Raw genomic sequence first — 68,499 nt, forward strand, 5'->3', positions numbered from 1 at the left:
AGATCTAAGCTCGCTCGTGAGTTTCCCAGTGTTTCTTCTGAGTAGGTGACTCAGTGTCAAAGATTAGTGATTATGGTCAATCAGAAACGTCGCCCTCTCATATTTTGATCCAACACCAAACTTGTCTTAGAACAAAATCCTTTGCAAAAACCACTTCTGTTTGTGTCGTGTTTCTATGTATGATCAAAATCAAGTTTTCAATTATCAACAAAAAAATCCATTTAATGGACATTAATTATGATCAGTTACTCAAAACCAAGGTGATGCTATGTAAAAAATAAATGATTCACCATATGTTGGGAGGTTTCCTCTGAAAACCACGAATGGCTCAAGACAATCTTTGTCAAGATATTGTGCACTGGACCAATGGGCTGATTTAAAAAGTATGACCTCAAAACAAAAAGATAAAACTTCACCTTGTCCTAATTTCAACGTAGATTTCTGGACAAAACAAACAGGAGGAAGATTTCACCTCCAGGAGAACGAGTTAATTCCTTGTCAGCGCCGGTCGGGGCTCCTGCTCCGCGTGTGCATAAGGATGATAGATGTGCTTTTTCACAGTTGAGAGGCAGCTAATGGAGCGGGCAGACTTGTTAGACAAAAAGCACTTTAACAAGGACATGAGAGACACAAAGGACATGGGAGTGTTCCCGGATTAACTCATCCTTCACCGGATGACAGATCTAACATTCAGACCGAGGGTAATACTGCTCCATCATGATTTGCATCACTCGTCTCGTCCCACGTGTTGTGTCAAGGATTTTCAGGTCCATCAAACTTTTCTTTGTCGTGGCCGACGTTGTGATGCAACAATCTGAATTGTTATTCTGTCAATTTTATTGGACGTTCATCACATGAACAAATTAGCTGGATGTTTTTATATTGTCACCAAGAACATCTTACTTGTTAACCTAATTTAATGAAGGTAGATTCTTCCCATGGACTGTCCGACCACAAACCTTCTGGAAAAGAGCTGATAAAAGGTTCTATAACAATTACCATTTCTTCATCCCTGGTCTAATTTTCATTTTACTTGTTTTTTCTTTTTTCTTTTTTCTTTTAGTTTAATTATTAAGTATGTAATCAATCATTTATTCTTATTCTTATCCCCCGTCTTTTTCTCTTGGAGTGAACACTATTTGATTGTTGTTGTTCTTTCTGTGCATTGCATACTGTACCTGAATACCAAATATAAAAATACTATATACCTATGAAACTTGGACAAAGAAAGTAACTGTATGAAAATGCATATTGTTTTGTTGAAAACCTAATAAAAAATAAGTAAAAAGAAAAGGTTCTATAGCAGAAAGTAGTGTGTTTATATTAAAAGCCTGAAGGAAAGATGCTGCTGTAGCTTCTCTGCATCAGGTGCCGTGTGAGTTACACCACTTTGCCTGACACTTGCTTCCTTCAGCTCTTCCTAAATACTTATGGGCTTAGCCACTCAGCTTCCTCAGAACAAGTTACGACTGCTTAATCCCATCAACAACAGGGATTGCTGTCAGAGCATCATTGAATTTGACAAACGACCGGCGCACAAATACAGCTCAGGGGGGAAAACGTTGAATCATGACTTCTGAACAGCCCACTGGCCAACTTCCTCAAAGCCTCCCAGGACTTTCTCTGACCAGATTAAGCTTCCGAACTTCCTGAATCAAACTTTCTTTTTCTCTCACTGAGGAATTACTGTAGTTTCCCTCCTGCATCAGTCATGACGTGCTCTGTTGTGGGGAATCTGCCTGGTTTTGAGCAGCTTTCATCAGGTTCTCATCACTCACACGGTTTCCTCTCCCCTCTGTCAGATGATGGAGTTCTCACCAGGTGAGTTTTACTGCAGTGAGCAGAAAACACAAGCCCCTGTCCAATTTGTTTTGCTTCTTGACAGTGTCTTCAAATGATTTATCGCCTCCTGTCGCAGGGCCCTGATTGGGCCATTCCTGTTTAATGAGGCGATATTAGCATCAACAGTTATATGAGGCCACCACTCTTCAGGTCACGCCCCTCCTGTCTACCTTACTTGAGGTGACTGTTTTGAGGGATGAAGGTTTTGTGTGTGTGTTTGTGTGGACAAGCAATAAAAAGCCAACCCTTTAGACCCTGGAGCCGGATCCGTCATGAATCTGACACAGATTATTATATTCTTAGTTATCGTGGCAAACAAAGGTCACACAAAGGTGGAGATTATAAACCAATAAGGTTGTGAAACTCATGTGGACTGGGAAGGATGCTGGGTTTTTACACATGTGCTGACTTTGAGGTTGAAAAATATGGACAGTTAGGAAAACTACAGTATCTGACATTCCAATAGTGCAACAATAAGCTCTTACATATACATTGATACTGATGTCTGTACCAATATAGACACACATATATATATATATATATATATATATATATATATATATACATATCAATAACTGGGCAAAATTGCTGGTCGGTTTTACTTTTCATACACAAGTGACTGTGCAGCCCAATTTTAATTTTGAGGTACTTTTTATGCTACATTTGACTATTTGACAGTTTTATTATCTAGATACTTTTCTACCGGGTGTTTAATAAGTATGCATCTTTATTTGGTATTTCATATTTTTACTCTGTTTGGTACTTAACTTACTCTCTTGTCCATACTTGGATGGATTAGTTTTAGGATTAAATTGAATATGCTACAAAGCATCAGTGAGAAAATAATACTCTTTTTAACACTTAAGCATAATATCCCAGTACTTTAACTTATGCAGTACCTGTAATAGATAATATATCGGTATAAGTAATTCTGCTGTTTCCGTGTTATGAATTCGCCTTCTGGTGAACTGCTTTGGAGTTTGAATGTCCCTTTACGGCCACCGTAGTAGCACTCAGTGTTTGCTAGCTGTGCTAACCTGCTAACCTCCGGGCTAGCCGCAGAAAATGGCTGAATATTCACGCGCGAAATCAACCAAACTGGTTTTGAAAGGTCTCAACAAAGGGTGAGTTTCTCTCTCGCGTAGCAGCTCACGTCCCTGCAGCCTACATTACTTTGTTATGAGATAACCGAGTGGGTTATCTACAATCTGTGCTAGCTAGCTACTATAGCAGAGGCGAGAACGAGGAGGCTTTGATCTTTACTTCTCTTTGATCAGTAACTTAGTTTAACGATCAAACTGTGAACAGCTAAATACGAACACGGTGTTGGTTATAATGTTTTCACAGGCTGTTGAGCTCAGTCTGCTTTTCGTGGCGAGCTAACACACGAACACTATTTATGCTAACAGCTAACATCTCAACCATCATTCAGTTTGGTGCAATCAAACAATGCTTTTTTCATTAAAATGTTGAATGGCACATTGTTATGTTATTATTATTTGTGTTATTAGTAGTGGTACTAAATATGATCACAGAGAAATAACTGCCTAGAAAATCTAAAGGTCATAGAATGCAGAATATTAGATCAAAGCAGACTATTATTATAAATACTAGAATAATTAAGTATTTGTACATCTTATATAAGCCTGTTTTATACTTATTTTGATAGTAAAAATGTATAAATTGTATTTATTCATAAATAAATGGGAACCCCTTTGACTAAAATATCAAAGGGTTAAGTAAAGTAGCTGTTTTATTTCGAGGCACTTCTGTGTCATTCTGCAAATAATTACTTGCAATTGTTCAAGTAGTTGTTATTTTCATATAAATAAATCAACTTAATGTCATTTGTTTTGTTGTGATGATTTTATTTTTATGCATCATCCCCAAAAATCTAACTTTCAATTAACATCCACAGCATGTATTAAGAGTCTTTTTTCTGGAGGCTCTGCAGCTTGTCATAAAACTTTAATTCATGATGAAACTCAATGATCAGGTTTTGATATTCAGAGCCTTGGCGTTGCATTTCAAGGAAAATATATTCACCTCTCCCAGAGTCAGCAGCTCCCAGAGTCCTAATGTTTATTTATGTTTTACAAGGTCAACCTGTGTAATTAAACATTTAAGAGCCACATGATCTTCAGTTAGCATTTGACGTGATTGTAATTTTGTATTTTTTTTCTTCACAGGAAAAAGAAGAAGAACAAGGATAAGAAAAGAAAAGCGACAGATGATGAACAAAAACCTGATGTAGTTGGTGGGTTTATCTTCTTTATTTATAAACTGTAAAATCCAAGTTTAAGCTGCATGTAAGTGGATGAGATGTTAAGGATCAGACAGTTTAGCATAGTTTCCTCCTCAAGACACTTAATTGTATGAATCAGAACTTGTTTTTATTTACACTGTTGCGGATATTTGGAGAAAATCTTTGCCACAGGTTATTTGTGTTAAAAAATCAGCCCATATTACCTTTCAGACTTTTTACGACCACATAATTATTATTTATTTAAATGTATGTAATGGAAAAGTTAGACATATTAACAGAGCAACAATTTCATAGTCATAAACTGTTAGTATTTATAGATGTTAGCCTGATACCAAACTTTTAGGGGCTATATTATAATATTTGCTCACAGCTTGTCACAAAAATGAGAAGAACCAGCTACAAGTAATCCGCCAGCCTGAGGTAAACACATTTTTAGCTGAGGAGGCATCCAAATGAAGATTTTCACAAACTCTAATCCTACACACTGCTCATGCCTTACATCAGCACCGTTTACTGCAAAAAAAGAGAGAGAGAGTGAAGATTACACCTTTTGTGTTCATATGACTTTAAAGCAAACAGTGATGCCGTGTGTTATTGCATATCCTGACCTGGCTGTTTTTCCTGCTCACCAGATGGTTGGTGGTGCGTCACCAACTTTGGAGAAATCACAGGATCAGTTGCTCTAGAAATGCAGAGCAACGCGTACATCCATGCCATGGATACCGGCCTTTTCACAGTCGGTGCACCACACAAAGGTGAGCAGGTCATTTTGCAGAAGAGTTGTCTCCTTCACACTTTCATCAGCACTGTAGGTTATGTATATATTGTTGTGGATACCTGACATAACATATGGTGTAATCACAGACTCAAAGAGATATTTCGGAGCTTCATACTAAGTTTCCCACGAAGGTTTTTTGCTTAAAAACAATCAACTACTGTAAGAGTTATTATTCGTCTCACTGATGCAAAGTATTATACAAACGCTGTTCTCCTTTATTAGTAATTCCTTTTCTACACAAATTCCTCGAGTTTCCCTGCTTATCTGTCACATTCTACCCGTATTGTGTTTGTTAGAATCATGTTGTGTTACCATTAAAGAAAAAAAAAATGTTGTCCAGGTAATGACTCAAAACATATTCTAATTAAAAACTAACAATCACTCTTTAGGGTCTTCGTTTATTAAGGGAGAGGAAATAAAACAAGATGATTTTTATTTCATCGCCCCCGGGCTGTGGAGGATTTTTCAATATTTCTTGACATGTTATAGACAAAGCAATCAATGGAGAAAGTAATAACTATCCGTTGAGCATCCGCCTTTTAAAACCATAAGCATGTCTGTGCGATTAAAGATGATCATCTAACAATTAAATCTGTCCATTGTGAGGCAAGTGGTGCAGTTCTACTGGGTTACAGCATAGATGTGGTTTTAATTGGTTTTAGCAAAGTGACATATGACATATTGAAGAACGTGTATAATTAAAACAGTCAGGACAATATTGTAAACAACACACACACTGAGGCTTCAGCTGATTCAGTCCAAAAAGCTAAAAGTATTTGAGCAGGAAATCTAGACAGTAAAGCAGGGGTTGAATTGAGGGGAAGGGCAAAGCTAACTAAGGGTTTTCACCATCTTCTGAGGGAGAGTTGCTGCGTTCAAGGGGCACCAGTCTGCCCGGCAGGGAGAGTCTCTATTCACAATTAATTCAGCCCACGTTTTGTGAGAACCAGTGAAACTGTTCGGAGATTGAAGCATCCCAACTCCCTTAGTGGGCCCTCGTCATCTGCATGCACATAAGCTTGTTTCTGGGAGATGAAAGAGAGCCAGCAGTATAGAAAGAGAGATTATAGATTTTCCGCAGCAGCAGCACGATGTGTGTGAGGCAGCTTTTTGGAAAGCTGCACAGAATGCTGCCATTCACCTGCAGGTCAAAGGAAACATGCTCTGATATAAACAACAGCTAATAAGCCTTTTGAAACAGCAGCTTATCATATTTTACTCTTTTTGTTAATGCTTCTTGCGCTGATGTCTAGTCGACTCTGCTCCTCCTCGACCAGATGCCCTTACCACGCTCTGATGCATCGTTAAAAGTCAGGAAGTGACCCGATTGCAGGCGGGTCACAGTTCTATGAAGTCTCAGGGCGCTCAGGAGACCTCTGCGTTTAAAGCAAAACATTAAAATGCAAAACAGCAGTTCCTTCCATATCATGCACTGGTCTGAGATCTGCACAGCGCTCCACAGCCAGAGGATTTGAATGTATAAGACAAATATGGGATTTGTCTGAAGGATAATCTTGATCTGAAAAGAAATATGCACATTTTCAGGATATGATTCTTGCACAGTGAATAACTCAACACTGTATTATCTGTTTTGTGTGGCATTTCCGTCACAACTGACAAATCAGGGTTAAGAAAAACATCAAAGTTCTTGCATCAGATAATATTTTATTTGACTTAGCTGTTGGCTTAGTTCATTTTCTGTCATCTTAACAACATCTGTTTTCATAGCAATTTGAAAAGTAATACTGACAAAGATTTAAAAGGTCAAACTCGTTCTGTGTATTTCAGAGGATGAAGGACCAGACCCTCCAGAGCAGTTCACCGCCATCAAGGTCTCCGACTCCCGGTGAATACACACAAACTGCTCCGCGTGTTTGCATCCACACATAATCCTCCACCCACAGAATTATTACCCTACTTATGCATTTCATATGAAGGATTTGTTTGTGTTGTCTAGATGGAGCACAGTAATTTATGCTTCCACCAGCAGCATCTCCTTTCAGAGGTTCAATCTGTTAGAGATCTATTAGTCCTGTGGTGGTTTCACCTTTCCTGTCATAAAGAAAAAAACATTCTGCAGGAAAAGCTAATGATGTTGTGAACATTAGATTAGCTTTGTTTGTGTTGTCTCCTCCGTTGCCAGGGAAATGTCTGATCTTTGTTGTTGTTGTTGTTGTTGTTGCAGAATAGCCTTGAAGTCTGGATACGGCAAATACCTGGGTATCAACTCTGAGGGTTTGGTGGTGGGCCGCTCGGATGCGATCGGCGCCAGGGAACAATGGGAACCAGTCTTCCAGGATGTGAGTGAATCTTTACATGTTTCATTTTGTCCGTCCTTATCTAATGAGGCCCTCGGTTAAAGTAACACTATGCAACATGTATTGAGCAACAGCGCCCTCTGTCACCACATGTGGGGATTAATCGGCCGGGCTCCGTGTCCAGGAGGTTAATTGGATTTCATGTAGAGAAAAAAACAGTTTGTGTGTTTGTGACTGTAGCTCTGACTGTCATCCCACTCACTGAACTGAAACACAACTGAGCTGTGGATATTACCCATGATCCCCGGCTTTCTGAACCAGAAGAGCTGCTGCCGTTTACAAATAAACCAAACTCTGTTCTCTCTCTGAGAATTAAGGATAATTAACATATAAACACAAATGCTGTGCACCATACAGGACATGGTCCATATATATATATATATATATAGGTATCGCTTGTTTCAGCTAAATTGTGACTATTCAATGCTTTCGTTTGTCACATGTGATATATAAATAAATTTGTTGGATAAAGCGACATTTCTATCAAGGTCAATCTTTGGTTTTTGGAAAGTACACAGATACCAAGGCCTGCACCTGATATTTAAATATCAAGCTTAATAATTCATGTTTATAAATGTCAGATGCCCATAAATACTTTACTTAATGAAGTGCATTTGTGTCTGTAAATGTATTGTTTGTTTGTGGCCAGTGGTTGATGTTTGACATCTGAATAAGTACACATCTTTTATATTTGTGATATATCCTGTAAGTGCTCCCCTGCCTGTCACCGCTCGACTCATGCTGAATGGAGTTCAGCCTGTAAGACACTTTGCTGTAGCCCTGAGCAGCTCCTTCATTATGCAGGAGGCCTCCACCTTAACACTGTAGCACGTTGCTCCCCTTGTTGCTTTGTTGAGCCTATAAACAACTGGCCTGGCACAACCCTGAGCCTCTTCCACATCAAATATCAGGCAACATTTCACGCCTGTCACAACAACCAATCCCACTGCAATTCTATCTAATCTACTGCCTTCTCCTCTCTTTCCTCTCTGTTGTGCCTCAGGGCAAAATGGCTCTCATGGCAGCAAATAGCTGTTTCATCTCCTACAGTGACATCGGGGACATTGTGGCCAAGAACAAGACGGCGGGGGAAGGCGAGATGCTGAAGGTGATGTGTAAAGCGTGTTCTTCTGCTAGGATGCATGTTAATCCGAAGAGGAGGAGGGGACATGTTTGCGACCCCTCACTTCAGGGGACTCCAGGTATTGAAATTTAATCTATTTTTTATTTGTCCTTCTCTCTCCAGATTCGATCAAGTGTGGACCAAGAAGTCAAGCGCAAAGATGACATTGCAGACGAGGACCAGGGCAATGTGAAGTCGTGTGAGATCAATTATGTGTGAGTAAGGTCGCGCTGACTCATTACACAGGCAGCCCAGTCACAAACACATGAGGGAAACCCATGGTGGAACTCTTATTCTCTAATAAACCCAGTCAAGCCTTTTACCAATTTAAGATCTAAAGTCCATCCACACATTTTCAGCCTTTTTAGTTATTTCACCAAAGTTCCTTCAAATTAGCAACTTGAATTTAGTGGAGCGTTATCTTGGGAATTCCAAATAGTATTAGAATTATTTGTAGAAATACTGCACAATGTTAATATCCCTTTTTAGGACTTCTCTATTGACTGGTATGTTTTCTGTGTTTTCTTGTCGCTAATTTAAAGATGATTAAGAGGCTGAAATTGTTTCCTCGTAAAAAATCCATCTTTTATTTCAGGTGTTTTTCTTTATATTTAGAATAACTCCGAGCAAGAGTGCATCTCTGCATCACTAATATGAATTAAAAATATATCATGTTTGATTTAAACTACATAGAATATATTGCATGTCGTAGCAAATATTATATCTCTCAGGTTCTTAAAATCCAAGCAATAGAATTCTATTTCTTAACAGTTCGACATTTTACAGTTTAGGTAGTTTACCTCGTAGCCTACTGTAGAAAAAATTCAAAATTACTTAATTCTAATCAAAAACAAAAATACTTTATTCCCTTCATCATCCACACATTGTGTCAGACAGACAAAAACAACTAGAGATCACGCACCTCATGCAATTGATGGAGTGTTGTTTGGAACAAGGAAGCAAACATTACCACCGTTTAGCTTCTGATGCTGTTAGAGCTTTAATGTACGACCCGTCTGTAGCCGATCCAGTTCCAGGCAATAAATCTGAAGCTGTTGTGTTTTGTTCTTTTGGCTCTGCGTTCTTTGGCTGGCGCTCCCGCTCGATTATTTGTTTGAGATGAATGCTAGGGAAATGGACTCGTCATGTTGACATGTTGATAATGGCTGCCCTTGAGCCTGTGTCTTGATGTAGTGTTTAGCGTCAGAAAATGCCTTTCAGGATGGAGTGCAGCTGGGGAATCATAAAACACAGACAGGCGAACTAAATATCCAAGAAGTTTCTGACAAGGTGCCTTGGTTGTTTTATAGCAAGATATTTAATCAAGTTTAATTTGGAAGCTGTTCAAGGCGTCTTTAAAAGAAACGGCATTCATGGAGGAATGAGTCCCTACAGCCTGTGACGGTGAAGTGTTACCGTGAGACTTTTGTGTTTCTGGGGATATCAGTTGTGTAAGTGTTGTTTTGTCGCAGCTAGTAGGCTTAGCCACTAACCATTGTCCTTTTGTACGACCATTGGTATTTGTCGTATTAATGTTGCCGTGTGAATTACAGGAAAAAGTTCCAGAGTTTTCAAGATCGGCGGCTCCGGGTCAACGAGGGCGACGCCGTCACGTTGAAGAAAGCCCGAACGGACGGGAAGTTCCATGAGTCTCTGCTCGACAGGTGTGAAAACAAGATCATTGTATAATTATTGTAAAATGTCTGCTGTCATTCTGCTTTTTGATAATTCTCCTTTTTAAATGTTCTTTTCCTAGAAAAAAAAAAATCATACAAAACGTTAAATTTCCACAGAAATTTGGGCTAAATTCAAATCAATGCTTATCAATGTATATATATGCAAAACAAGCCAAATCAACAGGTTGATATTCAAGATCAATTCATGTCTGTTCCAAGATCCAAATAATAAACCTTAAATAAAGTATGAGAGTAAAGAAGTTCTCTTTTCACTATGTTCTTGATGTGCAGTGTCAAAAGAAGTAATACACGAAGCTGCAATTTCACTTAATGTTCAAACTGTTAAAAACTGAATTATCTGTTTTTTACTTTATGATACAATCGACTCAAAGATTCATAATTGTGTGCATACTTTGAGTTTAACCTGATCTTTCTTTTCATTACAGGAGAAGCTTGATGAAAGCGGACCGGTACTGCAAGTGAAGATTCCACCCTGCTGTCATGTCTTTGTAAATGTCAACTTTTCATTATTGTCTTTTAATCTCGGATTAGATGTTATTTTTTAATAATAATAAAAATCACAAGGTCAAATCTGTTTTGTCTGGGTAATTATTCTACTCTGCAGCCAGTATGATTCACCAGGGAGGTGACTTTTTTACATGTCAGCTGATCCACAGTGGAAATAATCATCTATCGTTTGACTTTGCTATGAATCAACTGCACTGTCTTTCCCCCTTAATATCTGATGACTTGAACAAGAAGAATCAAATGAATTCCTACCAGGCAAAGTAACCAGATAAATGGAATGAAATGAACATTTATCTCTGAAATCAAGTGAACCAATAGTAAAAAGTGAAAAATAAATCAAAATCTCACTGGAGTGCAGAGTTAGTAAATGTACTTTATTACTTTACACACTGGAACATTGATAAAGGTTTTTTCCTGTTTGTTCCTATTTTTCCTGTTTGTTCTTATTTTGAAGACTGGAGAAACAATGTATGATAACAAGGCAATTGTGCTACACAACTTAAATCAATCTAAACTATAACAGCTTGTAGCGTTTGTAAGTATACCCCTAAAATTACAATGCATTCTCAGTTGTTTTTTTTTTAATCCTTTTTTTTGTTGCCATATTTACTTACTTCATTGTAAACAATGACTACATGTACAGACAGCTAAGGCTTATGTCATACTTTTACTGGTGTTGATAAAGTACTAAGTAAACAAAATAACCCAATAAAAAGAGCACAATAATATAAATAACTTTAAAGAATAGAGAAGTCCAGTAAAATAAAGTTGTATTATTGTAGAGAGATGTGTTTCTGTGTATTTGTACACGATGTTATTGTTTCTGTCCTTGTCTCTGTTGTAAGTAATAAAGAAATAAAAAAAAAAGTGGTCATGTAATTTTACTTCCGTTTGGAATGGACGAATGTGCGTCGAGGGGTGTTCGTTATCAGTGTGTTAATTATATTTATCGAGTTTTTCAATTTTAATGCCAAAAAACATAAATTGTACTGTTTAATTTGACCGTTTATCGTTAATTAATTTGACTTGTGCTTTTATATTGGTTCAGAAGTTGTTTTATCCCTCCTCGGTAACTTCCGGTTCCCCCTGTGTCACAGTTATTTCCGCTCGCAGTCACCTGATATACCTCACGCAGTGAAGTGATCACAAACAGTTCTGGTTGAAACAGGGTGAACATGATGTCTCCGGTTGTTTTCCTCCTCGCGGTGACTTTCCTCTCAGTCTCTTTGGCTCAGTTCGTTCCACCGGTGAGTTTCTGTTCCATCGGTTAAACTCGTCCACGGGAGAAACGAGACGAACCGGCTCGAGTCGCTGCTTTTACCCTGAAGGTGTTGTTTTGTTTCCACAGTTCACTGAGGACTGTCGCTCCGACATGTATCCGCCCAACGGACCCACGTAAGTAGCGTAACACAAGTGTAGCTAATGGGAAAGATAATAACGTTTGTGTCGTTAACAGGTGGAGAATCGCTGTTTCTTTACGTAACTTGTGTTTTGGTAACACCTGAGCGCTGCTGGTGCCTTCACGTACCCCTCGTTAATATCCATGTTCAACTTCCGCACCTTCTACCTGATGGGTTTGGGTTAAATTCTGCTGCTTGAAAAATAACGTTTGTTTACTAGTGGTGGAAAACTGCCATAAAACAAACAAAATAGTAAAGTTTTTGTTTAGTTCTACTTCATACTTTTTACTCTGCTACATAAATCTAACTCTAAGTTTGAGTTACTCTTTAAAAGTTTATTGATCATGTCCTATTAGCCTTCATGGCCTCACACTGATAAACTCTAATCCCATTAAATGATCAGTGATTGGATGTTCTCTTTGAAGTTGTTGTGCTGGAGTCCTTTCACAGCTGTTTCCTCCTCCTCAGGTTCAGAGGAGCGGTCAGCTGGTACACGGTGGACCTCGACTTGCCCCCCAGCAAGAGGTGGAGCGCTCTGATCGCCGACAAGAAAAAAGATGTAAGTGAACTCTAAAGTGCGTGACAGTAACTGACCCTAAAGTATCTCAGAGTCTCTCTTTTCATACTCGTGGTGTTTTCCTGTTTTCAAGCTGGTGACCATGATGCAGGCCGTCAGAGACCTGGCCGATGCTTTCGTGCCCAGTGGGAAACTGATCGAACTGGTCGACTTCACACTGGTGAGTCTCGCTTCTCCTGGGAACTGGTGTCATGTCTGTATTGTCACAAAAAGCTCTTATGACTGAAGTGTTTCTCTATTTTCCTGCAGCCTGTGATGGCGAAAACTCTCCCGAAACCGTTCGGTGAGGAGATGAAAGGAATCGCTGATGTTTCAGGGATTCCTCTCGGTGAGAATCCTTTAATGTTTAAACGTTTTTAAACTCTTTAAAACATCTTAAATTTAACCTGTTCATTGAATTTTCTTATTCTCTTAATTATCACGTAGGTGAGGTCGTCCTGTTCAACATCTTTTACGAGGTGTTCACCGTGTGCACCTCAGTCGTCGCCGAAGATGATAAAGGTGACTCATCGACCGAGACGTGTTGAATAATGAACTTTAAAGAGATGCTACATCAGAGCTGAACGGTTTTTGTCTCTGCTCTTTCTCAGGGAACCTCATTCATGGCAGAAATCTGGACTTTGGATTATTCATGGGGTGAGAATTTCAGTTTTTGAAGCTTGATCGTACCCGGGATGAAAGAGACCAAACATCTCATGACATGAACTCATCCCTCCTCACAGCTGGGACATGAAAAACAAGTCGTGGATCATCACCGAGAAGCTGAAGCCTCTGGTGGTGAACCTCGACTTCCAGAGAAACAACAAGACCGTCTTCAAATCCACCAACTTCGCTGGATACGTCGGCATGTTGACCGGCATCAAGCCTGTGAGATCTTTACTCTTTAACATTATCTAACTTCACAGGATGGAGTATGAGATGTATGAAACTTAACTCACTTCTAATTTCCCTCCTAGCAAACTTTCACCCTGACTATGAACGAACGCTTCAGCCTCGATGGAGGATACATCGGTGAGTAGAACCTTCTCAGCTCCACACTTTGCACTCATTCATGATTTAATGGTGACTCTCGTCAATGCAGGAATCCTGGAGTGGGTCCTGGGCCAGAGAGACGGGATGTGGATGAGCTTTCTCACTCGCTCGGTGCTCGAGAACGCAAACAGGTATTATTTTCTGATACTTTTACCTGGAAAAATCAAACACAAATACTCAAAGTTATTCAGAAATATTCAAAAGCACACAAAAGCAATGGCCGCATATCTAATTTAATACAATCCAGTAGTAGACGTCATTTCCTTGAGTTTAGTTCTAGATGTTCTTGTATAAAAGCCGAATGATGTCATGCTTCTGTCCCCCCCCCAAATAAATACATGTCTCTTCTGTCCCCTCAGCTATGAGGAGGCCAAAACCCGCCTGGCTACCACGAAGCTGCTCGCTCCTGCCTACTTCATCCTCGGTGGAAACCAGACGGGACAGGGCTGCATCATCACCCGCTCCAGAGAGCTCAACATCGACTTGTTGGAGTGAGCACTGGAGCAGTTAATCCCAACTACACACAGAATTTGAGTTCTTGGATCTAGAGTCGAGATTCCAAAGGCCTCTTCTGTTAAATTCTGTTTGTAAAATCCCTGTTTAAATTTACTTTATATAGTAAAAGTCAGTCTTAAAACAATCTACTGAAATGCAGCAGTAGAAGAGGTGGAGCCACAGGTCACCATGACTCGGCATTCCTCGTGTTTGTCTTGTGAAACAGTAAACTGCTTCCTTAACCAGGAACTGATGACAGCTCTGGTTTCAGATCAGCTGATTTGATCCTATTTCACAAAACCCTTCTTTCATGTGGAGCAGCTGATTGTCACAGGTTCATGTTTTATTCCTCTGACTCCTTCAGACTGGACCTGAAGCAGAACCGCTGGTTCGTCCTGGAGACAAACTACGACCACTGGGAGGAGCCTCTGTTCCTGGACGACCGCAGGACCCCCGCCATGAAGTGCATGAACCAGATCACACAGAAGGTGAATATCCTGACCACAGCTACTTCCTGTCTCTGATTAGAAGACGTGATGCAATCATGTGACTTTGTTTATCTCTCGGTGTAGAACATCTCTTCAAAGACCATCTACGACGTCCTCTCCACCAAACCTGTGTTAAACAAGGTGAGTCTGTCCTTTGATCTCCACTTCAAAGCCTTTTTAAATGATTTCAGATGAAATAACATTTTTGCTTATCATTTGTCTTTGTGTGTCTTGTCCAGTTGACCACTTACACGTCACTGATGCAAGTGTCTAAAGGGAGCCTGGAGTCGTACATCCGGGACTGCCCCAACCCCTGCATGCCCTGGTGAAGCTCTGATCCGAACTCTGATCAGTTTGTAAACGCTGAGCCGTTGACAGAGGCGAGCTCAGCTGATCTGGAGACAGAACCATAGATTGTTTCCCGGACCAAAGTCTGTTTGTCTCCCTGATGTCACTGTGATGTTTGTCTTCACTGTTTGAGACAATTCAGGAATAACTCTGACAAAAATCCTGAATCTCGCCTTTTCTGTTCATGAGGGAAACTGGTACCAAAGTGAATTAAATTTGTAAATGTTTTCTTCTTTCTCTTTTTACTGTGATCCACCCTGTTGCTCATGTGTATAAATAAATTAAAGACTGTTTTAATGCTCTGTATGGTCATTGTCTCTAATGACGTAACACTGATGAATGTACCTCATTGCTTAACATGCTTTTTTAAAGATTGTTATTAAAAGAATTCACACAATTACACTTGGTGATTTTGTATTATTTATGAAGTGAACCCTGATGAACGTGTTTGATTATTGGTGTTGGGAGATATCTCAGTTCTTGTCGTCCTTTTAATCATGGCTGACAATAACTTAAAACCATCGACTGTATAAAGATGGACTACCTCACTAAAGTGAAACCGAAACATTGTGATCATCGAACCCTTCTTCCTCCCAAGGGACATGAACCAGATGGAGCTGATCATTGTTATTTTCAACGGATATGATTAGAGTTATTTGATGCAGTAACAGCTGAGGCTTTTTGGCGAGAGGAAGCGAGAGGAGGAAGTGGAGATGCGTCATCCATCTTTATTAACAGTCTGTTTTAAAACCAACCAGTCCTGCCGAGCTAAAACTGATTTGATTTAAATACATCTCAAAACTAGATTTTAACCGAGAGGCACAAAGACAGTTTTTAAATGATGTAATATTGTACATACAGTAAACCTGTGGACTTGCCTTGTTAATATAACCCTTGATGACATTAACATTTGAGAGCAGCTGATACGTATGACACACAGGGGAGTAGCTCCCCTTCTAAAGAAGAAAGGCATGATGTTGAATCAGCATTTGAAAGAGTCACACCATCCTTTCAAGGTTCCAGTATTTTATTAATTAAAACTTATGACAGGAGTCAACAAATTAATAACATGGAAAAACAAAAAAAGTCACTGGAAACTAAACATTGACAGAAGAAAACTGGGATAAAAAGTAAAGTGTGAGCTCATCAGGGAACAAGTGTTTAAGCTGGAGAAACGAGACCGGCTGCATCTGAACTCCCATCAAACTCTAATCTCTTCAGAACTAGAAGTCAAGTGCAGAAACGACGACTGTACAAGAGTAAGGCGACACAAATAAAACATTTAAAAAAAACTGAAATCGCTACTCTTGTCAAACTGATCCCAGAACCGAGGAAGAGACTTCAGATCCAACGGAGACTGAACCGTCAGAAATCAGCAGCTTAGAAACAAACCCTGCCCCCCCGGTAACAGTAAATGACATAAAGCAACCATGAATAAAATTCGCTAAGTGTTGATGATGTCTAGTTTTATTTAGTGTGTGTGTACGTGTGTGTGTGTGTGAGTCAGCAAACTTGTGACCAGTGACCAGTATTTAGAGCCGTTTCTATTTTCTGTCTTTTTTTTTGAACTAGCAGATTTAAAGAATCAACAATCATAAAACTGGAACAGATTAATGGTGAAATCATAGTGTTGCTAAAAACAGTAGACTTTGAGAAGTCGCCCTTGTGTTTCCTCACAGACTCTTGGCATCGACAGTGTCTGGAAAAAAAAAAGACGAAAAACATTTAAACACGGTACCGAGATACGGTGGCTTGGCTTTTGTGTTTAGCAACAGCACAAACAAACTGTAATCCTGAGCGACAGGGACTGGGAGCCTCACCTGGTTTCTTCAGCGCCTGAGCGTTCCCCACCAGCACCGTCAGCGACTCCGTGTTCCCGCCCAGGATCTCCACCGACAGGTTGTTGTTCTGCTGCTCCTCCACGATCCGCTTCTGAAGCTCCTCCTGACATCACAGCACAAACACACAACATCCACTGGATTAAAGGAATGGCTTTTTACAGATGTACATTAATTACGTCCATCACCAAGGAGGTTTCACTTTCATCCCGGTCACAGATACTCAAAAACTATAGAATTAATTTCTATGAGACTCGGAGGAAGGACGGAACGTGAGCCAAGAAAGAATCCATTCAAGTTTGGCTGAGACCTCAACAAAGGGGTCGATCCAGGAATTGACCTTTTATTGTCTCTCTTTAACATTGTGAGATTGTTTATTGACATTTTCATGGATCTTGACAAAATCTAGAAAGACCTCACTGGGGTTATATGACAGAAACCAGTGCAGTTCCACTCTACAGACATATTTCTAGAATCATGTGACCATTGACCACTCCAATCTAACCAGTAATCTTTGGGTCCCAGTGACAACTGTCGAAATTTGAAGACATTAACTAAAGGCAGATTAGAAATAACGTACTCAAGAGGACAGACAAATGATTGATCTCCAATCAAGTGTCTGTGAGGTTAACTATCATGTGTGGTCAGATGTGTGTGTGTGTGTGTGTGTGTGTGTAGCCATAACACACCTCACACATCACTGAGAGCTGCAATGGTAAATCATCAAGCTTGACAAAGTCTTCCTCATCTGACCTCTGACTTGTGTTTCCTGACCCCACCTCCTGCATCGATAATAAAGAAATTAGTACAGAACAACAAGAAGGAAAGAAGAGACTCTACTTTCAAACTATCTCAGTAACGATAGGACGACCACAAATGTAAAATGGACTTACGTCTACGTTGATCATGACGGGCGAGTCAGAGTCAGGGCTGCTCGTAGTGGACGCCTTCTTGGGGACATCACAGAGTGTGGTGTTTTCTTCTGAAGCAGCAGCTGCCTCCTCTATACCCTCCTCCTCCTCTTCCTCCTCGGGACTCTGGCACTCCGCTGTGCTACATTCATCCACTGTGCAATTCATATTCTCAACCATTTCATTAACTTCTGCAAGACAAAGATTTGGGATTAAAGGTATTCGGAGTAAACAACTGGTGCGAGTTGGATCGACCCAGATTTGAAGTTTACAAGTTGGAGATTTTCCTCTGAAAGCCTCCAGGGGGACTCACCGTCATTGTTAGCTGAACTCCACTGTCCAGGTTTCGTCTCCCGGGTTTCACCGGCCGTTGTCCCCTAGAACACGACACAGTAACACAGATCAGACTATTTTTCTAATGTGCTTGTTAATGGAAAATCAGATGAACGGTGTCTCTCACCTCCTGCTCCACTTGTCCGTCAGCAGAAGCCTGAAGCGAGGTTTGGACATCGACAGGTCCGGCCTCGAAATCCTCCATTTCCTCCTCCTCGTTCTCATCCTCGCCGCTGCCGTAGTTTGTCAGAGCCTGGGTCTCTGCTTTGGAGAGACCTGCAGAAAACAATACAAAATGCACGACTGACATTTTTTCATTTATTCGATAGGCAAAGTTTTATTTTGAAGAAAAAAGGAAGGAAAAGAGAAATCTAGTAAGACACTGTTTCCTGTGTAATCTCAGGGGCTCTTGACATAAAGTAAACTCCTCTCACTGATTGACAGAAGGATTCCCTGACCCGCTCCTTCATCTTCCTCTTCGGCCTCCGAGGCTTCACTGCTCCGGTTGTTCTTCATCTCCGTCTGCAGGTAAAACTCCTGTCGTGCAGAATGACTTTCCTGCTCGGCTTCATCCTGGTCCTGGAAGTAAAAAGAATAAAAGAGAGATTATGCTAACACAGTTCACTGAAGCATCAACTGTTACTGATGGTATCAGAATTAAAGAGACTCACCTTGTCTTCATCTGAGTAGACAGGAGAAACTGATTTATCCCCACCAGCTGCTGTATTTTCCTAATTCAGGAAATAATTTAACAAGATTCCAATTAGTTTCATTCAAAATCAGTTCAGAGTAAATTTTAATCACATTATTAAAGTGCTGAGTAGAAACAGACAAAACAAACAACTGACCTTGAGACGGAGCTTCTCTTTACTCGGCTGCTCCGTCCTCTTCTTATTCCTCTGTTTGGCGGCGGAGGCGATGAAGCTGCCGTTGTCCAGATCCTGCATGAGCCGGAAGAAAGCCAGTTCGTTGAAGAGGATCTCAGAGATCTCCACCAGAAGGTCCTCTCCGCAGTCCTTCAGAGTGCGGCCCGCAAACTTACTGAGAGAGTCCTGGTGCCGGAAACAAAATACAAGAACTGTCAGACAGACGACCCTCACACGCACGTCACGGGGGGGTTTGAGGAATGCGATGGCGGTGGTACCTGCAGGATTCCTCCCAGCTGTCTGTGGAAGAAGCGAACGAACTCCTTGCTCTCATCGTTCTGCTGCGTGAGAGCAAGGACCATGCGCCGCACGGACGTCAACAGCTGCAGGGAGCACACCTCGTCCATGTTCTCCTGGTTAAAGAAAACAGAAGACAATATACAGGGTTCATACACATTTTGACCAATGGATTTCCATGACTTTTTCCATGAGTTTTCAATAGTTTTAAACCAAACTTCCATGACCGAACATTTTTGTGAAATCTCTGTTTAGATGAGAAAAAGTGACATGTAGAATTTAAACTAACAATGAGAATCCCAAGGCATACATTAAACCTTAAATGACACAAACCCAAGTATGCCTGCTTATATTTTGAGCGCATTTCTTTAAAAGCATATGAATTATTTAAAACTCAGTGTAAATGAACGACATGAAAATATGACTTTATATTTATTTCCATGACTTTTCCAGGTTTTCCATGACCGTAGGAACCCTGAATATAAGAACTGTTCACGTTCACAGTATAAACAAATTATTGATATAAGATCAAATCTCCTACAGGAAATTTATTTTTGATTCAGCCAGGAAACCTTTAGAATAGGAATAATTAGAAGCAGAGTTTGGTGGATTTGTTACAGCAGCAGCTTGTCTGATTCAGAGTTTCTCCCGCAGCTGCCTGTGTGGGGGACCCTACCTTAAGGAAGGGAATGACTTCTGCCATGATGGCTTTAATCTGACGATCCAGCTGCTGCGTGTCGATCTGGGGACAGCGCATGTCTCCAGCTGCTGCTCCTGCTCACACACAAAATGTTACCGTTAACAAAGGATGTTAAAAATCAGCTTAATAAAAGAGCACAGTGCTCTACAGTCGCTACAGTTCTTTGCACATGTTGCAGGCGGACAGGGGGGTCGGGTACCTTCCACGGGTCGAGCAGGGTTAGCAGAGGGATGTTCAGCGTGTGAGACTTCAGAGCCACCTGCACCTGCAGCGCCGGGGTTAAATTCAGCATTTAGCTTCATGCGCTCATACTCCCTAATCCTGGCCAGAGCTTTGTCTAAATGAAACACCGTGTTGCCTATCGGAGCAGCGTAGAGAGGGAGGAGAGCAGGGAGAAACAGAAGTGGGATATGAATATTTCAAAAATCAATGCAGCAAGAGGAGAGAGAAGACAGTGATGGATATTAATGGACCTGCAGAACAACCAGGCTGACACTAGAGGATCAAACACACCATCCCAGGCCTCGCTTGTTAATATGATACTGATATAGTAGAGTGGATCTTGTGTGTTAAAACGGATTGTTCACTCAGAGAAGCTCTGCTTGAATAACTGGGCAGGGGGAACCTCAGTCAAAAGGCAATAGGCAAAGCAAATCAGCTCGACACGGAGATGTGGACAGTGACAGATTCCTCAGCTTTGAACCCTGGCTTCACCCAAATCAGAAGCTTCACACATGCAGAACCATACCCAGGTCGTCACTGGCGAATGGTTCCAGGTTGGAGGAGGTTGACATGGTGCTGGCGTCGTCCACCGACTCTCCATCATCCCGCTTCTTCATCCTGTTCTGTGTGTTCACATTCTTCTCCACCACCTCCTGCAAAACACAAGCAATCTGTTCTGAGGCTGTTCTCAATATAAGACAATGGATGATTCACCGATCCACGCAATAATCAGCACCCTAAGAATTCACAGTGTTAATGCTAAACAACAGCCAAGGTAGCTTTTCCTGCTGTTCTACAAATATGGAGAGTGAGACATTTCATCCGTGACTCCTGAACAAAGGCATCATTTAGACAGGAAAAAGGCCTGGCCTCCAATTAGCACAACTCAGGGGACCTTGGCCCAGAACAAAGGATTCATGTCTGATCTGGGAAACAGAGACATGGAGAGATGAGGGTCATTTTCTCTACAGACCGGCGTCTGAAGCTTCGCTGTCAAGTTGATTTCAAAGACAATGAAATGGGGTGAGGGAAAATTAAAATCAAAGAACTGAGAGAGACGTGGACTGACGACATGAGACAGGGCAGAGACAGAGGGACGGTGAAATGTCTGAGAGAGAGAGACTGATCAAAGATGTAAATCTAGAAAGAAGGATGTAGGATAGAAAGTAAAAAAAAAGGGTAAGTGATTGCAAATAGACTGCAGAACAGGCTTCAGCTTAAACAGAAAATAAGAGACAAGAGGAAACAGGATGGAGGACTCTCATGCTGGGAGGCGATGATGCGTCTCTTACTGCATCACTGGTATCCAGACTCTCGGGCATCTGCTCGGAGTGGGAGCCTGCGGCCCACACCACAGGACCGTGGGGGGGCAGCCGGTCTTCAGCTGCACTCTTCTCTGCCAGGTGCCGAGTCACGATATCCTGAGACAGACACAGACAGACGCTTGTAACCACGGACTGAAGTTAGCAATGAAAGATCTGAGGCCAGGGTCAGATCCCATGTGGTTCTAATATCAAAGTCAGATTATATCACACAAGCAAAAACACAGGATTAAATCAAAATATAAAAAATAAAAGATAATCTTATCCAAACCACCTGTGCAGGATTTGGATTCTCTACATCTCCCTCAATTTCAAACTATAATCTTACACTACAGCCAAAGCTAAATATAGTATCACTGAATTATTAGATTTACCAAGAAAAACAGATCTAATCTGATTTATAAAGAACAATTCATGAGAACTTGTTTACGTTCAACAAAATGGCTGAACTCATTGGAAAGAAGTGTGTATTATTTTTGTGATTCACTCACTTCCTCTTTATATCTATGGTTTCAGAGACGTTACCCAAAATAGTTCGGAGCTGCCAGCGTTACTCTACATTGGTCCTTAAATCCCAGTCTGCCATTTAAAGAAATACCCATTCTCCTAATTGTCTGTGGTTGTTGTCTCCTGAAGGTCTGTTCTGCACAGACAGCACAGACTTTCTAATAAGACCAGAGGCTTAAAATTATGATGGCAGCCCTAATAGGAGAAATCTAAATCTTCTGTGTAACTACTCCAAGATACTCTGTCATAAAAAAACTCTTCTGACCTAGAATCTGATGAATAATTATCTTAAATGGCAAATCAAGGGATAGATCTGCTGGGATATTATATTATAATAGATAATTAGAACCCAGTATTAATATATTCTGATTAGATTCAAACAGTTTTTTTCTGCACACAGAGGAACAGGAGGCAGATGCATGTGTCTAGGCTCACCTGGAGGGAGTAGAGCGCCCTCTGCCGTAAGTAGTCGGTATTGAGCAGCTGCAGCTCATGAAAGAGCTCGATGAGGAAGTGGGGCCGGGACTCATTCTGGGAAATCAAGGAGGCCACCTCAGAGTAGATGGTTTCCCTCAGAGCCTCGAACAGAGAGAAGTCGCTGCTCGCATCTGGGTTCAAGAGAAATAAAACGGTCATTTACAGAAACTCCTCCATGGCTGAAAACAGTCCTCAGACTTAGAAGCTTCAGTTTTAGATTTGCATGCATGTGATGTTTAGGTGACACAAAACTGAACAATGCTTGGGTTTGCACTGTGACTTTACCTGGTGCTTCCGTGCATGCAATTCTGTTAGAGAGGAAGGGTGTCCTCCAAGCATAGGCTGTGAGTAAGATAAATTAAGAGTGACAAAGCAATTTGACCCAGAATTAAAATAAACATGTGACAAACGAGCAAAGAAAATAAAAATGATGTAAAATGACAAAATGAAATAATTACATTTATAAAAAAAAAACATTTTGATGTAAAAAAAAACAAATGTGGATATTAAAGAAAAATTTGACAGACAAATGAGTGCTGGTGCATAACGTTAACTGGGGATATTTCTATCCATACCAGAGGAGAGGTCATTTCTTTTATTCCCAGGCTTCGTCTTGCTGTTTAGTTTCTCTTGAGTCAGCTTGTCGAGCAGACTCTGATTCTGGTTCTTCGGACGAGTCGGGGGGGCCCTCTCCTGGATGAAGTCCACGGTGCTGCTGACGCTGTCACTGTAACTGTCTGAGGAGCACACAGCCAAATTAAAGAAAACCACGAGGGAGAGCGCATTGACACCTGTGTCGGCCATCATCAGGGTGACAACGCTAAAAAACTCATATTTAATAATATTTGTTGAGGTATGCGATTCTTTTTTTGTTTGTTTTGCATCTGCTGTGCATTACAAACATCGTCACTTGAGTTGAAATCTCCAAACTCACTCAGCTTTCACCCGGTGACTCTGTGATTTGCATTCTCACATTCAGCCCCTCTTACCTTCGCTGTTCTTCTTGTGCCCTTTGGTCCACCTGCGACGACTCTTGGTGTTGGGAGTCTTGCTCCGGGAGGCCAGGTTGGCTTGTGCCGAGGCCTTTCGCCCCGCCTTGAAAGTCTTGGTTACAGTGGTGGGGTCAAAAGAATCGGGCATGCTGGAGAAGCTCTCCAGTGATGCCTGGTCAAAGTCTTGAGGTCTGGAGAGGAGGTTCCCAAAAGTGGGAGAGGAGGGGAGCGACTCTTGGGGGATATTTTTAGACGGGTGAGTCTGGACGGTGTTGTTGGCGTAGGAGGTGTTGAGCCAGCCAGGAGCTCTAAAAGACGTAGATCATGAAGACAAATAAATATACAGACCACAATGTTAGATGATTAAATTAAAAAAAGTGTTTTAAGGCAAAGTAGGAGGGACATACCCTCTTTCTGGTGTCTTGTTAAGAGGAGAGCGCTGCAGCGGAGGAGGGAAACTCATGTACTCGGTTTTGGTTGAAGTGTTGGGGTCTAATTGCTGCTTCTGGTGCTCGGACGCAGCGTGACCTGCTGCATCCTGAGGGAACTCAGCCATGGGAGCAGGGAACAGTGGATACATGTTGAAGCCTGTAGAGTGAATGAAAACAATTACTGTATTAGATAATGCTGGTGCAGTAATGATCCAAAAAAGCTATAAACTCTACACTACTTCAAAACCAAAAAACATCTATGACTGGTCTGTCCAAAAATAATTTGTTTGAGAATGAAATTTGCCATACTGGGAGGGAACAGGGACATGGCAGCTGTAGACATGTTGTTGGTATTAGGATGCAGGGCAGAGGAGAAGGGGAAGACGCCAGGAGATGCCGAGGGAGCCGAGCTGGATCCCTGAGATGAACTCTGCTTCTGTGTCTGCCAACCTGCTGTTGAAGAAGATGGCTGCTGCTGCTGTTGTTGATGCTGCTGCTGCTGTTGTTGTTGTTGTTGTTGTTGCTGCTGCTGCTGCTGGCAAAGGAGGTCGTTCAGGACCTGCTTTAGTCTGGAAGAGAAGTTTGACATTGAAAAAGATGCACCACTTGTTACAAATAAAGTGGTGTGTGTATGTAGGCTATTGCCTTCACCTCTGTATGTTGTTTTGCTGCCAAGCCAGCTGCGTGTAGCACTGGTTGAGCTGGTGCATGACCAGTTGGACCTGTGGCGATGGCAGGTTGTTCGGTAACGCGTTGTACTGACTCGTCAGCATGGTTTGCAACATGTAGGACAGGGTCTGTGGGAAGAGAAAAACACAAAAGGTTAATTACTTTTTCGTTTTATTTTCGAAGAGAAAGAAAATCGACTGAAATTTCCAATTAAGAAGAAGAAATGCCGGCTTGTGACCATTAACCATTTATTACTGTGTGTGTATGTTGTTGTTCAGTGCACCGACCTGCTGGTCCTGCAGGAGAGTCTGACACATCCCGGTGCTGAAATCCAGCTGTCTCTGCAGCTGGCTGATCTGATCCTGCCAGGGAGACGAGCCCTCAGCGAAGGACAGCTCTGAAGCCCAGCGGAGGTTTTCCTGCCGCCGCGTTCCTCCATGTTGGTTTGCAGACTGGTTCAAACTCCTTGACGGCTGCGGCTGCGGCTGCTGCTGCTGCTGCTGCTTGACCTTCGTCTTGTTATGAAGATTTCTACCACACTCACCTGAGAAAGCTGGTGGAGGCTTTAGGTTACTGGAAACACAGAGAAGAGAGCAAGGGGTTTTAAAATACATCCTATAGATATCAGAAATAGAAAGATACATCATTCATACTGGCTCCAGTGTATCTCACCTTCCTTGATTATTCCTGTTACTGTAAGAGCCCTGGTTCCTGCTTGACAGGTAGATGTGGATGTCGTCATCAGAGGTGCTGTCTGCACATGCTTCCTGCTCGTCTTCCTCCTCTGCACCTATCTCTGTGTGATATTCATCATCATCATCATCATCTTCGTCGTCATCATCATCATCACCATCGAGGGGGCACGGAGAGGAACCCCAGGTTGCCATGGTCCTAAAAACACGTCAGCAAAATGGTAAAACATTTAGTCGTTTGTTGATGACTGATAAGTTCAAATCCCTTTTATCAGTTAAATAAAATGAGTGAGAAGTGCTCTACATAAACAAAGAAATACCAAAAATAAAATAAAGCTAAAAACTTATAACATGGACATTTATGAGACGAGCCCCTGGAACAATATGCCTCATACCTTTCATCCCTGCTGACCGTCAGCGAGGGCGTAGCAAGGCTGTCTTGGTCATCGGTCCGGCGAAGAGAATCCCCGACGCCACTACGTCTCTGGTGTTCAGCCATCAAGGACTCTAAGTGCTTCCTGCGCTGGCGCAGTTCTTCCCTCAGGATCTGATGGCGTCGCATCTCTGACCAGAGCTGCTGGCGAGGCAAGAACAAAGGGGAGTGAATTCTGAAGGTCCAGATCCCATTTAGACCATTGACTCGTTGTGGTCGAGGGTGTTACCTCATTGTCAGTGACTGAAGACGTAGCTGCTTCTGGAGCAGTGGGTTTGAGGACACCCGAGTTGGATTTCAGTCCGGATGATGAAGAAGTCTTGATAGTGGCCGGAGTGGAAACTGCAACTGGGACCTTCTTCAGCAAACCCTGCTGACTCACTGTGCTGGACACCGATGACTACAAAGATATGGATATTCACAGTATAAGTAACAAATACATAAACCACAGGTTTAACAGTTTCACACAGAGTTTCCAGATTATGAGTAAATTTAGCTCAAACTACTGCAGTCCTATAATCGTACCATGAATCCAAAGCTTAAGTCCAAACTGAGGTGATGATTATTTAAAATCCTGCAGGTGGGTCTGATAAAACTGCTTCAAATGAGGTGGACCATTCAACAACATGTTTCAAGTCTAATATCAGTTCCACCTATTCTGAAACCCTAGTTTACTTTCATGGAGAATGACAGGAAACCTGTGTGTGTGAAATACCTGGAGGTCGGGACAAGCCCACTGGAGGTCGTGGATCTTGCCTTGAATTTCAGTGAGTCTCTGACGCTCCTCGTGGAGCTGCTTCAACTCGTGTTTCTGCTGAAGCAGCTTCTCCTCATACAACTTCTCCCTGCGTCCAAGGTAGTTTTTAATGCAATATGAATTAACCAACTTTTAAAAACACAATGACAAGAAATAAACAGAATATACTGAAAATAATGTTTTGGAAAAAGTGTCAAACAGGCTTTTTTCAGGTCTTGCATAATCTGTACCTGGCCTTGCTGGAGAGAGTCAGGTCTCTGGAATTCTGTTTGGATCCAGATCCCAGTGGTCTCGCTGCAGCAGCTCTGGTGTTATTCGGCTGTTGGTGTAAAACCTCATCCTCGTTAGCTGTTGTAGCATCTGTGTCATCACTCTGATGGAGGCAGAAACACACACTGTAAAAACAGGTTTGCAAATCTGACCATGAAAGCAACGTCTGTTTGATGGTATAAACAGGAGTCAACAAAGTCAGGAATTTCAGAGCCAACACTTTATACTACCTCTTTAAAAACCATGCTTTATTTTACATTGTGACCATTTAGAAAACCCACAACCACACTACAGGGACAGGACACAGTACATTAGTCTCACCTGAACCATGGCGACCAGTTCCTGCAGCTGCCGGAGTTTCTGCTTCGCCGTCTGACGATGGACCTTCTGGGGAAATCCTCCATTGTTCCCCAGGCTGCTCCTCCGACTGGACCCCGATGCTTCGCTGTCTGGAGCCGCAGCCTGAGCCCCGGCGTCTTGATCGAGACTTTCCTCGTCTTCAACCTCATGGTTCACCTGGTTATAAGGAGTGTCCCTGTTGTACTGGCACTCTAAATGGGAGCAAAGCAATAGAAATATTGAGTTTCTGTTGGTCTATAAAGTCATGTCACGTAAAAACCCTTTACATGTTAAATTTTAATTTTGTTTTTATGCAAACACTCAGTGTGTCCATGTGAGTACCTATGGCTGAGGGAAGTTTGAAGCTGCGGAGGTTGGCTGCTGACCGGTTGTTGATCTCACACTCAGTGTTGAGTCGGCCGTCCCGGTTGTTGGTACCACTGCTCCGGACACTGCGCCCGTTGCTCAGGCTGTTCAGGTCTGTCCAGTTCCCTCTGCGCTGTGGGTTTCTAAAGATCACATGCAGAATCTCTTATGTTATACGCCAGTAGTGGAATCATGCTGTAATCCCAGTTTGACTTTTTCCTCCTCTGACATTTAAAATGAATTCATTTATTTACACCCTCACCTGATATTAGTCACAGGCTGGCGGTTCTCCTGCTCAGAGTCAAACATGACTTCAAATATAGAGCCGTCCTCCGTTTCATCTTCCTCATCTTCCTCATCATCATCCTCTTTCACGTTCTCGTTGACGGCATCCACCATCATATCAGACGTCTGCTCGTAGTACTGGACTAACTCCCGCAGCTCATTCAAACGCTTGTGGACCTCCTTCAGCTTCCTGTGGGGGGTGGAAAATTGGAACAGAAAATATGTGAATAAAATGTATGTATAACAATTTCAGATTTTGTGAAGCAAACCCGAGCAATGTCTCTATTAACAGAAATGTAACACAAAGTATGTTTTGTTCCACCCTGTGTTACACAGCAGGCAATCTACAACACAATGCTGCTAATACACAACACTCCAATTAAACTTCTAGGAGCTGGGAGTAGTTTTGAGCGTACCTGAGCTTGTCTGTGGAGTTGGCGCTGTCCTGGTGTTGTGCGAGGGAAGGATGAAAGGAAGTGGAAGCCAAGGCCCCATTAGTGCTCAGAGCAGCTGCACCATCTGAAGATCCTCCAATACTCAGGCTGAACTGTGCCGATAGGCCACGACCTGCAGGGAGCCACATGATGCTCATCAACAATTCACAGGAAGAGATGTTACAGAATGTTCTAATAAGCAATATTCTTACTTGAGTTATTGTTGAGAGTCTGGTCTCTCAGTGAATGCAGCTCCTGCAGGATCTTGTCCATAGTCTGCTTTTTGTCGTGGAGTTCTTGGAGCTTGGTGAGTTTGACAGTGGCAGCTGTGGCTCCAGTGTCGAGTCCAGTGTGTGGGCCGGAGGCCGAGTGGAGCAGTGGCCTGTGTTGAGGTGGGCCCACAGCCTGGGGAGTCCTGGACCAGCCCAGCTCCCTGGAGAGGGAAAGACTCTGCGCCTGGCGACGGTTGTCTGGCACCGCTTTAGTCTAAAGGACATAGATAATGAAAGTGTTTAATTATAACTTCCGTATCTTAATTTAACAATTACGTTATATTTCTTGATAAAAATAAAAAATGTGAAAGCACAAACGAGACTTGTCAGGGGGAAGAGACAGACTGTGGCTGTTCATGCCAACCTAATAGACAAAGTTCTTTACAAAATTGTACAAATTGCATTTCTTTCTTAGACTGCATGAAATATTTAATAGATGACATAATGGTATTTTTCATGGAGAATATGGCCGCCCAGCTGTCTTTACTATACCTGAGAGTCATGTAGCTGGTTGTGGAACCGCTGGATCAAATCGTTTAATTCATCATTCAGTTCTGATGTGATGCTCAGGCCGGATACACTGCCTGTGGTTTCTGTGACAACTAGTGACAAGAACAAAACGTACAAAAGGAATTTAAACACAGAAAAGCGTAAATAAACACAGAGTCAAGTTCAGAATTATTTGAGTCATACAATTCTTGTTCTAGGATTCTAGGATTTCACTGCTGATCCAAGCAACATTTTGGTCATTTTAAGACGATGGAGGTGCTGTACAAATTAAGTTTTATGTTATATTATATTATATACATGTTAAAAGTATTCCAGTTACATTCCAACATGCAATAAAAGTATTTCTTTGAGTGTGAATGATCTTCCTCAACTCAGCACATGACATTAGTCTGTGACCATGTCAGTGACTATGTTAGTTAGTGTGCATCTCACCAGTGTCTTCAATCACAGCCATTGCCTGCTCTGCGCTGTGCTGCATGGCCATCAGAGCCTCCTGGCGGCCCTGCAGGGCCCTGAGCTGCTCCTGCTGCTCCAGCATCTTCTTCAGCAGCTCGTGTTGCTTACGGAGATTCTCCAACTCCTCCTTCTGGTCAGCGCGCACAACTTCTGACCTCCCGCCCTATGAAAAGTTACACCCACACTCTGTTTAAAACACTGAGTCTACCAAAGCCCACAAGAGCAACACTGCAGAAATGGTACAAGAGAATAGTCAGATATCGACAAAGCAAATAATCAGAGAACACGTGCAGTGAAAAGGGCAAAGCAGGGACAGAGTGCTTTGGTTCCACTTCCTCATGTCAGAATTTAAAGACAACATGGAATTACAATTGTAATACTACTGTCAACAGAGCATTACCAACAGTCCATAACAAATGTACACACCATAGCATTTGAGGCATCAGAAGAGCGGACCTCAATGTTAAGAGAAGTGCTCTCTACCATGGAACCTGAGCCCACGGCAGAATCCAGGGTCCCTACATCGTCCTCCTCATTCTCCCGTGCCTAAAGACAGAGAACAGTCTCACTCAAACAAAACTACAGAGGCATGAATAAAACAAAATATGTTTGCCTGGTATAGAGATGGAGAAGAGCCAGTGAATTTCAGTCTTACAATTGTGTATATATCATCAAAAAATGTCCCACAGCCAAACAAGGTGCTATGCTACGTCCCAAATCTATCACCCCATGAAACATGACTCCGCTGTTGGACTGTTTCAGGCCACAGAGAAAGACAGTCATTAAAAATACATGTGGCAGGCTGCCTGGAAACCAAGAATAACAGGTTGCACTTGAGCTATTAGTTAGATAAGAAACCTACTTTGCATATGACACAGCACATTAAGTCAAATTTAAATAGTTTGTCTGATATAGTTAGAAGTGAGGCACAAAAGTAGATTCTCTAAAGGAAACCAGCTTTTAAGGGGATAAACTTACCAGCATTTTCTGCAGGAACCGCAAATAAGACTTCTCCTGCTCCTTGAGGTGGTCGATGAGGTGAGAGAGACGCTCCACGTTGGCCGGCACATCGTTCTTCTCCACCAGGTCGTCCCGCATGGAGCTGGCCTTGCTGATGTACTCCCGGATCTGGATCAGCTTGCTCACCACCTGAGACCGTGCAGAGAAAGGTGGGCGGTGTATGGGTGTGGGTTTCAGAGGAGCACACGAGGAGAGGACAAAGACGGACGTGAGGGGAAATGAGCTAGCATCTGTAGCCGCGGCTCAGACTCAGCTAAACAAGGGCAGAGAGGGGGTTGGGCGCAAAACTCACTGGGCACCGAGGGTGGCATATTTATAAATTGCCCTAAATACAGACAAGTTTCAGCTGCAGCCTCTCGCTCACATTTATCCTAGTTCTGGTTTCCCAGTAGAAGTCTGAGAGCAGTGATACACAGGCTTTCACCATATGGACATGCAAAAATGTATTAATTTCAGTTATAATCACTAATATGTTGTTTAGTCTTTGTACAAAATGACAGGGGGTTCATCAATGTCAGTAACTGACTGCACTTTATTAACAGTCTAGACTCCTACTGTATATTTGCTGATGTTATACATTTCCAGACCCCCTGAACTAGACAGCTGTTTCTCAGGAACTATTGAAGCTTTATATAGCTCATATCTATATGTATTGTCTGGTATGTGTGAGAGCACATGTGGATAACTACTGAATTGTGTTGTACTCTGTTGCGCAATGACAATAAAGGAGTATATCAGTAAATTACAAAGGATTACTCTAATTATTTTACTTATTCAGTAAAACATCTCAGCATCTGCTTGATGGACTAGCACCAACTTTGTTGTGGATTTTTGAGACAAACATTGTTCCACGGAATCCTCAGACAACAAGATATTAAAATCAAATTTTCACAAACTACAGCACACAATATTACCTGGCTGCTGTCTACTTGTGGATCCCCTCTCCCATAGGCTCGGTGCACGAAGGGCCCTCTCTCGGCGCCCCCGAGGCTGAGCCTGGGTGTTTCCTTGGTAGGAATCACAGGGGTTAACGTCTCCCTGAATCCTGGGCTCTGCTTCTTGGTTTCCTTCGTGATGGCTGGAGTGGCCGGGGCAGAGGAGGAGGGAGGCAGCAGCTCCTTGCTCCTGTTAGTGTTGACATGCAGAGGTAGGAAGTTGTAGGGCTTCTTGTGCTCTCCAGCTAACTGCCGCTGGTTGTTGGCCGCTGTGACACGCCCCTGGGAGTCACTGCCGATGCTCCGCTGTGTAAGAATAGAAGAAGATTCAGACAAATCACAACTTACAAATCTGCTCATGCAATTTCTTTTAAAAAACATCAAATACTGTAATTGCTATGGTTTTGCTACAGGTTTTGTTCTGTACCAGACCTTTAAAATAGATTTAAGTTATGCATTTTAGTAGATTTTAAGCCAAAATGAGAGATTTAATTCTGTTTGTTGAAGGTCAGGTGTGTGGGATTTAGTGGCGCCTAGTGGTGAAGTTGTACATTGCAACAAACTGTCCACTACACCTCAGCATCTACTTCCAAGCCAGAAGGCGAACTACAGTGGCCTTGAAGCGTGCTACAAACCATCTTGTTTTGTCTTCCATCTATACATATGCAGGTAAACATTATATAACTAGTCCAGTAAAAATAATGACACGACAGTGAACTTATTGAAAAAGTCCTCTGACTCCAGCTTTATCAATCAAGGTGGTAGCTTTAATGTTCTGTAATGGATTCACTGTGTTGTTTCTTCCCTCAGCAAAGTTTGCATATCCTTTCATTCTTTCACTGCTTTGTCTGATATTCTTCCACTGCTGGGACAGAACAAGGTCAAATACACAACTCCGTACTAAACTATGAAAAACATTCCGATAGCACTTCCTCCACTGGCTGCTGGAGGATCACAGCAGTGCATGGCATTTATTTGTTGAAAAATTACTGCAATTGTATTTAGTAGTGTGATAAGATTGTTAGGCATCTACAGACGGTAGGAATGAGCGTTGTGTTGTACAGCATCGCTTCCTAAGTGCAGGGGAGGTTTTGGACACTTGCTGGTACATTAATACAGCTTAGATCAGGGCGTGCTCATTAAAACTTTGCCCTACAGTGATTTAGACAAAAACATTCTAATTACACAACCATCACAACAAGATCACACATTTCTCTCAGAGCTTACTGTCATTTTTTTAATTGTGTTGTGTTACTTCACTGACTGTCAGCAGTCAACAGCAGCAAAAGGAGCCAGCGATCCTGAGTCATGAGGACACGGATGACTGGGACATAAATTGACCACAATGAGCTAAACAAAATACTTCTAATGGGATACGTCGGATGTTCACCTCATCCAGGTCTGTGAAATTGATCCGCTGACGCAGCTTGTCCAGCTCAGCTTGGTCCGGGACAGACATCTGGGTTGTGTATTTGATGTGTGGGAAAGAATGAGGAGTGCGGGCTCTCCTGCGACCGGCCCCGGGGGTGGACTCGGGTGAGATATCATTAGTCAGGCGGCTCTCCACCACTGTAGCCGACAGCTTCTTCTTGTTCTTCTCTGAGGAGCGGTTGGCTTTCTTCTGCTGCACACCCCAGTCCTGAACAACAACAAAAAAAAGAAAATACATAGTTTATTACAATTTGTGTTTACTTTAATTGGGATAAAATGTGTTGACTGTTCCTTTCAGACATACTGTGGCCCCAATAAGCCATGGCAGCCACAGCTCTAGTAATAATGGCTGTGTAATAAAAGTTTAAAGGGTCCCACAAGTGTAACAGTATGTAAAAACTGCCATTTGTTAATAGGTTCTATAAATTTCTATCCAGCCCTCACCATGTTGTTGAGTCTGTCTTCCAGACTGCCATTGGTTACCGTCCAGTTGTGTAGCTCTTCTGAACTGTCATCGAAAGGAGCGCCTCCGGTTGCCATGACTCTCAGTTACTGCTGGGAATTCAAAACAAAAAAAAAGCACAGTGGTCAACTCACACAGAAAGGACAGAACACACAACAACTTTTATAAGTGCGCATTAAAAAACAGTAGACAAAAGAAGGACATTGTGTGAGTGCACATGTGGATTGTTACACCTTTTGTTGGTACCTTGTTGTGCAATGACACAATAAAGGAACCTGTCTGTCTGCTTCGCAAGATAGTTCAGGTTTGCTGAGGCAACTCAAGAACTGTTTATAACCCGACACACGACCTCGAATGAATCTATTAATCTGCAGTGCATTTACTCTCCAGTACTACTTTCCTCTCACCTCATCTTGCTCTCCACTTGCGGATCTGATTTCACGTGTGATGCAGATTCTTGTCTATTATGTGTTGTTCTAGAAATGTCTGATCACGTTGCTCTTTTTTGCCAAAGGATGTTGCTATAGACACATGTTAACCATTGCACCTTTAAATTTGTGAATATGCTGCAAGATTCAACTCATTATAAGTAAATGTAATTATTTTACTTATAAAAGTATGTAACACGTTAGTAAAACATCCCAGCATCTGCTTAATGGCCTGCTGCAAACTTTGGTCAACAATTTGAGACAAACAGCCCAGATTGCAGCTCAGGAAACTTAGTTGACGTCTCACGCTAGAAATGAAGATGGAAACACTTCACTGTCACTGAAACAAACAACATTAAATAAGGTTTATCTAATCTTGACACAGGTACTTGTCACATACTGCAGTTAGAGCTAATGTAAATCACTTCAGATCAGGTTTAAAGTGCTCGTGGTGGCATCATTTCTTACCGACAGCCAACGTTCACCCTCCAGAGAAACAACCTCTCACTCACGGTGATCGTGTAGCTCACTAGTTTCCCTGTGAGCGGACCGTTAGCAGGCGTTACGGTTGTGTTATTGTTGTGAGTGTGTGTGTGTGTAGCCCGCTGAGGTTCCCGGGTGAGAACACAAACGATGCCCCGTTCCCCTCCACCACGCAGCGGGATTTAATTTACCCCTGGAACAGACGCAGGCTAACCGCTAGCTTACCTGTCAGGAGGATGCAGCCGCAAGCTGGAGTCAACCCGCGGCTACTAGTGAAGTTTCTCTTTGTGGAAAACTTTAAACTAGGTTAGCAACTCCATCCAGAGCCTAACCCGGGTCAAACAGTCCCCATGGCAACACGGGCTACCCCCCCCCCCTGTGAGCTAGTCCACTGGTTAACGCCACTGTGACCATCAACCGATTAACCTCCCCGCGACCAACATATCGATCAACACAACTAATAAATGTCAACCACCTTCATGCTAACGAGTCGCCAAAGTTGCGGAGCCTGTTTGTGTGGCCGGGGCTGGCGCTGCTTAGCCCGCTAACAGCCGCTCGGTGCTAACTTTAAACGTGATGGTAAAAAGTTGACGCAAACCCGAGCATCTCGGCTAATTTAGCGCGGCTCTGATTAGCGCGCTGGTCGCGCTAAAGCTGCGAGGGACAAACTATCCGTGACTAAGCAGCGTTAGCATCGCGAAGCTAGCGACAAACGCAGCAGGTTGATGAAAACACAGCGTTTTAGTGGCGTTAGTACAAAAATAACAAACGCGCTAGCTAAGTTAGCTTGGTTTGATTCAGAAAGGGGGTTGGTGTTTACCATTCAGAGGAAGGGGAGCGAACACCGTCGGCTAGCGGGTCACAGACAGCGGTCGAGGCTCCACAAATTCCCGCAGAGTCAGGTTGGAGACATCGGATAAATAAAAACGTCCGATCGGTCCCCAAACGAGAGACAGCGAGCCCGAGTCGTGGCAGTGGCAGCTCGTGAGGGGCACTTCCGGTGGCAGCAGAAACTGCCACTGATTTGTAAAGGCAGCTCTGAGTAGCCAGACCTCTTTGGGGTCAACAACCTTTGTTTGTGACTTATTCCCTTATTGTACTGTAGTTTATGGATGTTTATCAGCGAGTTGCTGTTCTGAGCACCGAGAATAATCAATTCATATTTCTAGAAATTGTCTTTCCTTCACTTGTCTTAAGCCTAGCAGCTTGAGGTCTTGCAACATAGATAATTTCAAAGGTGTGTTAGCATAAAGTGTTTTATACAACAAATACAAAGTCAGATGTGCTTTTTTTTCCCGATCCACAGAACAGTCTCGGGGCAAATCATGTCATGACTGCCAATGTGATGTCACCAGTTTCTAACGCCCATGGGAGTTCTTTCTAATGACCTATATCCAGAATCAGAATGTATTTATTGGCAAGTAGGTTTACACCAACCTGGAATTTGCTCTGGTTGTTGGTGCATACAATTAACATAAAATGATAAAAACACAATAAATACAACACACACATAAGAAAAAAAAATATATAAAATAAAAAGATATACAATATAAAGTAAAATGCTTAACAGGCGAGCAATGGCAATTTGCAATATATGATACAATATAATATAATATAATATGTGTCCAGGCAACATTTTTAATATCAATACATTTTCCTTCATTCTAACTGGATAAGCCAGCATGTATCAACATGGCTGTCCATGGAGTAAATACTGAGGACATGAGAATAAAACTTGATTTAAACGTTTTAGGTCAGTAGCTGTTTGTTGTGTACAGCTTCGTTTGTCACTTGTCTGGTACATGAACTGATGCTTTTACACCATAGAAGTTCATAGTTCATAAAAAATATTTAGAAGTTGAAGGAGTAACAATAAGACTATTTAAAAATTTTCTTATGGATTTAAGTGTATTTAAACTAAGAGTCCTTGGAGGAGAATCCCTATGAGATCCCTTCATGAGAAAACAACATTTGGGCCAAAGTCAACTTCTGAGAGTAAATTAAACTGTAAAAGGTTTATTTGCAATTTGAAATTAACATTTTGTGAGACTCTCTTTGTTATTCAGCCTAAAGGGAGCAAATATAAATAGACAGTGTGCCTGGTCCTACCGTTAGTAGCTACTCTGTTCCTTTGTGGCATTTTAAGACAAATAAGTATTTTATTAGTTATTTGTCTTCTTGGTGCAGTTGCGGTCAATAAATTGCTCTGTGCATCATCCCTATTATGGAGTTATTCAGTGACAACCCCCCCAAACACTCACAGGCAGCTGCCTGTGAGTCAAATACTTATATATATTCCCGTACTATATATCATATATTATATCATACTCTTTGTATATTCTTTGTATATATAAGTCTCTATATACACATATTTATACATGTGTACATGTTAATATTATATTTACTATTATTATATATATACTGTTTCTGCCATTATTACTATATACTGCTATTATATTGGTATAATTACTATCATATATAAATATATATTATGTTATATTATATACTATATATACTATACTATTTTTTATATACTGTCTAACAATAACATTACCATCATATCATCAGTGCTATTACCATCATCTGCCACTGCACCTTATCTACCTATTTATCTTGTGTTTCTGTTTTTATTCTTTCTACCTCAATATTTTGTATTTTATTCTATTGTATTGTATTTGATTGTATTCAAATGTACCGGCTGCTATGACGACTTAATTTCCCTTCGGGGATGAATAAAGTAATCTATCTATCTATCTATCTATCTATCTATCTTCAAACACTTTCGGCATCAGAGGCAGCTGCCTGGAAGTTTATGTTGACACCGGAAGTGCCTTTGCGAGCTGCCGTTGCTACGACTTGCTCAAAATGCAGCAACTGCGGGATATAAAGACTCCCGTCCAGCAGGTGGCGCTACGCGTTATCCGCTTGCTAAGTCTCCTCGAGCCGGAAGGAAACTGTGTGTTTTGGTCGTAAGCAGTGCGTTCGTCGAAGAGTCCAACTTGCGGACTTCTACGCGGAGGACGGGAGTTTATAGTGGAGCGAAGAAAGCAAACAGCTGAGCCACTTCACCCACATAGTGTCACGCACTCGATTCATATCTGGATTTTGAGTTCGAGTTTTCATTTTGAGCGTCAGTTAGCCTCCAAAGCTAATGCGAGCTAGTTAGCAAAGGGAAGCTAACGATATCCAATCAAAGAGATATCAATTTTTTTTCCTAAACCGTGTTTTAGTTTTTTGTTGCTGTGACCAACCAGGGACACGATGGGGTCTTCGAAGAAACACAAGGAAAAGAGCCGAGACAAGGACACGGAGGACCGGCGCCGTGAACACAAGAAACATCGCCACAAGGAGCGAGACGCCTCGGAGCGGGACGCGACCCGGGCCAAGGACAAGCGAAAGCGCTCCAGGTCCAGGGACAGGAGCGGACGAGAGGGTCGCAGCAAGCCGGAAAGGGGCAGCGGTGAGCCCCGCGTGAAGAAGGAGAAGGTGGACGCTGCATATGAGGAGAGCAACGCGGAAGTGCAGCCGCAGTCTGCGAGCGGAGACGCGTCCCTCAGCATCCAGGACACCAACAAACTCCGGCTCAAGCTGGGTCTGAAGCCTCTGGAACTGGACGAGGAAAAGAAGGAGCTAGGTACCAAGGAGGATCCGATGGTGGCCGAGACCATCAACCCAGTCCTCATCAAGCAGCAGAAGGATATGAGAGAGAAGCTGGCCGCTATGAAGGAAAAACGCATCCTGAACAAGAAATTGGGGAAAGTGAAGACCCTGGCTGAGGAAGACTGGCTGGATGACACATCCGCTTGGGTGGAGAGAAGCAGAAACATGGCAAAGGAGAAAGAATTGGCGGATAAAAGAGCCAAACTTCTGCAGGAGATGGACGAGGAGTTCGGTGTGAGCAACCTGGTAGAAGAGGAATTCGCTCAAACCAAGAATGACTCCTACACGTGTCGAGATTTAAAGGGACTCAAGGTGCAGCACAAGGTGGAGTCCTTCACCGAGGGTCAGACCATCGTCCTGACCCTACAGGACAAAGGTGTGCTGGAGGAGGAGGAGGATACTCTAGTGAACGTTAATCTGGTGGATAGGGAAAGGGCAGAAAAGAACGTGGAATTGAAAAAGAAAAAGCCAGAATACAAGCCGTATGAAGAAGATGAGAGCGTGGAAGACATGCTTACGTTAAAGTCTCACGCGGTTCTATCAAAGTACGACGAAGAAATTGATGGTGAAAAGAAAAAGAGCTTCCGGTTGGCTACTGGGGGCTTTGCTGACGGGGAACGAGAGCGGGAGATCCAGGCCATGAGAGAGAATCTGCGAAATCAGGCCCAGACCTTGGAAATGCCTGCCCTCGCCATCGCCTCGGAGTATTACACACCTCAGGAAATGGTGGGCTTCAAAAGGGTAAAAAGCAGAGTGAGGAAGATCAGGAAGAAGGAAAAGCAGACAGCTGCAGATGAACTTCGCATCGATGACACCCGCAGCACTGACTTTGGCTCCAGATCACGGGGTCGGGGACGCAAAAAGGTGGATTTCGATGGCACGGAAATAAAGGAGGAAGAGGGGGAGGAGAAGGAAGAGGAGAGCAAACCGCAACAGAGTATACCCCTGCTGTCCGATGACATCCGAATGGCAGAAATGGAGATGAGCGATGATGATGATTTCACACCCCCCGAGCCAGCTGTAATTGAGGAGGACGAGGCCGAGCAGGAGCTGCAGAAACAACTGGAGAAGCAGAGGAAGCTGAGGCAAAGGCAGCTCCTCAAAGACTCTGGGCTGAAGGTGGTAGAGCAGATCAAAGAGCTTGAAAAAGGCGAGAGTGACAATGATCCTGATGGGAAGAACAACATTATTTTCAACGCAACCTCAGAGTTCTGCAGAACTCTGGGTGATATTCCAACTTATGGACTGTCCGGTAACAGAGAGGACCAAGAAGAAATTATGGACTTTGACCAAGAAGAAGAGAAGGAAGATGGTGGAGGCTCAGACTCAGAAATTGATGAAAATATTGGATGGAGCACAGTTAACTTGGATGAGGAGATAAAACAACCTGACTTCGCCACAGCCTCTGCCACCATTTTAGATGAAGAGCCCATAGTCAACTCCGGCCTTGCTAATGCCTTGCATTTGTGCAAGAACAAAGGTCTGCTGGACACTCAAATGCAGAAGATGTCCCGCGTCAAAGCAACAAAGGGCGCCCTGCCCAACGACAACTACCGCATCGAGGACAAAATGGGCTTCGATGACAAGTACAGTCGCCGAGAAGAATACAGAGGCTTCACACAAGATTTCAAGGAGAAGGATAAATACAGGCCTGATGTCAAGATTGAGTATGTGGACGAGTCTGGGCGGAGACTCACTCCAAAAGAAGCCTTCCGGCAACTTTCTCACCGATTCCACGGGAAAGGGTCTGGAAAGATGAAGACGGAGAGGAGGATGAAGAAACTTGAGGAGGAGGCCCTGCTGAAGAAGATGAGCAGCAGTGACACTCCTCTGGGGACTGTGGCTCTGCTTCAAGAGAAACAGAAATCTCAGAAAACACCATATATTGTGCTAAGTGGGAGTGGGAAAAGTATGAACGCAAACAACATCACTAAATAAGTACATGGGGAAGAGTGAATTATTTTAAGTGCAACCACACATTTTCACACACAGGATCTTTTAAGTAAAGTAACTGCATGTTCTAGTTCATGCAAGCTTTGTTGTTGTGCAAAATTGTTGAATAAAATGAATACAAATGAGAGAAATGTAATTTCCTTTTGTGTTTGAAATGTTGTCAACTTTATAGAAATTATATTCACAACTATAGTACAACTAATTTTAACTTTTCCACTTTTGTGGTTTCATCATAACTTAAATTATGCATTTAATAAACACGATGTGAGGCAATCTTTCACAGGAAGTAGTCATGTTTTTTCTGAATAAGGTTCAATATAGTATCAATAGGCTTTTAACTGACTGACAATACAGAACAACCCGATAATAAAAACCTTCATGTAACAAATGTTTAAAGCTTCACTTCATAAAGGTAGGGTGTTAATTTTTTATCCAACAGAGCAGCATTGTTATAACTCAAGATGGCTCATGACTACACTTGCAAATACAAAATAAAACAAGCTAATTAAGAAAACAACTTCAGAAAGGGATGAACCTGGCTTTGGTTAGATTCTTTGTGAAGTTACATCACAGCTGACAAGCAGCAGACTCTGTAGTGACTTTGTTGAACTTCACTGAGTCTATGATGGCTTTAATGCCACACTGTTCAAACTACTGTCAAAGTCGCCCTCTTATTTCACGTTATATTATTATAAAAATTAGGGTTAGGGTTAATTAGATCATCTGCATGCACCGGTCTGCAATGCACTTGATTTTTCTGTAATTCAATCAAAGATATTCTCACAGATTATTAGAATAACCAATAAAGCCGATACTAGGAGAATGAGTTATATTAAGTGATACGATAACAATGATAATATTAAAATCATCATCATTATTATTATTATTAGCTCAGAGCTGCGGAATATCTATTTTATCCCGTTTAAGCGGAACTAAAGTTGACGGCTAAGGGGGCGGGTCGACCGCTATTCCGGTGCACAGCCAAAGTAGTTAGCAGCCAGGCTAAAAGCTAGCGAGCTAAGGGCCGCTTCATCCGACGCGACATGCCCAGCTGAAGCCCTGCACGGAAAAGGTGAGTTTCCAGGAACAACAAGAACGTAGGTGACGTTTTATTAACCTCAGTGCAGAAGCCATCAGACGAAGAGAGAGTCGCGCAGTTAACATTTTTTTTGTTTCGCTTCGTCCTCGACGTGTCATCTCGTTTGACAGCTTCCTGTTGTTTAGCTAGCCCAGGAGCGAGCTTAGCCTCGGACGGTATTAGCAGCTTCTGAGGTGGGAAATGGCTTCTTGTTCCTCCTCGTGATTTCCAGGCTGGGATGCGGACGTGAAACCAGTGGCATCGGGTCACTGGTATCGTTCCTGAGTGGTTTTCTCGGTGGTTTTCTCGGTAAGACGCATTAAAACGCTGGCTAACCAGTTCAGAGTCATTCGTGCTCTTCATCGTTTGATTGGTTTTTATTTGAAGAGTCGAACTTAGATCCGAGATGAAAACCTCAGTAGAGACATTATGAACATGGCTTAATGCTAATCTAATAACCTATGTACATATTTATATAGTTTTACGTAACCTCCAGGGCTGTGACGTTAAGTAAACAACAGTTGTCAAGCGTCGGTCTAACATTTGTACTGTAAATTCTTCTGATTGCTTCAGACTGTACGTGGTAAGCTTTTAATACGAATGCAAGTTTGCTGACGTTTGCTATTTCCTACCAAAATCTTCCAGCTGACTCGACATTATTCCTTCTTTGCTAATGATTGATTCATGCAGTGATAAGATCACATTAATGACCTTGTCAGTCAAGTCAAATAGCTTTGGCAGTAATGAGCCTATTTCCTTATTGATGCATGTGTCATCAGACCGGTTTAGGGTTAGGAAACACAGTATGTTCAACGATAGAATATGAATGTGATCCCATGGTTTGTTGGTTTGTCTTTTTTCTCCCTCAGGCTGTAAACTCACCCAGTGAAACCACCGGCTGCTGCGATGTCAGAGCCGAAGCCCCCCACTCCAACCCCTGGAGACACGTACAAGGGTTGGCTCTTCAAATGGACTAACTACATAAAAGGTTATCAGAGACGCTGGTTTGTTCTGAGCAATGGACTGCTGTCGTACTATAGGTAAGTTATATCTGGTTACTTGTGAGATGGCGTCGGTGAATTAAAACTTGCAAATTCAAAACTATAAACTCAACACAACTTACAGTAGCCTTATGGAAATGAAAAGGTTGGATTAAAAAAAAGCTGATTTCACACACCAGTTATTTAGATCTCTGTGTTTGACTCATTCATTCGTCACTTGTGTGTCTTCAGGACCCAGGCAGAGATGGGTCACACATGCAGAGGCACCATTAACTTGGCCACAGCCAATATCACTGTGGAGGACTCGTGCAATTTTGTCATCTCCAACGGCGGAGCGCAGACCTACCACCTGAAGGCCAGCTCTGAGGTGGAGCGGCAGCGATGGATCACAGCGCTGGAGCTGGCCAAAGCAAAGGCCGTCCGTATGCAGGCCGAATCTGGTGAGAGAGCAGAAACGTTGATGGGAGACTTGTATAAAAATACTATGTGTGCAAAACTTCATCATTTTATCTTCCTCATCCTCTTCCTCAGACGACTCCGGTGACGATTGTCCCTCAGCTCCACCCAGCTCAGGACAGGGGGGAGGCGCCCGTAACTCAGAAATCCAGTCCACACTGCGAACAATGGGCAGCAAGGTGGAGGACCTCACCACCTGCAACGATCTCATTGTCAAGCATGGGTCTGCCCTTCAAAGGTATCCGTTGTCTTGGCAGTTTGACCTCTTGAGAAGGAATTATTCAACAAAAAGAGGAGTGACTATTTTATGTGCTTGTCCCTCAATGTATTCCTCTCTTCTAAACACACAGGTCTTTGTCAGAACTGGAGGGGATTCGTGTTGGAGGGGACATGGGAGAAAAGATCAGACAAGTTACAGAGAGGGCCACACTGTTCAGAATCACCTCTAATGCCATGATCAATGTATGTTGCCCCCCGCCTGAATCCTGTAGGAACACACTACACTGTTCTCTCATTCCCTAACGTGTTACTGTTGTGTTTGCATGCTCCCCAAGGCCTGTAGAGACTTCCTCTCCCTGGCACAGACCCACAGCAAGCGCTGGCAAAAGTCCCTAACGACCGAAAGGGACCAGAGGATACGCCTGGAGGAGACTCTGGAGCAACTGGCTAAACAGCACAACCATTTGGAACGAGCTTTCAGAGGAGCTACGGTTCTCCCCTCTTCATTCAGCAATCCCGCCTTAGGTAACAAAGGTAAGGCGCTCAACCCCAGCTGAACATTTTTTTAGATTTTGACCATTCCGAGTCCAACTGGGCTTTATAGTCGTTCATTCTGACACCGTCTATCTTCACTTTAGGCGGAGGTTCAGGAAAGGGAGACGCCAGTGACGAGGATGATGACAATGAGTTCTTTGACGCTATGGAAGATCCAGCAGAGTTTATTACTGTTCCTGCCGACCCCAAGTATCACAGGTTATTTACTGTCTTTCCTTTTTCAAATCTCAGTGATTTAGTTTATCTTAAATATTCTTTGTATATTTTATTTCTTTTTGGTTTTAGAATATCTGTTGTCTTGTTTCTCTGTTCCACAGGAGATCTAACAGTAATCTCAGTGGGTTCAGCAGTGAGACCGGGATCGATGATCAGTCTGTCAATGTGAGTTGAGTTTGAGTTTACAAGCAGGTGTAGATTTGTTTTCACTTGTCTGCTTGTCATCGTGTCAAAGGTCCCTGGCCGTCAACAAAGTTTTCCTCTTCTTCCTTCAGTTTGATGACCTGTCTATGGCTTCTAACCCGGAGTCTCCCCAGACTCTGGAGCTGGAGCCAGTTCGACAAAGACGGACTCATATTCCTGACAAGCCCAACTATTACCTCAACCTGTGGAGCATCATGAAGAATTGCATCGGAAAGGAGCTCTCAAAGATACCAATGCCTGTAAGAAACATGTTCCCTTTTTGACAAGTAAGGTGGCTTTTTATTGAGAAATATCAAAAGTAACATAACTCTGTGTGGTCCTGCACCTGCCAGGTCAATTTCAATGAGCCCCTCTCCATGCTGCAACGTCTGTCCGAAGATCTGGAATACTACGATCTGCTGGACAAGGGGGCTAAATGTCAGAGCTCTCTAGAGCAGATGTGCTACGTCGCCGCTTTCACCGTCTCCTCCTACTCCACGACTGTCCACCGCACAGGGAAACCCTTCAATCCACTGCTGGGAGAAACCTTTGAGCTCGATCGACTCAGGGAGTGCGGCTACCGCTCCCTATGTGAACAGGTATGATGACTAACCACAAAACACAGTTAGAGTTAACAAGCTATTTCTGCCGTTTCGAACTGTTCAATTGAGATTTGAAGTCTTGTATAGTCCCAAGAACAAGACCACATTCCTGTTTTACCATAATCCGCCTCTGAAAAATAAACATGGTTGTAGTGTTTAAACAGGCATGTTTGTTTTCGTGACTAGGCTCCAGCCTTTCACTGAATTTATTACATCTTGTCTCACTTCACTCTGCGCCTCTTCTCAGGTGAGTCACCACCCACCTGCTGCAGCTCATCATGCCCTCTCTGAAAAGGGCTGGACACTCAGACAGGAAATAAGTCTGGCCAGCAAGTTTAGAGGAAAATATCTCTCGATCATGCCCCTGGGTGAGTTAATAAGTCTCATTTAAAAGCTCATACATTCAGTTTTTAGTTTTAGTTATATAAGTATTTTCATTGAACAGGACACAACACTCCCTGATGTAACCTTTGTTCCATCTGTGTTCCCAGGTTCTATCCAGTGTTTGTTTGATAAGAGCAACAATCACTACTCTTGGAAAAAAGTAACTACAACAGTCCACAACATTATTGTGGGGAAACTGTGGATCGATCAGGTAATTCTACAATGATTTAGAAACAAATAAATGATATGGATGCCTTCGTGCACCACAATGTTTTCGTTAAGTCTTCAGACAGCTGAACATGTTGTCTCTTTCCACTCTGTGCCACCAGTCAGGGGAGATAGACGTGGTGAACCACAAGACAGGAGATCGCTGCCACCTCAAGTTTGCTCCCTACAGTTACTTCTCCAGAGATGTACCAAGAAAGGTGGGGTTTCAACATGTATTCTGTCTTTTCTCTTTTATGGTATGGAACTTCCTGTATGTAAAACCAGAGTTTAGAAGACAATAAAAATACAAATAGTTAGATATTACTACGTTTTTGCTCAGAAACTATTGTTTAATATAACATTTGTAACTGATGGCTGGATTTTTCTCTCAGGTAACCGGAGTAGTAACAGATAAGGATGGAAAGGCCCACTACGTGCTCTCAGGAACATGGGACGAGAAGATGGAGTTCTCCCGGGTAATGCAGAGCAGTAAAGGGGAGAACGGCACAGAGGGCAAACAGAGGACTGTGTATCAGACCCTCAAAGCCAAAGAAATCTGGAAAAAGAACCCTCTTCCGTAAGTTTCTGGTTTTAGTTAAAGTGCCTTTTAACCAAATGGAGCTGTGGTTCGGCTTTGTGCATCTGATCGTTTTATTGTTTTGACTTTCCAGAGAGGGAGCGGAGACCAGGTACTTCTTCTCCACACTGGCCTTGACTCTCAATGAGTTTGAGGAGGGAGTGGCGCCAACAGACAGCCGACGACGCCCTGACCAGCGATTGATGGAGGACGGCCGCTGGGACGAGGCTAACGCTGAGAAACAGAGGCTAGAAGAAAAGCAGCGCACGGTCCGTAGAGAACGGGAGAGGGAGGCTGTTAAAGCCGTCTGCTCACCTGAGGAAGGTAGGAAACGAAAGATGGCCGCTTCTGTTTGTTTGGTGTTGTCCAATGTTTTTCTGTCCATTCATCTTCTGTCCACTTTGTCTGTCTCGGTCTATTTTTGTCTGCTTGTCTCTGTCTCAACCCTAAGCTGTCACTGAGGATTCAATCAATGACTCGCCCTTGAAAAGCAAGTACTCTTGTCTTAGTCTTTCCCCAGCCTAGCTCTACACTTCACGTTTGTGCTAGAATCTTGAACACACATGCACCTGTTTGTGTGTGTGTGTGTGATGTAAGAAGGTGCTGTGGTTAATATCTTCAACTTCATGTCTGTAACTTCTCCTTCACATTTGACTGTCCCTTCATCCGTTTGTTTCATTTAGCTGATGCACAGGAGACTGGCACAGAAGCAAGTGAGGTTTCTGATGAAAGCAAGTATCACCACGGTTAAACATAACATGTACATTTTAACAGTGCTCCTAGTGGCATTTTAAAAACACTCTGGGAAAGAGATGACCTCAGTTTGTCCACAGACGCCTGAGTCTCTGTTCTAAAGACGTGATAGTTACTCAAACAAGAAGCAAGTCGCTGTTTGGAGCAGAAACACAGTCAGGAATGTTTAACTGCTCTCCTTCATGGTGGACAAGGTTATGTGACATATCGACAGAAGTCATCGGCCATTTTATATTATAAATTTAAACTTCCTTCAAACACCAAAGGGCAGCACTGATCAGCGTTTGCAGTTTCATTGGCTTCTACGTTACATTTTCTAAGTCAGATTAAATAAGAAACTGTCTTTTAGTTTTATGACAACTCGAATAGCACTAGTGTGTACATCTGCCAGTCCCCATATGAAACCACATTTAGATTCACCAGATCTGGATCTTTTTCAGGATCTGCACACACTCATAGATGTTGTTGTTGATGATGTTTGAATCAAGATCCACAACTTGTTCTCGGAGAAGCCAACGGAAATGTTAAAACGCCCAATCTGACACTGTTAAAGAAAGAGAAATCAAGTTCCTCTGCACTAAAATTGAATGGGCTCCTCCATGAAATTTCATCTTCAGACTAGTTATTTTTTTTGATGCATTATCCTACTTATTAACCAGCAAATGCAGAAAAAAACACAACCTCTTTGATGCAGATTAAAAGGTATTGTATGACAGCACAATGGGCACAGGGCTGGTCAGTAGTTACAAAAAAAATGAAGAGGAGAAGTGAAGTTATACTTTGTAGCCCAATTAATGTGAGAAACGGTACAAATGTCATTGTTGCACGAGGTGAAGATCCCAAACTGGCCTCATCATGGTAAAAAAAACTGTTAGAGATCAGTCGACTCATCACAAACAATAGAAACAAGTCTCTGATGCTTAAGATGCCACGAACAGCACTTTCAAAATGTACACAAACAACAAATTGGTGTGGATTTAAGTCTCTTGAGTTGTGGATTTACATCTTCTTTTTGTGCTGGTGTTGCTCAGCTGACACAGAGGACTCTCCCCCTCTTACACCTGTCGCATGCAAGTAGCCCCTTACATTTTCACTGGCTGTTTAACCTTTGTGTCATTTGCTCATTTGCCGATCGTAGCCACTCCTTTGTTTCTTAACTTCCAAACGTTCATTCCTCCATCCCTCGTTCTTTTTTCAGCCCCTCATGGACCATCATTCCTCCCCCTTTTAAGCAAGTATTCTGGTCGTGGTTTTACACACAGTGCAGTTATATTAGACTTTCTAGTAATATAGTAGAATCCAGATTTTATTTCTCGATAGATCGTTCATCCTCCCTCATTTCCTCCTTACGCCCTTTGCAACTGACTCTCTCTTAGTGGAAGGGAAGGACGGTGCTAGTGGAGCTCCAGTCAAAAGCAAGTAACATTAGTCCCGATCCCCGTTGTCCCACTTCTGTTCCTTTTTGTTTTGTAAGCGTGTATCGATGGAGACCAGATGTCACTAGTGGTAGAAATATGTAGAATAAACCAAGCTTTGTAATACTGTATTTTAGAGTAGTAACCTACTGGACACTGAACACAATACTCTGGTCCCCCGAGGTTAGTGAAGTAGTTGTGAGCCCCACTCTCTCCGCATGAAGCCAAGTGCAAACTAGAGCCCAGCTGATATGGATTTTTTTGCGGCCTGTTCAGTAAAATAAAAGTTTTCCTATCGGCAAACGCTCATGCCGATGCTATCAGCCGACTTGTATATCTGTTGGGCTCTAGTGCAAAGCAGTTTTGCCTCCTGTGTTTGCTTTGAATAAGGTGCATCCGAAGACTTCTTCACGTCCATCGCTATTTGTTATTCAACCATCTGAGAGCATATCGGCTTATTTTGAGCTGTGATATGTTGCCGTGGCTCAGCCGCTCCCTTCCATCTTGTTAACGGACCTCTCTCTCCATTCAGGTGCCCATCAAGACAACCACCAAGCACTGTGGTTTGAGAAGATCGACGACCCTGTATCCGGAGAGACCTTGCACATCTACAAGGGTGGTTACTGGGAGGCGAAGGAGCAGGGCAACTGGGAAATTTGCCCCGACATCTTCTAACCGCAGCCGAATTGGCCCTTTTTCCCTCAGCGGTGTTCAAATGAGAAGGGGGTAAGAAGAGACCCACCCGACATCGGCTAAGAGTGTGGAATCGAGCCTGACGTCAAACTTTCTTTAATGTCTGTAGCTTCAACCGATCACCTCAATGTAGACACACTGCACATTGAGCTTTGTAGTAACATGGCGTCTGGTCAGTCAGTGCTCAGAAACCCTTCTCACTGCCTCTCTAACACTCAACTTATCTTTGTCTTCTTCTGCTACTTGTTCTCAGTCCGTGGGCCTCTGTGGGTATCCTCAGAAGCACTAATGTCAGGCATCATTCATCCAGACGGCATTACTATTTATAAGGTTTGCTTAGACAGAGTGAGCCACAACCTAACATCTATTAAATGTGTTTCTGTTTGTTGTGCATTCCTGACCTTTGTCCTAACGTAGAATCTATTGCATATTCCCCAGCACAGCACCAGAGTCAAAGGGAGTCAAAGTTCTCTCCGACATCTTTATTTTGAGTCTTAATTGACGGCAATTTTTTTTCTACATGCAGGCTTTTATTACCCTCGAAGAGTAATTCATTGAATAATAAATATTCTTTATTTGGTGTATATGGTTAAATACCATATACATTAACATAATTGTTGTGTAATCATGCTAATTTGTATTGGTACCAATGAAAGATGTAATATTTGCAAGAAATTGAGGGGGAGGAGTTTCAGTCCTGTTGTTTTTGTTTGTTTTGCCTAGCTGTTAACAATCTCCATAAATGCACCAGCCTCATCGTATCGTCTCATAAAATATATTGGATTTACCCTCTAATCCTTTCATGTTTAAGATCAAGTGTGTTAACAAGTCGGCTTCTCGCTAATAACCGAATCAACCGTTTAATTTCTGCTTTTCAAAGTAAATGTTGACGCTCACAATTTGAATGTTAGGTGATTAAATTTCGGAGCTAACGCCGAGCCGTGTGCTTGACGATTTGTGATGTGATGTGAAATATGAGGCAGACGTCTTTGGTCCTCCTGGTTTCCGTCAAACTCACCGATCACAGCTTTAATCTTAATATTTTAGCGTTGTGTGTGTGTGAAGATGTTGAACAGACCGCAATAACAGTGCCTCGGTGCATTGATACACTCATAATGGCACAAAATGAAATGTGAGAACAGTGTGAAGGTAAAAACAAAACTACAACTGCAAATTCTGAATCCTGTTTTTGTCTCTGCTGCTGTTTGTCACTGGAGTGGAAAGACTGTCTGGTTGATGAAAATCTGAATTTCATTTTATATTCAAGTGTACTTAAAAAGGAGAAACACTGAAAATGAAGATCACAAATCATGATGTTGCAAATATTTATGTGTAAATATATGAAATAGTAAAGTAGCTGTGATATTAACTGGTTTTGTTGATGGAGAATCTAAGGGCAGCGATGCACTTTTAATTTGTTTTCTTTGTTGTTTTCATTTACTCGGATCCGGATGCAGTTTCTTTTTCTGAGCTTTGCAACACGTTACAACAAATCATCTTTTTCCACATAGGATAGCTTTATATATTTTTATTTTAAACTTCGGATTTACTCATAATTGAAGTAGATTTCCTGATTCTACATTATGTCCCTTTCATTACAGAGATGACAGTTTCTTTTCAGTCTTTTGATACAATATAATCTTAATTTTTAACCATTGGTCTTAATTGTTTAGCCCTGTTATCACATTCTATGTTTTAACTGTTAAGTTTCTACCTTGTTTTTCATTCTTGTTCTTTACAGTCATTTTTTTTCCCGCACACAAAAAGAGACTGAAGGTGTTCTTGCACTTTAGTACAGTACAGCAGCTACTTAATATGCCCTAATTGATATAACTAATAAACAGTCGGCTGTTGGTGTTCGCTAATGAAGACTTTGTGAGGTTGTTTCAGAAACTTTTTCCTAAACCGTGTGCAGTAGTTCAAAACATATGTTCATGAGTAAAAAAAAAAAGATATATACATATGTATTGAAAGGCATTGATTTCACCCTTTTTCTGTCCATTAATTGAGTTTTTAGCAAGATTGTGTAAGAGGTTGACAATATTAAAGTCTGTTTGGAGATGAAGTGCAAATATCTGGTTGTGTCGTTTGTGTTCATTTAAACATTGTATCAAAAACAGCTCAGGTGAGTTAATGGTTCATAAAGCAGATTTTACATGTTTATATATTTTGAACTAGTTTACATCTGGGATTAAACCTTTTTATATACAGTTTGACAACATTAAAGTCCCACAATACTTGCAGAAAAACAGTATGCTTAATTAACATATCTGATCAGGGTAGAAATGTAAATCAATCATGTACTTACGACATTTATGGCAGATAATATTCACATCAAGGAACTGATGCAGCTCATTTCACAAATAAGATATGGATAAATACGTGACCACCAGTGTTGTGCATGAACGAACGCAAAAGAACGCGTTCATTTAACACGTTCACTTTTATGAGAACGATGAACTGAACGCAACTCAATGACAAATAATGAATTTGAACGGTGAACAAGTTTATATTGAAGCGTTTCATCATCACTATTTCTCCGCGGCGTCTTCACAGGTGACTTACATACGCAAGCCTGTGTCCGCCACCCCCCCACAGGAGATAATGTGCCTGTGTGTGAGGTCGCGGCGCTTCCTGGTTCTTCCGGCACTACGCTGACGGTGCGAACAGCCCAAGTATTTATCATGGGCGAGGAAAGGAGGCGGACCGCTTTTCGCAGCGCTTCTACCTCCGGTGCGTCCCCGGGGTTAGAGGATGATGGTGTGACGTTAATGTATTGTTTTACATTGCATGTGTCACGTCATGATCAATCAGTCTCCTGTGTCGCCTGTACCAGGAGCCGGTCACCAGTCACTGGTTATCTTGGCTCGCTGTCTGGCCGGTAACCAGCCGTCCGGACCGCTCCGTGGAAGGAGGAGGAGATGTTTCTTTACTTGGAATGCGCCCACTTCATTTCTCTGATATACAGCAGGAGCAACACTCGCATCCCCTCTAGGTGGTCCGTCACTTCTCGTTATACACACACTTTTAGCGTATTTTCCCACAATGCCCTGGTCCACTACGTCACACACTACAAAACTTTCCTTAAAGGGGCAGGCCATACCTGCAACACAACAGCTCTCGGTCTCATATACAGATGGCAAGAGAAAGCAGAGACGCAGACTCAGCAACTACATCCGAGATCCGATGCACCTTATTATTATCTGAGGTATTTTTACACACTGTCTGATAAACATTCCGACAGTAAAGGCAAGGAGTAGTGATGGATAAGGTTTTCTTTAACAAGTCTTTCATTCTCAGTTTCCACCTTAAAACTATGAAATTAACTGAACTACGAACTAGTTCAGAATTTAAATGGTGAACTATGAACGTGAATTATTCATGTTTACTTGTATGAACTGAACTTTGAACTAGTTCATGAGATGTGTTAGACTATTGTAGGACAGAGGCTTTCGAAAAGGTGGACTTAAACAATGTTTTGCCTTGACAATAAATTATAGTATTTTTTAGAAGTAGCTATATAACAATGGCGAGCTCTTGTATGAACCATATCTTTTTCAACTCTAGTTTAGATTACAATAAGATAATATAATACTTTATTATTGATCCCCCAAACTGAGGAATTCACTTGCTATAGCAGCAGATGGTCAAATAGAAGAAGACACAAGAGCAAGTCAGAAGTAACATATAAAAATAAAGGGAGATATGTACATGATATGCACTTTTTTGTGCATATTTTAAGGAAAAGTGAACAATGATTAATATACTTATATCAGTTACGGGGCAGGTATAGTTTCTTCCACTCTTTGTAAGAGAACATCTGATTTGTAATGTTATCACATGAGATTTATGACCATGCATCATACAAACTAGTACGGGGTTCATTTGAGTTTATTCATGGGAGAAACCCATTGGATTTGAAGTTTGGAGAGAAAAAGAAAAAAGGGGATATTCCCATTACAATACCAGTAAACATCAGGGGCATCTGACCATTTCCACTGGGACCTCTTGGGGGAATTCTGTCAAAATAAAACTGAAACACGCTGGGTTTATTGTCAGTATTCCGAGTTGAGCTGGATTTCCCCACTTACAATTAGAACAACATCTATTGTTATCTAACTGAACACGAGAGATATAAAAAGAAACAAAGACATTTCTGAACTCAGTGTTTGAGACACCCTACCAGTGGGGTGGAGTTAGTGCTGAGTCAGTCTCCTCTCGCACGGGGAGGCCTGGGTGACAGAAACCAGCGCGTCTTGTGCTGTTGACGCCTTCCTCTTTTGTTTACGCGCCGTGTGGAGCTGCCTCCTCCTCCACCTCCACCGTCTCCAGGAACACAGACACAGTTTGAAAGCCGCAAACACCGCCGTTTACCGCAGTGTCTGATCCGATATAGCGAGGAAACATGTCGGCGAACGGAGCCGGACGAGCGGGAGAAGACTCCACGGACGCGAAGCCGAACGACGTGCCGAGGTGAGCTCGTTTAGCCACTTAGCTGTTTGTCCATTGTTAGCAGAGGAAGCTAATATGAGACCATATGTCCCAGTGCATCTTGTTGTTCTCCCCGCGTTTCACCTCCTACCAGCCGCTGGGTGTGAGCCTGCCAGTCGGTTAAAGCTCCAGTGTGTAGGACTATGGATCTACTGGATATGACATAATCCCAGTGTTGTGTAGTAATAATCTAAATTGTACGAGTTGTTGTTTTCTTTACCTTTAATTCACATATGAGCCTCTACGGAGGCCGCCATGTTTTGTACAGTAGCCCAAACTGGACAAAACAAACACCCTTTAGCCCAGAATTCACAAAACCTTAGATAGACATTATTACTTATCACATTAGTGTGGATTCAGGTTATCTGGAGGACATTGTTTTGCAATTTCGTATGTGTAGATTTAATTATGGCAGTGCAGGCAAACAGGAAGGTCTCATGGGAGATGTGGGTCCTACACTGAACCTGATTGTGTAACTACTGGTGGATTTATTGTCCCTCAGGTCCAAGGCATCTTCATCTGCTCCTCAGGAAGTGGACGCCAAGGCCCAGTCCCACAGCTTCAGGTACAGCCTTGATTTCCCCAGCATCGGCCAGTGCATCATCATCAACAACAAGAACTTCGACAGGAGAACAGGTGATTACTGAGGTTTGGTGCTGACGTCGGCAGAGCTGTGGGTAGTTCACTTCCAGATGAATGGCACTGGGATGAGCACATACGTCCACCAGGTCCCAACGGTCCTTTATAATCCAGATAAAAGGAGCCATAGTGAGACACAAGGTTCGCTTCTCGTGATTGTATTGATTGTTTTTTTTATGATCTAAATCGTCAGTATAGAAAATGTCAAACATCAATATAAATTCAGGTTAATTTTTTTGAATTTCTTCTTAGAATTAGTCATTCTCCTTTTGATTTTGGGTTCAGGGTTGGTTTCAATCCAGAATAAGACACACTGAGGCTTTAGAAAGTTCCATTTTGAAATGCTAGTCTAAAGTGACCAGTCAGCCTAAGCTTAATGGGTCAACTGGCTCAGATGTACACTGTTTAAACTTTGAGTAGCAGTTAGGTGTTCCCTGTCACTAGACGTCCCTGTGTTGTCTCTGTTGTAGCGTCTCCAGTTTCCAATTTGTGTACATGAGTGTTTCCCCAATCGGTCTCCAAGATCTGCTGGACTAGATTGGACTAGTTCACTTCCATGTCAGAAAGCTGTGGTGTCATTGGCTCTTAACTGGGCAGGTTGTTGATTAGCAAGTTCTCGGTTAGGTTGAACACCAGGGTTCAGTCTTTGGGCAGTGTGGGGGGGGGGGGGGGGGGGGGGTCACTGTAGTTGCGGAGGCGAAGTCGCCCAGACGTCTTGGTCTGAAAGCCCAGCTGCTTCTCTCACTCTCTCAATGGGACCAATGTTCAAGTGAGACCAGTGGCAGAAAAGTCTGTAGAGAATGACAACCAGCAGGTGGTTGCAACACAATTCTTGTGTTTCACAGTTTTTTTTACAACATAATACACTTCAGTAACTTGTGCTGTGAACTGTCAGTGTCAGATAAGGAAGTTGAGGTTTCACAAACGACATGCAGTCACGTATCTACGGTTTATTTGGCTCCTCTTCAAAGTTTGATGCCGCTGCTTTAAGAGAACGGTGCACAGAAAGAAGTCTGTCACATGTATTGTTATGTTCATTTTCTTTTTTGTGAAGAAACATGTCTGCCTCTGCACTCTGAGGGACTGTAGAGGGGGAATGTTTGTGCCGAGCAGCAAGACACAGTGTGAAACCTTGAGCTCTTTTCTACTCTGAACAGGAACATTGTGCGACCTGAGCTCAGAGAGACGTGTCTGCCCGAACTGAAAGAGGCTGTAACGTCTGGCTGAGAAGACCGTGGGTTTCAGTACAAGTACACACAGCTTCAGTCTGTCCTCAGTGTTTAGAGCATCAGAGCTGTGTTTTAACAAACCCGCTTAGCAGGACCAACTGTACACACATGACTGCTTGTTCAACACCAGTCAGTTTGATGGTAAATATCAGGCTGTCAGGTTCTTTTCATTCTTTCTAGCTGATCACCCAGAAAAGGTGTTTGTCTGGATTGTGTTTTGCATTCTCAAAATTCCAAGCTTCGTCTTTACAAGAATTTATTTGAACAGCTGAGAACATTTTGTCCGAAGGGCTAGTTGGTAGTTCCACAGCCTCACTCCCATGGACAGAGCATGTGATCACAGCAACTGTCCACAACATATTCAAATGTTTAATCCCCCGACACACAGTGGCCTGGAAGCAATGGTTTGTTTATTATATACCAGTGTTGGGATTTGACTAAAAGTCTCATCCAGTCTCGGTCGAGGAAGTCGACAGTATACTATGAGTTTTGACTCATAATGTATCATGTTATTAAAGTTAATTATAAATTACATCTGTGGATTGTCAAGTAATAGTATATCATGTAATGAGGATTAGTATGTTATTAGTTCTAACTAATACATCATAATTATGTCCTGTTAGCATAAGTGTATTATTAGCATAAACTAATTACATAACAGTGACTCAAGTATTTCAGAATGTTTTGACAGTGAAGCAGCAAATGGAATTCAACCATCACTAATTGTTATTTACACCTCTGTTGGTGTTTTCACTTGTTCTGGCCGATCAGGTCGGAGTCATGTGTGTTGTCACCAGAAGTTATGTACTGATCAGAATGAACTCAGCTGCAGGTGGTGTTTGTTTTTCACTTCACAAAACACAGACACTAGACCTGTGATTCTGTGCAATGACAAAATACCATGCCTGACTGCAGCATTCTAACAAATAGATAATTAATCTATTATATAAAGTAATTGATGCACTAGTCTTCTTTCGACTGGACAACTGGAACTCCCTCCTCTCAGGCGTGAGCCAAAAGTCACTCTCTTGCCTCCAACTAGTTTGGAACGCAGCCGCTCAGCTTCTCACTGGTCTTAAAACGCAACGCAAACATACTCCAGACCCTTGCTCATCTCCCTGACTGTTTTTATGATTTGTCCGATCACTTTTAAAGCAGGTCGGGGTCTGGCCCCAAGCGACATCACAGTATTGTTGACTCTCTATGTGCCTGCATGCAGCCTTAGCTCCTCAGGTGGATCCTGCTGGCTGTTCCAAAGTCAAGGTTAAAAACCTAAAGGTGACCGTGCTTTCACCATCAGGACCCGATCATTACGATCATTTGATGGGCAGTCAGTGGTTCCTATTTAATTCATCCCACCGGTGAATTAAAGATAACTCCCACAGAGAGTGCAAAGTCCAATTAGCCCAAATACTTTTTGAATTGGGTGTTGTACAATAGGCGTACATGGCCTTAGATATTATGGAAAAATACATCAATATTTGCTCTGTATTTAACTGCCTACTTTAGCATTTTCTTGGTAAATGTGTTTGCATTGTATCTGAAGTAAACAGAACAATGTATTCTTTAAATCAGGCATGAATCAGCGGAATGGGACCGACGTGGATGCGGCCAACGCGATGAAAGTCTTTGCCAAGTTGGGATATAAAGTGAAGGTTTACAACGACCAGACAGTCGAGCAGCTGAAGCAGGTTTTACTTGGCGGTAAGAACATATACTTTACATACATCATTTACCTTTTTTCCAGATCAGCTTCTTTCAAAATAAAGTGAATGTCGTGCATGTTTTTAACGACAGTATCAAAGGAGGATCACAGCTCCTCGGCCTCGCTCGTGTGTGTCCTGCTGAGTCACGGGGACGAGGGCGTGTTCTTCGGGACCGACGGCTCCGTGGAGCTCAAGTACCTCACGTCGCTCTTCCGAGGCGACCGCGTCAAATCACTGGTGGGAAAACCCAGACTCTTCTTCATACAGGTATTTGAATTGTTCCCGCTTCTTCTCCTCTCAGCTTCCCCTCCGGCTTTAAGTATGTGACCTGTAACCGGTTCTTGTTGTGTTGGTGTGCACGTGGAGTAGGCTTGCAGGGGCACTGAACTGGATGGAGGGATTGAAACAGACAGTGTAGACGATGGCACCACCAGGATCCCTGTGGAAGCTGACTTCCTCTACGCCTTCTCCACAGCCCCAGGTGAACACTCACACCCTCAGACACGTGAATCTTTTTGCTCATGTCTTGTCTCCCTTGTCTGATTATCGATATCTCTCCTCTCTGTCCAGGCTACTACTCGTGGAGGAACACCACGAGCGGCTCCTGGTTCATGCAGTCGCTGTGCGAAATGATCAGCAAGTACGGAAAAGAGTTGGAGCTCCAGCACATCATGACACGAGTGAACCACAAGGTGGCAGTGGAGTTTGAGTCCGTCTCCTACTCACCAGGTTTTAATGCAAAGAAACAGATCCCGTGCATCGTGTCCATGCTGACCAAAGAGATGTATTTCACCCCCTGATGCTGGTTGTGCTTGTGAAGTTTACACATTCTGACTGAAAATCTCTTGAAACATCCGTTACATAAATCTGTCAGAGCAGATGTGATGCTGAATTGCTTTTACTCAACAAACTTGGGATTATAAGGTTCTTATTGCACTGTTCTAAAAACACACAATCGGATATCTTTTTCTCAGCAGCACATTTTTTTTGTACACATTTAAGCTTGAAATATCATTTTTAAACAATGCATTAAACAGTAATGTAACATTACAATTTTGTTAAAATCGTGAAAAGATGGAGGTAAAAAGACAATTGGCTGTGTAAATCCCAAGTTGGTTACCAGTAGATGCCTCTTCGCTGTTTACACTTAACAACATTTCAGGGAATTAATATCGGGAGACTCTTTAATAGGAAGTTTGACCTTTTATATCTGTTTAATCATGAAGACACATTAGGTCAGTCTGTTGGGATCTTTTCTGTGTCAGTTGTTCTTTTTTACACCACTGAGTCTTGATAGTTAATGTCTGGAGCATCTGATTTGGGACATTTGCATTCTCACACTACAGCCTCTTAAAGAAATCTTTTCCGGTCATGTCTGGCTGTGTGGAGCCCATCTTGCACTCCATAGGTATATTAAATGATAAAGTTGTGTGGCACATTCAGACACACCCAGTAAGCTAGCATGTGTTTGTGTGTGTGGTTTTTAGTGTTAAGACTTAAGAATACAATTCTTAATATTATTCATTATCTATGGATTTCTTTGAAGGAGCAGTTTCCTGTGATTGTCCTTTCATATGTGGAAACAAGCTCCTCATAGCAAACATGAGTAAAGCCTGTCAACCTTCCCAATGCTGTTATGTGATAAGTATTTGATACTTACTTCATTACTTATTCAGGTGTGTTTTATTTATTTCTTGTGGTTCTTTTTTTTACTGAAATCACAGTTTTTAATGCAGCAAACAATCGGAAAGACTCATTTGCGTTTAAAACATGTTCCAGTGCTATTAGACAATCCAGTCCTTGGAATTTACTTTAGTTTGCTACGAATCTCACTCTTTGTCTACTTTGATGTTACATCACTGCAGTTTGGCTGTTGTTTTGTTTTTCCTGAAGAATAAAGACCACTTTTCATCGACTTTTGTTACTTTAAAAAATACTTACATTATTTAAGTTAAAGTGGACGTCAGGGGGGTTTTGTTTGTATATTGTTTTCGGGGTTAACCTTCACAAACACTGCAACGGGTCTATTTGTGTACACAAGTGCAAACAGGGGGGATTACTCCAGATTTGTCATAGAACTGGGCCACCAGATCCTGAGGCCCATGGCCAAATAAAACTGGGCCTCGGATTCCTTCACTGCACCGAAGCTCTTACCTCAACCTCCCTCCACAGACAAGACACTGAATACATGTTGGAACCCCTGAACACGAAGAATCACAGCTGACACCTCGGTGGTCAACACACATACAACCAATTAAAAAAACATTTCCACTCAGAACCAAATATGAGCGGGACATGCATTCATTTTCATTATCCCTATTCATGCTGACAATATAATCTAGATACAATCTGCATCACACATAATCACAACAAGTATATCATGTCCAGCTAACCTGATTTTATTGACTTTACTGTGTGATAGTTGTTTGTATGAGGAGATATAAAGTTACTTTAATTGTTGGATTTATCTATAGACTACCTGTGACCCGGTGGCAACTGATATTTAAACTAAAGTTTTTATTTACTGGAGTGAATACTGAACTGGCTTGAACCACACTGATGAAAACCCTCTTTAAATCTCATGTCCAACACTTTACGTAACTACTTACTTTGTTGTTATTGTGTATTTTCAAATGTACTTTTTTATCCAACTATTTTAGCAGTTTTTCAATATTAATCCCATGCTCTTATTTGAATAATTATATTGCAGTTTATGCATTATCAACTAGACTGCGAAATATTAGGAAACAGGGACCAAATCATAATGCATAATGCGCATCATAATAATCTAGAATCTAGGCATTTCATTTTTTCCCGAAATTTTAAATTATTCACCGCACAATAACATGAGTACCAGAAAAGATTTAGATTTAAAAACCTTAAATATATATCAACTATAAAATAATGTAAATTTTGCACAATAAATTAAATAGAGTTTTGGGTAATTTGATTAATTGATGATCAAAATAATAAAGTTTCATTCACTCGGCAATTGACGAATAGTTGCTGCTGTATTGTCTATGATCGAGTTTACTGTGGTTAATGTGTGACTTCTTCCAGCTGGAGGCGCTAATGAGCTGACAGAGTTTACTTCATATAAACACTTTATAAACACATATAAAAACGAATTTCTGCCCATTAATATATATATATATATATATAATTAGAAAGTAAGATCATCACAGTATTTGCAGAAAACGTCCCATCCTTTAGGACAACAAACCTAAAACATCAGACTCTATTTTGTTGTCATGTTTTACTGATTGATTTGATAGGGACAGAGCATTTTAATGAACATCATTAGCGTGTAATAACGCTATATGCAAACATGAAGAATATCTTTTAAACTTTGTGCAGTAATGTTTCTCCTCGGGGACCATGTTGATGTTTCATTGCGTCATGCAGGTGTTTCTACATGTATTTCTACGTATCAGTGTTGACACAACCCGCTGCTGTTTAACCCACTGTTGCATTCTGATTCTGACAGATAAAAAATAGGCTGACTTTGGTGGAAAGTAAAAAGTGGGAGTTTACCAGTGACACGTGAACGCAGCACTGTTGAGTGTTTTGCAGCAGGTCCCGGTCAGCCCCCCCCCCCCCCCCCCTCTCTCTCTCTCTCTGTCTCTCTGTCTCTGTCTCTCTCTCTGTCTCTCTCTCTCTCTCGTGTCATGTTTCCCACTTGTCTCACTTCTCTGTCTCCTCTTCTCTGCACCTGACGCTGGAGACGTCGCGCTGCAGAGTCCGGATCACTTTGTTTGGACCTGGTTCTCTGTTCCTGAAGTGGCCCACAGATCAGGGTCAGTGTTTGGAGTCTAAACAAAATATCCGCGTCCTCCTGAAGGACCAGGATCCATGAGGAGGGGGTGTAAATGGAGAAGTGTCTGCAGATCGCTCCTCACTCCCTGGCTCTGGTGCTGTCTCGGGTCTGCAGGGGGGATGAAGAGGAGAATAAAGATGAAGAGGACTCGCCATCATCATCATCACCTCCACCACCACCACCACCACCGCTCTCGGTGACTTCACAGCATCGGACCGGCTACGAGGTCTTCGCCAATTTCAAGGCCGTGAACATGCAGCATTTCTGGAACCAGTCTCTGACGCGCGCCCTCTCCGAGATCCTGTTCCTCGGCTGGATGGACGAACATGTGCTGCTGGTGCAGGGCCGAGAGGTTCACCTGCAGGTGCTCAGGAACGGCTGGACCAGGAGGACGCTGAGGCCCCCGCTGGGATTTGACATCAAGTGCATGGGTGGGTATGTGTGGCAATAACAACAGCACCAGTATAGCCAACTGGGAGACGTGTAAGAGTGTAAAGTTGCACAGGCAATGAGGAAAAGTTCAGGAAGTTTGTTCAGAGGCTATGATGGAAGCTGTTTGGGTGATACAGGCCGAACTCATTCTCTGTATGTCACGTCTCCGGCTGTAGGTTTGACTCTTGACTTATATGAGACTAAATTTGAAGGTCTTATTTCTGACCTTGAAAAGTTCTATAAAGGAACAAGGAAAACAGCATCTCTGAGGTTTACAGAGTGAATTATCTATTTCTTATTCCTGTGCATTGATGTACTTTATGCATTATGTCCCAAGAGACATAGACCTGTAAGAAGAACTCTACAATAATGGGACATGAACATCGTGCTTATGACTTTCATTTATTCATGAAAACTTTAGACATGAACCAAGATATTTATTAACAGTATCTGTCACTTAGAGAGGCTCAGATCCCACCTATATCCCAAAATGGACTATAAATAAAGTAACTGCATGCTTTTTTCGAAATTTAAAACCTGGATCCCTCTTTTTAATCATTTCACGTGCAACCAACAATCTGCCAAGAAGGAATTTTTGCCATTTGAAGTGAAAACACGATAATTTACACCCATCATGATAAAAAAAACTGTTTCTCATTGTTAAACCAAAAAGAAGACACACAGCTCGAGGTCCACTCACTTGCTTATTGTGCAGCTTTCAAGCACAGGCCTCAGCCATGGATGTCCTCAGCTCGGGACATCTCAACCATGCTGACTTTTTCTGTCCTAGTTTGCGATGCTGTTGTGTTTGATAATCTCAACTCCTTCTTTTGACGTATTTAAGTTGTGTTTCTTCAGAGTTCTGCCGGTTGATTCATGCCACAGCACCTCTCTAATTGCTGGTTAATTCTGGTGATCCACCGGTGGTTTGCTTTTTATATAAAATCCTGTCTGTGGGTGATTATAGGAGTCCCTCTGATGATGATAGGAGTGCAGGCAGCATCCAACCTTTTAATCTCACCCACTTTGTTCAAGGTCTGGATCTGAGTTCTGATGCAAGTTCAACATTCCCACGATCAAACTCATCCTCCTCTGACAAGGCCGTAATTCATCGTATGTGCTCGAACAGGTTTGAACGACCTGAGTCTGTCAGCGGGTTTAACCGCTGCACTCATCTTCATACTGGCCTCACAACTTTCTGTGTCTATGTGTGTGTGTGTGTGTGTGTGGGAGTGTGTGAAAGAGGCGTACAGATGTCATAGATCATAGGTGACATCTTATTTATATCTGTTTCCCAGTATGATTTCGGATTAGATCATATATTAATAAAGGAGGGATGATGATGATGATGAAGATGAAGGAGTCTTATACTTTGTATACTTGTTCAATCCATTGATCATTTTACGAAGCTGACTGACACACTGCATTCAAACAGAACCAGGGCCAGTACCTATTCGGGAAATACAAAAGTAAAATTGCTAGGATTTTTTAGCAGAAAGAGAAAAAGTTTTAGGTTATTTAATGCAGCAAATGCAGTAAAAGTATAATTTATAAAGTGCATGTATTAATATTAACAATGGGTTTGTGTAGTGTGTTAGACGTTGTGGCAGAGTCACAGAAAATCATACACGGATTCTGCAGCTCCCCTGAACTCTGCATTTTAGCGTCTTTCAGCTCAGCGTTTTGTTTGTTTGTGCGTTCGATGCTGGTTCTGGCAGCAACAGGGGGTTTTGACTTATCTTAGTGAGGAGCTGGTAACCACAGTAGAGAGTTCAGTGGCTGAAGCTCATTCCCATAAGAGTTGGTGCAGACCAAAACTGAGCAAAAAGGACATTGTGTTACCTTTTTGTGTGTCAGTGTTGTGTTGACGAGACACCGCACTGCAAACCGGGGAAACAAGAAATTCTGACGTGTGTATTTTGAATTACTGTTACACATCTTTAAATAATTTCAAACTGATTCCTCTCAAGCAGGAATTTGGGATTTGACAGTTTGGACTTGTGTCTCCGTCTGCAAAGGCAAAACATGGTGCACACTTCTAAACTCTTCTGTGGCTCTGTGCACATGATCATATGTCCTCCTCTGAGCTGCTAGATGCTGATTGTATAGAGAAGCTGCTCTATGGTCTGTTATGGTCCAAAGTGAATCTTAAAACCGATTGTGATGGTGTGAAGCAGATTTTGTGTGTGTCGATCCATCAGAGGAGGTGGCGTCGCTTCACGGACACTACTGAAGCAAACACCGATAAGCTCTGGAATGTTTGTCTTATAGCTAATAACTCACCACACTCTATAATGCCTAAACCAACACAGCTTATATGCTGTTGTGTGATTTTTTTTTTTTTTCACAAGTAGGCCCATAACCTTGTATAGATATTAGCTCAGAAATCTGCTTGGATCAGAACCGCTATTGAAAAGTGGTTTTGTTGTTTTGCATTGTGTGTACCAGCCAGGAGGTGTTTTTCATTACTGCATTGAAGTTGTGTATAATTGTAAGTTGTGGTTTCAAAATGTAGTTTACACACATAGCACAAGAGCTGCAGTTTCACCTCGTCCGGATTATCCACCAAACCGCCAGAGAATGTTAGATCTGGGCCAAGACCCCCCCCAAAAAAACCCAGCTGGATTAATACATTTACACACAAGTTGTGGATTTTTCAGCTGTGTGGAAACAAAGTGTGTGTTTTTAATACTGACAATTCAATCTGATTAACTGAGGGACTTTGTATCCGCTGGCAGCCGATAAACAAAGGACTGGGAGGAGTGTGTTGCTCCCGAGGAAGGAAAAGTGGGACATTTGTGCAGGAAAACACTTCTGCACTGCATTCCCTTCCATAGCTGACTGCTCCACTGGACGGAAAGGGAGGGCCCCCCCCGCTGAGAACCAGGGGACATGTTAGACACAGCGCAGAGATGTGTTGCCGTATATCTTAATGTCAGATCAGGATGTGTTACAGTCGGCTTGTTGTGCTTTTGTCTTTCCGCTCAGTGTCTGGCCTTCTGGACCGGAGAGGTGTGTTTTCAGAAAGTTTCCACTGGAGGGCAGACCTCCAGCAGCCAGTGGAGGTCGGTTGAGGTTGTCACAGGTCACACATCCGTTAGTGCTGGACTGCTCATAGTGGCTAACTGCAAACACAGCAGGATATTACTACCCGGATTTCCTTATGTTCTGATATTCAGCTGTATTCCAGTATAGGTCCACATCCCTATCAAAATAATAAAACTAAATATATATGGAACAATATCACAGGAAAATCACACTTAATAAATTAATTTGTTGTGTGTGACTCGTCCATCTCAGAAGCTGGAACAAACACAGTATACCATATGTATATATAATATATAGGATTTATCATGCATGCAGGGTTTACTTTATTATTTTATTCGTAATAATATCTGACCAGTATTAGGAACTTAAATTCATAGGCTACGTCATAATGTTCTGTTAGCATACATCCAACCTGCTTTAGATTTGACTCCGAGCTGATGTACTGCACCTGAAAGACATTTGTTGAACACAACACAAAGACAACACAATGTATCATCAATGTCGGCTAGTCGTATGAAACTGTATGCCAATTAGCAGATGTTTTTTGTATCATCAAAAGATTGTAAGCTAGTAGAATGACAGTGCGAATGCTAGTTTACTGTTGAGCCACAATTCGATGAATCACCATTACATTTTGTACATCCATTTTCCCCTTGAGGATTACTTTACATTTTTAGTACACTCAACATTTATGAGGGGGAAGAGTGGGGATTGAACCGGCAACCTTCTTGTTGGAGAACGCCCACTCTACCCCCTAGGCCACACCGCCCTACCAACCTACCAAAGTCGTCCTCGGACTCGTCCAGTGCCAAGTTTAAGATCAAAATACTTCCAGAACTACTGATGTTCCAATTAGCCTCAGCTACATTTTGTGTTCATTGGTATATTAGCAAGTGTTAGCATGTTTGAACCTGTTAACACATCAGCACGTGTGCACATGTTAGCATTTAGCTCGAACCAAGTACAGAGCCGCAGCTACACACTCGGTCTCGTCCCTAACTAGGTCATGGACTCTTAAGACCGTGACGCTTGGTAAACCGAAGCCTCGCGGAGACCATCAATAATAAATCGTATTAATCTCCTCCAGGGCTACAACGTGCAAATTATATTTAGCATCAGGTTAATTGCTGGATGCTTTTTTTTTAACGATCAATGAACGTTAAAGATTATCGTGACGAATTGAAGCTAAAGGTCCCGACAGCGATTGTCATCGAATATGATGAACAGTTTAAAAACTCAAGACATTTCATTCACTGCCGTGTGAGTCAAGGATGAGATGTGTTCATTTGAGAAGGTGAAACCAGTGAATGGAAAATGACTGAAACGCTCAATCAATCAATTATTTAAATGCTTGCTGATTCATTTTCTGCTGATTGTTTACTCAATGAATAAGCTAATCATACATATATATATATCCGCTCTCAAAGCCTCCCATTCAACGTGATCCAGGACTTTCCAAGCAGCACGTATTGAATCGTGGTCCCAGTACATCGATGGCCTACATGCTCGTATATCTTTTGAAGCGTCTCCACTATCAGGACGCGATACTCCCCCCCCCCCCCCCCCCCCCGTTGGTGTACTTGTACTTTAACGGAGCGTGTCGAGAGGCGTTTGATTTCCAGTGGTGCCGGAGCGTTGTCTCCGTCATCACCTGCGTGGTGTCTGTCTCCTCCCGTCCCAGGCAGCGTGGTGTCTGTCTCCTCTCGTCCCCGGCAGCGTGGTGTCTGTCTCCTCCCGACCCAGGCAGCGTGGCGTCTGTCCCCTCCCGTCCCAGGCAGCGTGGCCTCTGTCCCCTCCCGTCCCAGGCAGCGGGCTCTTTAAGGGAACGGCCGCTCGGAAGGTAATGGCTATGAGATCATCGGCTTGCGTCGTCATGGCAACAAAGGATGTTGCAGCACTACTGAGAAATAAAATGGCCGGCGCGGTGTCGCTCTCTCTCTCCCTCCCTCCCTACCTCCCTCCTCCTCCCCCCTCTCGCTTTCTCTTTGGTATCAGTGAACTGGAGCAGATTGGTTGTGACACCGTGCCCCCCCCTCCCCCCCCACACCCAGCCCAGCCCACCCCCCTCCTCCGCCCGTGCCCCCGTCCTGCCCTCTCACTTTGCCCCATTATTCTGTCCCTGCGACTGTCCATTCACACTCCACACATGTGAGTCAGCAGGAGTCTGCGGTGGCTGCCACTCCAGACACGATTCAGGGTGATGCTTCTTTTGGTGGGGTGGGGGGGGGGGTCACTTTCCTTTCCTACAGGGAGTTCAGCCGCCGTCCACACACACACACACGGTGAAGTTACAGGGAATCAACCCGAGGGGAAGCACTGATGATGAGGGGAAGCACAGTTTCATAACGGGGTCCCCTCGGATTGTGGCTGGTGTAGTTTGGGTCAGGTGAGACACAAAGGAGGAAGGAGGCTGGTTTTGAGGGGGCCTCCTCATCCTCTCTGGAGCAGAGGGGGTGAGGGAGGGTGAGGAGGGAGATTTAGCCACAGACTCAGACCTCTTCCATGAACAATCCATTCAGGACTGGATTTGTATTATTTATCCAATTTGTTTGTGTTTGTGTGTGTGTGTGTCTCTGTGTGTGTGTGTGTGTGTGTATGTGTGTGTGTGTGTGTGTATGTGTGTGTGTGTGTGTGAGAGAGAGCTGATATCTGCTCTCCTCTCTCTGCCTTATGCATGTCCTCGATCTCTCTCACTCCCCCCCCACTAACTCCCCCAGCCTCAATCACCCAGACACAGACGCATGCATGCTCACGCAGGATCGCGCGCAGCAGGCGGCCGCGCGCATACACACACTCACTCTCTCTCCCTCTCCCTCCTTCTCTCTCTCTCTCTCACTTACACACACATACTCACACACACCCTTCCTGGAGGTGCTGGGAGCAGCTGCAGCATTAGCTTTTGAGAAAGAGGAGTTTGCATCCCCCCCACCCCCCACCACCAGCCCTCCCTCTGTGTTAATGAATGGATGCTACGGCGATCGGCGCGGGAGCTGCGTCCGTCGGATCGCGGGAAACGGTGGATATCTATTCTTGAATTTATTTATTTATTTATTTTCTACGCTCTCTCCATTTTTTTCTCCTCCTCCTCCTCCTCCGCCTCCTCCCGCTCCCTCTCCTCCTCCTCCTCCTCCTCCCCACCCCTCTCCTGGCGTGCTGTTGTCGAAAAGGACGATGGGGTCTTGCGCTTGAAATCGGATAAAGATGGAGGTGAACGTGGCGGCTCCGGAGCTCGGCGTACTACGGAGGTTCCGCCGCGCATGAGGGCGGATGGAGCTGTGATTTCTGGGCTTTTTCCAAGCGGGATCTTTTGTATTCGTTTCTTCTTCCCGGGGATCGGGCCGAGCTCTCCTGTGGTGAATTGAGCTATTGTCGAGGACTGGGCCTCTGAAGCTTTTTTTTTTTTTACATCTTTGACCATCCGTCCATCCCCCCCCCCCCTCCTCCTCCTGCTTTTCCTCCCGCCATTCCTCCTCCTCCCCCCCTTCCTCCTCCTCCTCCCCCCCTGCTGCGTTCCACTCCAAAAAAAGGAACAAGTGGATCCCTAAACTGAAATCACCCCCTCGCCGTCCTCCTTCACTCCCAATGCCCCATTTCCCTCATCTCTACCCCTGCTGCCCCCCCAACACCACCTCCTCCTCCTCCTCCTCCACCACCACCACCACTCTCCTGCTCCCTCCTCCCACATCAGAGCGGCTACGTAATGTGCCTCCCTACGCATGCAAATGGGGATGCTACAAATGGTGGCTGGGACTGATGCCGATGAAAGGGTGATGCCTCGCGCAATCACCTCCACCTCCTCCTCCTGCTCCTGCTCCACCGCCGCCGCCACCTCCGCCGCAGATCAGCCTGGCAGAAGAGCCCAGCAGCCGAGGACCACCGCCCGCAGTGTGCACACGCTCGTTTGCAGCTCGCAGCCCGTGGATGTGGATGAGACGCGTGCGTGAAGGTGCACACTGGTTCCTGCCATGTCCGGTGTGTGATCGCTCTACCGGGACGTTCTTACTGATGCGGGGGAGGCACTGAGCCTGAGGTGGGTCGACCTCCCCCTGCACACCCCCCCCTTCCCTTCCCTCCCCACCTCCCTCCTCCCCCAGCTCCACCGTACCCCCCCCGGAAGCCCCCCCAGGGTAAAGGGGTCACGATGAAGAAGACCCGCAGCAGCAATGTGCGGCGGGCCTGGCCCAGCTCGGAGCTCGCCGAGCGGCCGCCGGAGCACAACCTCTCCCGGAGCGAGAAAGACATCCGTGTGCAGAAGCAGCATCTTCCTCCACCTCCTCCTCCTCACTTCTCTCCGTCCCCGCCGAGCTATCGCGTGCCAGGTGAGTCAGACACGCCCACCCGGACAGGCTCCGCCCTCGCCACGCAACACAACCCAGGTTGCGGGCACACGCTTTGGTTCCTGGGGTCAAAGGGCAGAGTTCAGAGTGGACGATATTCACTGATCCCTCTGACTCCAGGACACGTTTCTCCATCGACCCACGTCACCCAAGAAAACCCCACTTGTTCACGCATGTCCATTTCTACCATCTGCACGTTTTGTACAATTTGTAGTGTTTTCCCGAATTCCCGAAAGGCTGCTAGTATTTCATTTTTTCACGTTTGTGTTTCATGAGATTGCGAAAAGGGCTTCGGGGCCGTCTCATATCACGAATGGTCCATTTTATTACACATATTCCTTCTTTCTGGCCTCGTTGTACCACTGCAACCCCATTCCTACACACCATGGAGATTTGTACACTCCAGAAAAAAAAAACATAGTACTGGTAGTATTATTTTCTTCTCTACTGATGCGCTGGCAGATTTATCTTTTTTTTCATGTTTACCAAGAACCAAGCAAAGCCTTGTAAAGCCACATAAAGCTTAAACGGCTGTGATACTAAGCAGAGATAACGTCATCGTGTTGCTTAACCGACCATTCAGCTGAGAGCGGTGAGGAGGCAGGGCCCTGCACACGCAGCACAGGTGAAAGGGCCCACAGCACTGAGGGACAAGAACACTCTCACATGAATCACGTTCAACTGCTGCTGAATCCTAGAAGACACAAGCAATTAGAATCACTGACAGATGCAAATCAAGACATGGAAGACAGGTAGTCGGAGTTTGTGCTTGGTGCTGTGTGGTTCTCTGCCGATCACCAGATTTAGGTCAAAGGAGAGGGTGACTGCTGCACAGATG

The 68,499-nt window shown here is 43.1% G+C and overlaps 7 protein-coding genes across 17 annotated transcripts in view; 6 read left to right on the plus strand and 1 right to left on the minus strand.

Annotated features, from left to right (window-relative positions):
* Window positions 1-2,816: 2,816 nt before the first annotated feature.
* On the plus strand, window positions 2,817-10,594 carry frg1 (FSHD region gene 1). Its single transcript, XM_062388821.1, has 9 exons — window positions 2,817-2,966; window positions 4,032-4,099; window positions 4,741-4,863; window positions 6,675-6,732; window positions 7,072-7,186; window positions 8,208-8,312; window positions 8,451-8,542; window positions 9,881-9,991; window positions 10,450-10,594. Exons 1-9 carry the CDS (start codon window positions 2,908-2,910, stop codon window positions 10,484-10,486), a joined length of 768 nt encoding a protein of 255 aa, XP_062244805.1. The 5' UTR covers window positions 2,817-2,907; the 3' UTR covers window positions 10,487-10,594.
* A 1,035-nt stretch (window positions 10,595-11,629) lies between these two features.
* asah1b (N-acylsphingosine amidohydrolase (acid ceramidase) 1b) lies at window positions 11,630-15,271 on the plus strand. Its single transcript, XM_062388524.1, has 14 exons — window positions 11,630-11,778; window positions 11,880-11,926; window positions 12,400-12,490; window positions 12,582-12,668; window positions 12,758-12,836; window positions 12,935-13,009; window positions 13,099-13,144; window positions 13,231-13,375; window positions 13,465-13,519; window positions 13,590-13,671; window positions 13,900-14,031; window positions 14,400-14,523; window positions 14,608-14,664; window positions 14,763-15,271. Exons 1-14 carry the CDS (start codon window positions 11,707-11,709, stop codon window positions 14,850-14,852), a joined length of 1,182 nt encoding a protein of 393 aa, XP_062244508.1. The 5' UTR covers window positions 11,630-11,706; the 3' UTR covers window positions 14,853-15,271.
* A 609-nt stretch (window positions 15,272-15,880) lies between these two features.
* pcm1 (pericentriolar material 1) lies at window positions 15,881-34,989 on the minus strand. Of its 7 annotated transcripts, none has more exons than XM_062388130.1 (40): window positions 34,831-34,989; window positions 33,081-33,191; window positions 32,596-32,844; window positions 31,185-31,511; window positions 30,229-30,399; window positions 29,677-29,796; window positions 29,227-29,413; window positions 28,777-28,886; window positions 28,225-28,498; window positions 27,995-28,145; window positions 27,556-27,768; window positions 27,270-27,436; window positions 26,910-27,139; window positions 26,549-26,691; window positions 26,277-26,406; window positions 25,791-25,961; window positions 25,524-25,702; window positions 25,109-25,327; window positions 24,724-25,009; window positions 24,419-24,564; window positions 24,077-24,336; window positions 23,744-23,924; window positions 23,334-23,644; window positions 22,920-23,081; window positions 22,630-22,686; window positions 22,303-22,475; window positions 21,331-21,459; window positions 20,565-20,691; window positions 20,016-20,174; window positions 19,793-19,890; window positions 19,098-19,232; window positions 18,802-19,005; window positions 18,625-18,684; window positions 18,388-18,532; window positions 18,081-18,229; window positions 17,934-17,997; window positions 17,603-17,811; window positions 17,399-17,491; window positions 16,692-16,815; window positions 15,881-16,570 (listed from the first exon to the last, which is right to left on the minus strand). In XM_062388130.1, the coding sequence occupies exons 2-40, from the start codon at window positions 33,174-33,176 to the stop codon at window positions 16,545-16,547; spliced, it is 6,435 nt and encodes a 2,144-aa protein (XP_062244114.1). In that variant the 5' UTR covers window positions 33,177-33,191; window positions 34,831-34,989; the 3' UTR covers window positions 15,881-16,544. The 7 variants fall into 7 exon arrangements, with proteins under 7 accessions (XP_062244114.1, XP_062244116.1, XP_062244113.1 ...); XM_062388132.1 differs by having other exon boundaries at window positions 20,016-20,081; window positions 25,524-25,705; XM_062388129.1 differs by having other exon boundaries at window positions 17,603-17,808; window positions 25,524-25,705.
* A 1,969-nt stretch (window positions 34,990-36,958) lies between these two features.
* On the plus strand, window positions 36,959-39,754 carry sart1 (spliceosome associated factor 1, recruiter of U4/U6.U5 tri-snRNP). Its single transcript, XM_062387966.1, has one exon. It carries the CDS (start codon window positions 37,272-37,274, stop codon window positions 39,606-39,608), a length of 2,337 nt encoding a protein of 778 aa, XP_062243950.1. The 5' UTR covers window positions 36,959-37,271; the 3' UTR covers window positions 39,609-39,754.
* Window positions 39,755-40,586: 832 nt separating this feature from the next.
* On the plus strand, window positions 40,587-50,034 carry osbp (oxysterol binding protein). 4 transcript variants are annotated; one of them, XM_062388136.1, is made up of 18 exons: window positions 40,587-40,695; window positions 41,571-41,741; window positions 41,934-42,142; window positions 42,234-42,396; window positions 42,509-42,620; window positions 42,713-42,911; window positions 43,016-43,130; window positions 43,250-43,313; window positions 43,424-43,591; window positions 43,685-43,930; window positions 44,181-44,301; window positions 44,425-44,528; window positions 44,647-44,742; window positions 44,917-45,101; window positions 45,196-45,425; window positions 45,553-45,591; window positions 45,785-45,832; window positions 47,802-50,034. In XM_062388136.1, the coding sequence occupies exons 2-18, from the start codon at window positions 41,608-41,610 to the stop codon at window positions 47,942-47,944; spliced, it is 2,376 nt and encodes a 791-aa protein (XP_062244120.1). In that variant the 5' UTR covers window positions 40,587-40,695; window positions 41,571-41,607; the 3' UTR covers window positions 47,945-50,034. The 4 variants fall into 4 exon arrangements, with proteins under 4 accessions (XP_062244120.1, XP_062244119.1, XP_062244121.1 ...); XM_062388135.1 differs by lacking the exon at window positions 40,587-40,695 and adding an exon at window positions 40,816-41,010; XM_062388137.1 differs by lacking the exons at window positions 40,587-40,695; window positions 45,553-45,591 and adding an exon at window positions 40,818-41,010.
* Window positions 50,035-52,235: 2,201 nt separating this feature from the next.
* On the plus strand, window positions 52,236-57,942 carry casp3a (caspase 3, apoptosis-related cysteine peptidase a). The gene is made up of 6 exons (XM_062388502.1): window positions 52,236-52,435; window positions 52,956-53,089; window positions 55,897-56,025; window positions 56,119-56,294; window positions 56,397-56,508; window positions 56,598-57,942. The coding sequence occupies exons 1-6, from the start codon at window positions 52,368-52,370 to the stop codon at window positions 56,825-56,827; spliced, it is 849 nt and encodes a 282-aa protein (XP_062244486.1). The 5' UTR covers window positions 52,236-52,367; the 3' UTR covers window positions 56,828-57,942.
* A 1,725-nt stretch (window positions 57,943-59,667) lies between these two features.
* Window positions 59,668-68,499, plus strand: part of stox2a (storkhead box 2a) — a 16,832-nt gene continuing 8,000 nt past the window's right edge. Inside the window, exon 1 of one of the 2 annotated variants that reach the window (XM_062387799.1) lies at window positions 59,668-60,275. In XM_062387799.1, the coding sequence (XP_062243783.1) occupies window positions 59,897-60,275 (379 nt within the window). In that variant the 5' untranslated portion in view covers window positions 59,668-59,896. Of the gene's footprint in view, window positions 60,276-67,441; window positions 67,644-68,499 lie in introns of those variants that run through there. The other variant, XM_062387800.1, reaches the window with a different exon arrangement.

This window comes from Platichthys flesus, chromosome 5 (assembly GCF_949316205.1).
Source record: "Platichthys flesus chromosome 5, fPlaFle2.1, whole genome shotgun sequence".
Classification (NCBI taxonomy): Eukaryota; Metazoa; Chordata; class Actinopteri; order Pleuronectiformes; family Pleuronectidae; genus Platichthys; species Platichthys flesus.

Coding starts and splice junctions, on each gene's coding strand:
- pcm1 (XM_062388127.1), bottom strand. CDS start 33,176: ATGGCAACCGGAGGCGCTCCTTTCGATGACAGTTCAGAAGAGCTACAC. Junction 28,887..29,226: donor GGCTGTGATTGAAGACACTG/GTGAGATGCACA, acceptor TCTTGTCACTAG/TTGTCACAGAAACCACAGGC. Junction 16,816..17,398: donor AGCTCTCAGTGATGTGTGAG/GTGTGTTATGGC, acceptor CTGTGATGTCAG/GAGGAGCTTCAGAAGCGGAT.
- casp3a (XM_062388502.1), top strand. CDS start 52,368: ATGTCGGCGAACGGAGCCGGACGAGCGGGAGAAGACTCCACGGACGCG. Junction 52,436..52,955: donor AAGCCGAACGACGTGCCGAG/GTGAGCTCGTTT, acceptor ATTGTCCCTCAG/GTCCAAGGCATCTTCATCTG. Junction 56,026..56,118: donor GAAGCAGGTTTTACTTGGCG/GTAAGAACATAT, acceptor TTTTAACGACAG/TATCAAAGGAGGATCACAGC.
- asah1b (XM_062388524.1), top strand. CDS start 11,707: ATGATGTCTCCGGTTGTTTTCCTCCTCGCGGTGACTTTCCTCTCAGTC. Junction 11,927..12,399: donor TATCCGCCCAACGGACCCAC/GTAAGTAGCGTA, acceptor CCTCCTCCTCAG/GTTCAGAGGAGCGGTCAGCT. Junction 14,032..14,399: donor CTCAACATCGACTTGTTGGA/GTGAGCACTGGA, acceptor TGACTCCTTCAG/ACTGGACCTGAAGCAGAACC.
- sart1 (XM_062387966.1), top strand. CDS start 37,272: ATGGGGTCTTCGAAGAAACACAAGGAAAAGAGCCGAGACAAGGACACG.
- osbp (XM_062388136.1), top strand. CDS start 41,608: ATGTCAGAGCCGAAGCCCCCCACTCCAACCCCTGGAGACACGTACAAG. Junction 44,529..44,646: donor GGAAACTGTGGATCGATCAG/GTAATTCTACAA, acceptor CTGTGCCACCAG/TCAGGGGAGATAGACGTGGT. Junction 45,592..45,784: donor CAATGACTCGCCCTTGAAAA/GCAAGTACTCTT, acceptor TGTTTCATTTAG/CTGATGCACAGGAGACTGGC.
- frg1 (XM_062388821.1), top strand. CDS start 2,908: ATGGCTGAATATTCACGCGCGAAATCAACCAAACTGGTTTTGAAAGGT. Junction 4,100..4,740: donor ACAAAAACCTGATGTAGTTG/GTGGGTTTATCT, acceptor CCTGCTCACCAG/ATGGTTGGTGGTGCGTCACC. Junction 9,992..10,449: donor CATGAGTCTCTGCTCGACAG/GTGTGAAAACAA, acceptor TTTTCATTACAG/GAGAAGCTTGATGAAAGCGG.